The sequence below is a fragment of the Hemiscyllium ocellatum genome, chromosome 31 (genome assembly GCF_020745735.1).
Source record: "Hemiscyllium ocellatum isolate sHemOce1 chromosome 31, sHemOce1.pat.X.cur, whole genome shotgun sequence".
NCBI classification, from domain to species: domain Eukaryota; kingdom Metazoa; phylum Chordata; class Chondrichthyes; order Orectolobiformes; family Hemiscylliidae; genus Hemiscyllium; species Hemiscyllium ocellatum.
The window spans coordinates 37,003,719-37,061,041 of NC_083431.1; the positions used below are offsets into that span (position 1 = coordinate 37,003,719).

At 41.5% G+C, this 57,323-nt stretch overlaps 1 protein-coding gene across 1 annotated transcript; it reads left to right on the forward strand.

Annotated features, from left to right (window-relative positions):
* Positions 1-24,681: 24,681 nt before the first annotated feature.
* On the forward strand, positions 24,682-44,568 carry LOC132830292 (caspase-1-like). The gene is made up of 9 exons (XM_060847866.1): positions 24,682-24,887; positions 31,060-31,332; positions 32,577-32,624; positions 33,854-33,969; positions 34,496-34,672; positions 35,442-35,676; positions 37,880-38,008; positions 40,338-40,447; positions 44,153-44,568. Exons 1-9 carry the CDS (start codon positions 24,875-24,877, stop codon positions 44,243-44,245), a joined length of 1,194 nt encoding a protein of 397 aa, XP_060703849.1. The 5' UTR covers positions 24,682-24,874; the 3' UTR covers positions 44,246-44,568.
* The last annotated feature ends 12,755 nt before the right edge of the window (positions 44,569-57,323 follow it).

The following is a 57,323-nucleotide window of genomic DNA, read 5'->3' on the forward strand; positions in this document are numbered from 1 at the left end:
CTCAGAAACCCATCTGCGTCATCATCTGCCATCCATCACCAGTCACAATTTCACAAACCCGTTGAATATTACTTTTTATACACCCCTCAGTGCCATGTCTCTATTTATCCCTTCCTCACTGTTTGCAGAGCAACAGCATAACCAAGACTTGCAAGTAATTCCAGGAACTTGCATTGTAAAAGTACACCAACTTCTTTCTCACTGTTTTGTTGTAAAAAAAAGGCCTTCTCCTGATTCTGTGCACAATCAAAAATAAATTAAGAAAATGCAACCTTTACAGTATCGTTTACATTTTTCATAACTGATTGTAGTTAGAAAATGGTTGGCATATAGTAGGCCCCATTAGCATCTATTCATTCTCCCGAACTGACATTTCTACCCATTCCTTTGTCTGCTCAACAGTATTTTACTGTCTCTGAGCTCTATCTCCATCTATTGTTTAATTCTTCTCCCTCGCCTTCACCCCTTCTCTAGCACATGTTCCAACCTTTTCTGAGCTGCAGTCAGGTCTGAAGAAGGGTTATTGGACCTGAAATGTTAATTTTGCTTTCTCTCCATATATGCTACCAGGCCCGCTGAGTTTTTCCAGCAATTTATGGTTATGTTGAAAAACCAACTTGATAATTGGCTATTTTACATGTATTGCATAATTATAAAGGGCAATTGTTTGTTATTCTACATCCTGGCGTATTGAAAGAGGTAGCTGCGAAGATTGTGGATAAATTAGTAATTATCTTCTAAAATTCTGTAGGTTCTGCAATAGTCCCTGGAGTTTGGAAGGTAGCAATTATCACCCCACTATTTAAAAAGGGAGGGAGAGAGAAAACTGACAATGGCAGACTTGTTAGCCTTACAGCATTACTGGAAAACTGTTAGACTACATTATAAAGGATGTGATAAATATCACTTGAATTATAATTACCTGAGTGGGCCTAATCAACTTGCTTTATGATTTAGAAATCATGTTCGAGTGTCCTGTTGAAGTGTTTTGAGCATTTTACCGACAGAATTGATAAAGACAAGTTGGTGGATATAATATCGTTTGATTTTCTGAAGGGTTTAACCAAAATTTAAGGTTGGTAACCAATATTTAAGTAAATGGGATAGGAGGCAATACACTGACAGGGATTAAAGATTGACTAGTGTGTATAAAATACAGAAGGAATAAACAGGTCATTCTCACATTGTCAAGCTGTGACTAATGGGTACGGCAATGATCAGTTCTTGAGCCCATCTGTTTTCAATATATTGCAATAATTTGGATGTGGGGACGAAATGTAATATTTCCAAGTTTGCTGATTACACAAAGGTAAGTGGTAACATGAAGTTCAATCTGTTAAAATGCAAGGTATTGCATGTAAGTATAACAAGCTGAAAATGTGTTGCTGGAAAAGCACAGCAGGTCAGGCAGCATCCAAGGAACAGGAGATTCGATGTTTCAGGCATAAGCCCTTCTTCAGGAGAGGGCTTATGCCCGAAACGTCGAATCTCCTGTTCCTTGGATGCTGCCTGACCTGCTGCGCTTTTCCAGCAACATATTTTCAGCTCTGATCTCCAGCATCTGCAGTCCTCACTTTTTCCTGTAAGTATAACAAACAAGGGTAGATTAGATTAGACTTACAGTGTGGAAACAGGCCCTTCAGCCCAACAAGTCCACAACGACCCGCCGAAGCGCAACCCACCCATACATTTACCCCTTACCTAACACTACGGGCAATTTAGCATGGCCAATTCACCTGACCTGCACATCTTTGGACTGTGGGAGGAAACCGGAGCACCCGGAGGAAACCCACGCAGACACAGGGAGAACGTGCAAACTCCACACAGTCAGTCGCCTGAGTCGGGAATTGAACCCGGGTCTCAGGCGCTGTGAGGCAGCAGTGCTAACCACTGTGCCACCGTGTAGGGTTTATACAATTAATGGTAGAGCCCTGGGTAGTGAAGTAGAACAGAGGGACCTAGGGGTGCAGATACATAATTCTTTAAAGTTTGCATCACATATAGACAGAGTGGTGGGGGAGATCCAAATGGTGGTGATCTGCTAAGTCTGCTGTGTTGGGCTCTGCACCATAATTCAAGGGGTGCTTGTTCCACCCCCAGCCCCCAATTAAGCATCCATAAATAAAAGGAAAAGTAAAGTAAAACTCCTAGAATCCTTCAAATATTGATTATAATGTTTTAAGATGAAGATGACTAAAGAGTAGGGAGCGAGAGGATTGCAGCAAGCAGAGCACTCTCCTGCAGTGTTGGGCACACCCACGGCTGTGACCTTCACTTCTGTTGTGGCACCATGGAACCCACTGGAACAACACAATTTAATCGCTGAGTTTGCAAAATTCCAAGAAAATATTGAGTCGATGCTGGAACCAATCCCTGTCATGCTGCAGAAGCATGAGCAGGTGCTCCAAGTGTTGGATCAACACGTCGAGGTAGTTAAACAAAGGACCGTGGCGGAGGATTTGGAGGGGTGGATCAAATGCTGGAAAGCCAGGTTCCGGCCCTGCTAGTTGATGACCTCAAAAGTCAAGGTCAAGAGAAGGACTTATGTTAGTCGGGCTCCCAGGACGTGAAGAAGGTGAGAGCATGGTCAGCTTCCTGGAGCAGTGGCTCTTGCAGTTTCTAGGGCTGCCGGTTGAGTCGGGCCAGATGTGTGGGTATGGAGCAGGCCCATGGATTGTGATGCGCAGTGGGAAGGTTATAAGCAACACCAAATAAGTGCCCGATTGTCCTTGTGAATGCCTGGGTATGGAAAGATCCGAGGTCGATATGCCTTGACATCGAGACCTCCCAGGCAAAGCGTGCCTCCTTAATTTGCTGTTTATGGATAGGATGATATCTGTTACTGAGCACTGTAGAAGCCCAATTGTCATCATCACAGTTAAAGCATGGAGGATGATGCGGCAGGGCGAAGGTAACCTGCATAAGACCTCACTGTTTACCCTCTTTGTTGGAGCCACAGGATTCAGGCTGGTATCAATAGATTTTGGCTTTAAAGCATGGGAGGTAAAGGGAGTCTCCTGTCAGGGAGACCTATTTGAGGGAAACGTCCTGATGTCTTATGACCAGTTAAGCCACAAGTATGAGCTACCCAGTAGGATCCTCTTCCATTATTTTCAGATCAGGGATTATATACAGAGAAGGACCATGCTTTAACTCAGCCCTACAAGTCCAACATGGAGAGAAGAGTGCTCTGGTGTGCAGACACTCTCTCGGTCAGTACTCTATATTTAATTTACAGAGAGGGGACATCTTGGGAGATATGGAAAGACTTTACAGAGTCTGGAGTCAGGAACTAGGAGTAGAAATATTGTCTGAAACATTGGTGGACAGATGGAAAAATGTGAAAAAGATCTTGATATGCAATAAAGTGCAGGCTATGCAATTGCAGATTCTCCACAGAACCCATATAGCCCGGGAACAATTAGGAAAATTCAAGAAAGGAGCATCTCCAGGGTGGCCTAAATGTGAAACAAGACTAGCACCCTCACACATTGTCTTTGGTTGTGCCATAAGATTCGTAGGTACTGGGATGCCATCGTGAATGAGATGGAGGAGATCCTGGGAATTGAAGTTAGGGCAGATCCGGCATCCCTCCTTTTGGTATTGCCGAATCTGCCTTTGCTAGATGAACATTGGAAAACATTATTCAACATTCTCATGTATTGTGCAAAAAAGAGCATTTTAATGAGCTGGGCCTCAGAAAACACCCCCCCCCCCCCCACCGGTCTCATAGAGTGGCGTAGATTAGTGTGTGATGGAGCACATTCCCCCTGGATTTTCTTACGAATGCGGTGCACCAGAAAATGAAATTATTCTATAAGACATGGCAGCCCTTTTTAAATTACATAGACACAGACTTGTCAGCCTTATTAACCAGGGCCTTTATATAGGCATGAGGTCTGGGTTTGGCTGTCTGGGGGCCTTGGGAGGAAGAGGCTTGAATGAATATGATTATAATAGTTGATGCTCCCATGAATGAGGGCTTTGCTGGAGGTGCGCCGGGTGGTGTAATTTATTTCAATTTAATTTGGTTTGAGTTGAGCTAACTTAAGTTGATTTTATCTAGTTTGACTTAATCTAGGCTGTTAGGTTAGTTTAGAAAAGTTAAGCTAATTGAAACTAATTTGCTAAATTCAATCATTTACCGAATTATAACGTGGAAAGATTGTTCTGTACCTTCGTGATAGTTTTGCTTTGTTTTGTAGAGTAATAGGTACTTTATTGTTTTTTTTATATAGATATTTTTATTGAAAATTTAACATATTTTTACAAGTTTACAAATAAAAAAACCCAAGTATTAACATTGATATACAATTAAATCTCAAATAAATAATAACCAAAATTTATCAAACAAAAAAAACCAAGAGAAAATAAACAAAACTCAACTAACTACTAATCTAACCTACAACTAATCAGAGTGTATAATAAAGTCCCTTACATTATTCAAGTAAGAGAAAAGACCCGATGGATAACGCAGAAATTAGGTGGTGAGATACATGATCGGAATGTATTAGTTTCAAATTGTAACAAAACCCATATTTGTGCGGGATTCCTCTTCCAAGGGGCCCTGGACCAGCCAGGTTCGCCATCTCAATTAAATAAAAGCCCTTGTTAGGATGGCCGAAATATCTGTATTTATGTAATTCAAGAAGGGCTGCTATATTTTATGGAATAATGCGGTCTTTTAGTGCACCATATTTGTAAGGAAATCAGTGGGAATACATTCCATAATTAATCTGTGCCAATTCGAAAGTCCAGGGGGGCCCTCAGCCCCCCAGTTTACTAAAATATTTTTCCTTGCACAGAAAGAGAGAATAGAAAATAGTCTCTTCCCGTGCATATCCAGGGAGGGTAAATTCGAAAAGCCCAAAAGGAGAGATACAGGGTCCACTCTAATTTCTGTTCCTAAGATTTCTGTCAGAGCACTTGCTACTTTAGTCCAATATCTACGGATCTTATGACAGGTCCATAAGCAATGTACAAGAGTGCTCACCTCTATCTACATTTGGGACACATTGGAGATGCTCCTGTCTTAAATTTTGCAATCGGTCCAGTGCTATATGGGCCCTATGAAGTATCTTCAACTGAATGGCCTGAATTCTGTTGCAGATGGTGGTTCTTCTGGCGTTTTCCCAAATGTCATTCCATGTTTCTATAGAGATTTCCAGTCCTAAATCCTGATCTCATGTTTTAAGCAGATTGTCCATATCTCCCGATACTTCATCATGTAATAAATGATAAATAGTGCTGATGGAAGAAAGCCCAATTGGCCATAGCACTCTGCGTTCTCTATCTGATTTATAAAGACTATCTAATAATGTAGTCTTCTTCTGTATGTAATCTCGAATTTGGAAGTATCGAAAGAGATCACCATGAGGTAATCCAAATTTCTGACGCAGCTGTTCAAAAGACATCAGGACCCCTTCTTTAAACAGATCCCCTAAACAGGAGATACCCCTGGATCTCCAGAGTTTGAAAGTGGCATCTGTAAGCCCCGGTTGAAATCCCCATGCTCCCACTATCAGAGCATAGGGGGATGTTTTATGTGAGTTGCCCTCATTTTGCCGCATTATATTCCAAGCTTTAACTGTGTTTAGTATTATAGGGTTTTTACATTGATCCGTAATGATTTTCCTCTTGTCTGTTAATAAGTGGACATTTTACTTGAGAAGCCTCAATGTCCAGCCAGATTGATTGCGGGTCAGACAAGACCCAATCAGCTATGTTACTTAATAGGGAACTTAACTGATATTTCCTAAAATCTGGGAAATCCAATCCTCCCCTTGCTAGTGGAAGCTGTAGCTTCTTCAGCTTAATGAGGATCCGTCTATGATTCCACACAAAGGAACCCAACCAGCCATATAATTTATGTAGTGCCAGCCTTGGCAGCATCACCGGAAGCATTCTCATAGGGTATAGGAGACGGGGCAGGGCATTCATTTTAATTAGTGTTATTCTACCCAATCAGGAAATTGGAAGGTCTCCCCAGCGCTGGAGGTCCTGCCTTATCCTTTCCAGTAAGTGCACAAAGTTAGCCTTGTATAACTGACCAAATATTGGGGTAATAAAAATGTTTAAATATAAGAAACCCTGCAGGGACCACAGAAAGGGAAAGTGGGATCCATCCAATAAGTGGGATATACTAGCAAGGCCACGCATTGGCATAGCCTCCTATTTTGAGAAATTAATTTTATAACCTGAAAATGCACTTAAATGTATTAATAACTTGGATTAAGCAAGGCACAGACATCAGAGGATTACTGAGAAATAGAAGAACATCATCTGCATAAAGGGTAATTTTATGTTTACCTGTACCAATCCTCAGGGCCATTATATTAGGGTCAGTCCGTAGAGCTTCTGCTAGTGGCTCAATTATTAGCGTAAATAGCAATGGCGAGAGAGGACATCCCTGATGGCAGCCCCTACCCACACTGAAGCTATCCGAGCCTAATCCATTGGTAATCACAACTGCTTTGGGATCACTATACAGTGTTGAGACCCATTTGGTAAACACCTTTCTAACGCCAAACCTTTCCAATGTGTAAAACAAATATGACCATTCAACCCTGTCGAATTCCTTTTCCATGTCTAATGAGACTACTACTCCTGGTATCTTTCCCTGATGGCAGGCTTGAATCACATTCAAAACCCTTCTAACATTATTGGATGATCTACGGCCCTTAATAAACCCCGTCTGATCCTCCTTTATGATATGTGGCAATACCCTTTCTAGCCTCAACACTAACATTTTAGAGAGGATTTTAAAATCTACATTTAGCAAGGATATTGGTCTGTATGATGCACAATCTTCTGGGTCCTTTCCTTTTTTGAGGATAAGAGAGATATTCGCCTCTTTCAGCGAAGGCGGGAGACAGCCCTGACTGTATGAATAGTTATACATGTCCATAAGTGGACCAGCCAATATTCCTGTAAATTCTTTATAGAATTCAACTTGAAAGCCATCTGGGCTAGGTGCCTTACCGCTCTGAAGTTGCCTGATTTCGTCAAGTATTTCTTGGATTGTTAGGGGAACATTCAAGACCGATACCTGTTCTGGAATTAGGTCCGGAAAGGTCAGGTTTTTAAAAAATGGGCTTATGCTGGAAACGTCGATTCTCCTGCTCCTTGGATGCTGCCTGACCTGCTGCGCTTTTCCAGCAACACAGTTTTCAGCTCTGCATCCTCCTAGTCCTGTCTTTGCAATCCTGCGATTTATATAAATCAGAATAAAATTTTCTAAAGATTGCGTTAATCCTTTTATGATCATGAGTCAGAATACCTGTACTTTCCCTGATAGACGGGATAGTCTGAGGGGCCTTCTTTCTCTTTGTGAGAAATGTTAAGTATCTACCAGGTTTATCGCCAAATTCATATAACCTTTGTTTTGCAAATAATATTTCCCTCTTAGCCATTTGGGTAAGCATGATCTTTAGAGCTGTCATAAGGGCTGTAATCCTTTGTAATTTGATAATAGAAGGTCTATCAGCATATGCTGTTTCAGCTGCTTTTAAGTGAGCTTCGAGCAGACGCTGTTGTTCTCCCTTTAATTTTTTCTGGGTCGCTGAGTATGAGATGATCAAACCTCGCGCGTAAGCTTTGATGGTCTCCCACATCATTGATGGGTTGCTAACTGTACCTGAATTAATTTCTAAAAAACTTTTAAATTCTTGAGAGAAATACTTTACAAATTTACTATCTTTCATCAGGAAGGGATCCATACGCCAATGCCGGGGGGATGTCTCATTGTTCCTCGCCTTGATTTCCATATATACAGCAGTGTGATCAGAAATTGCTATACTGCCTATTTTACAGGATGATATGGAATTTTAAAAAATCGAGGGGGCAAAAAACATATCAATTCTGGTATGACATTTATGTGGATTGGAATAAAAAGAAAAATCTCTGCTTTGTAGATGAAGGCATCTCCATATATCTACTAATCCTAATTCTTTGTTCAAATCCACCAATTGTCTAGATCTGGGAGATGCTCCTGCAGTACTCTTGGGAATCCTATCTATTTCCGGATCCATAATACAATTAAAGTCTCCCCCTATAATTGTATGATGAGCACTGAGAGCCATCAATTTTGAGAAGGCTTCTGTTATAAATTTGAAAGGTTGTGCCGGGGGGCAATACAAATTTAAGATCCCATATTCCTCTCCATTTATAAGGGCTTTAATTAGAAGATATTGTCCAAATTCGCCTTTTATCTGATTTAGGATTTTGAAAGGGAAATTCTTCCGAATAAGAATAACAACTCCCCTGTTTTTTGAGCTGAAAGAAGAAAAAAGGCCTGATCAAATCCACCCTGTGGTAATTTCAAGTGTTCTTTATCCAATGTGTGTCTCCTGTAGGAGAGCTATATCAACCCTTTCTTTCTTGAGGGTTTGATAATATTTTCTTCCTTTTGACTGGTGAATTACTCCCCTTGACATTCCAGATGCACCACTTAACCGACTGATCAACCATAATCATTCGGGCAAGTCCGAGACCCCTCGGGAGGGGAAACCTTATCCAGAACATCCCGAGCATAGAGCATATAAAATTCACAAAAGTAAAGGCTCTTTAATACACTCACATCAATATAATAAAAAAACTATTTCTAAATTTAAAAAATATTAAAATGTATTTAAATGGAGATTTTCCCCCTTGTTCCCAGGGGGTATCACTTCCTTTCTGAAAGTCCATCGTATCCTCTCCAAACCAATGCCTCACCTTTGACCCAAGCGCTCCTCGATAGGATGAAGAAAATTCAAATATACTACAGAGCTAGAGTTAACAGTGAGCCCCCACCCCCCCACCCACACCAACACCTGGATATATTTGGTAATGTTAATACCATGTATAAACATATATAACTATAAAATTACAGCCTCAACAAGTAATAATTAAATATAATAATACAAAATAACAGGGGAAAACAACCCCGCTCCTAAAGATAGAAATAAAATAGGATAAGGTAACTACCTCTCCCCACCAACATTAACTAGACCCCCCGGCCTATATATATATTAAAAAAAAGGTGGAGAAAATCGTTAAGTAGAGAACAAATAAATAAATCCCTCTCCCCATCCCCCGGAGATAATATTAAACAGTAAGGTAAAAAAAGGGATTAATATAAAAAAAAGGAGTAAACCGGAGTGGGGGGAGAGCAAAACAACATCAATTTACTCTTACAATTTATCTAAGAGAGTCCAAAAATTCCTTGGTCTTTTCCGGCGATCCGAAGTTATACACTGACCCTTCATAGTTAAAGCGTAGCGACGCTGGGTAGTGCAAGGAGTACTGAATATTTAAGTCCCTTAAACACTTCTTCGCTTCATCAAACACCTTCCTCTTTCGGACCAGAGCTGGGGAAAAGTCCTGGAATAACATAATCTTGGATCCTTTATAAATCGTGGTTTGGGGATCTTTCCCAAGATTTCTGGAAGCTTCTAAGAGCATCTGCTTCTCCTTATATCTCTGCAGCAGGAACAGGACCAGGCAGGGGCGCTGGTTCGGGCTGGGCCTGCGTATTGCAATCCGGTAGGCCCATTCCACCCTTATCTGGCCTGATCCAGCCTCCAGATTTAAACGCTGTGGAAGCCACTGTTCGACAAATGCTGTAAGTTGGCCTTCCTCTTCCCGTTTGGGAAGGCCCAGCAAACGAATACTTTTTCAACGACCTTGATTCTCGAGGTCGTCAATGTGATTCTCTAAAATCCGAACTCGCTGTTCGAGAGTCCGGACCCGATCCATGGCCGATTCTGCAATGGTCTCGGAGGTCGCGCCCTTTAGCTCCACCCCTCCGACTTGGGCTCAATTTCCTTGATGTCTTGGTCATGCTTTTGTAGCGCGGCCGAGAGTGAGTCCCAACGGCTCCGGGACTCTTCGGTGAAGGCGTCGACCTTCGCATCGAGTTTAGAGATTATTTCCATGAGGCTCATCACTGTAGGTAAGTCCCTCGGGACGGCTGTGGACGCCTCTGCTGCAGCTGGAGAGGGTGGGGGAGGAGTTCCTGCCTGCTGAGAATTGCGGGCTCCCTTCCCTTTAGTCATTTTTACTGGAGATTAAATTTTTTAAATTCAGTACTAAGCAATAATTACATTAAGTAAAAACTATTTTAAATGATTTGGTGAGTGTGGTTGAGGCGGGTGACCCACTTTGCCCAAGTCTTCGGAGGAGCACTATAGACTCAGACTTGCTGGGTCGCCACCATCTTGGATCCCCAGGTACTTTATTGTTAATGTTTTTGTAATATAAGATTGGTATATTACCTTTTGTACTTCCATAGTTTTTTGTAAATAAAAACCTTTTTCAATTAAAAGTAACAGGGTGGTTAAAAAGGAGTTTGCACACTTGCCTTCACTGCTTGGCCCTTTGAGTATAGGAGTTGGGATGTTATGTAGAGGACAATGGTGAGGCCTCTTCTGGAATAATATGTCCAGTTGTGGTCACCCAGTTATAGAAAGGATATTATCAAGCTGGAGAGGGTTCAAAAGAGATCTACCAGGATAGAGCAGGGTATGGAAGATTTGAATTATAAAGAAAGGCTGGATAGTCTGGGACCTTTTTCACTGGAGCATAAGAGGTTGAGAACTGTCTTGATAAAAGTTTATAAAATAATGAAAGGTATAGATAGAGTTGATGGTAGTTGTCTTTTTCCTAAGATGGGGAATTTCAAGACCAGAGGCTACAATTTTAAGGTGAGAGGAAAGAGATTTTAAAAAGACATAAGAGGCATTTTGTTTTTACACACAGGGTGGTTTGCATGTGGAATGAACATTCTGAAGAAGTTGTGGATGCAGTTTCAATTACATTTCAAAGGTATTTGGATAGATATATGAAATAAAAGAGATATAAAAGAGACCTAAGGGGCAACTTTTTCACATAGAAGGTAGTACATGTATGGAATGAGCTGCCAGAGGATGTGGTGGAGGCTGGTACACTTGCAACATTTAAGAGGCATTTGGATGGGTATATGAATAGGAAGGGTTTGGAAGGATATGGACCGGGTGCTGGCAGGTGGGACTAGATTGGGTTGGGATATCTGGTCGGCATGGATGGGTTGGACCGAAGGGTCTGTTTCCATGCTGTACATCCCTATGACTCTAATAAAAAAGGTTTGGAGGGATATGGGTCAGGAGCAGGTAGGTGGGACTAGTTGAGTTTGGGATTATATTTGACATGGACTGGTTGGATCGAAGGTTCTGTTCCATGCTTTATGGCTCTATGTGCTGTGAGAAAGTTGCAAAGCAGCTTCAAAGGAATTTAGATAGAGTGAGAGAGAAAAAACATGGAAGATGGCATAATAATGTGGAAAATATGAGATTAATTTTGAAAGGACGAGCAGATATGCAGGATGTTACTGAAATGGTAAGATATTGGAACATAAGATGTAGAAAGGTACCTTGGTGTACCTGTCAATAGGTCGCCAAATGCTACCAAGTAGGTGCAGCAGGCAATTACAAAGCCTTTATCACAAGGGGATTTGAGTACAGAAGGAATTAAGTATTTCTTCAGTAGTACAGAACCTTGGGTAGACCACACTTGGACCATATTATGTGCAGTTCTGGACCCTTTTCCTTAATAAGGATTTTAGTGCCATTGAGCAGATGCAACAAATGTTCACCGGACTTGTTCCTTGTGAGGCTGCACTTACCTATGAAGGGAGATTGGAGAAACAGGACCTGTATTATCCAGACTTTTCAAATGTGAGAGGTGACCACATTGAAACCTACAAAATTTATAAGCTTTGATAAGGTAGATGCTGTAAGCTGTTTTGTTTGGTGAGTATAGATCCAGGGGGGACAATTTCAAAATGAAGGGAATTACTTAAGATAGAATTAAGGAAAAACTTCTGATTTACTCAGAGGATTGTAAATCTTTGGAATTCTCTGGTAGCTCAGTCATTGAATATGTTTGAAAATTGACAGATTTTTAAATGCTAATTAGAACGCCTTTTTAATCACCCTGTTTTTTTAATTGAAAAAGGTTTTTATTTTTTACAAAATTATAAAAATAAAAAAGGTGGTATAATAATATTATATTTCAAAAACATTAACAATAAATTACCTACTATTCTACTAAACAAACCAAAACTATCACAAAAGTACTGAAAAATCTTTCCACATTATAATTCAATAAATAATTGAACTTATCGAATTAGTTTAAATTAGCTTAACTTATACTAAACTAACCTAACAGCCTAGATTAAGTCAAACTAGATAAAATCAGCTTAAGTTAGCTTAACTGAAACAAAATTATATTAGATATGGGAATAATATGAGAAAGGACATTGAAGTGGATGATCAATCATAATCAAATAGAACAGTATAACAGGCTCAATGGGCTGCCTGGCCTATTCCTGTTTCTAATAATTGCTCCACCATTGGTAAGTGCCTCATCAGTTGCATATGTCTCAAGCTCTGGAACACTGGCTGAAATCTTCATTGTTGGTCAAAATCCTTATTTCTAACCCAGAACAGTCTAAAGAATGCACAGTTACTTACCTGTGATTTTTACGGATGCAGAAAATCCTTGTTGAAGCATGCCCCCTTTTTATGGCACTAGCTGACACATTCTAGTCCCTAGAGAGTTACGTACCATGGAACCTGTTTGGGAAGCTATGAAGAGAAGAATGGTAAGTGGATAAGAAGATAGGATGTGCCAGCATGATGGTTGTGTCAAATTGGATGGGTTGGGTCAGGAGCAAAGGAGTAATTGGCTTGAAGGCGGGGTGATGGAGTTAGTTGAGAGGTTATCGGGGGGGAGGTAAAATTGAGTTTCCAGAAGGTGCAGGGAGTCAATGAGGTGTCTGTTTAGTTGAAGTTGCTCAGGAGTTAGACATGTTTTTCCTCTAACACTCCCTGCCTAACTATCCAGGTAAGTGAGTCCAATCTGCATAAAGTCACTGGCCCAGATTTACTGATTAGGGTCAGGAATCCTATATGTGATCTTGATCAGTCAAAAACATATGTACAAATTGATCAGATCTGGCCTCAAATTTCCCAGACAGTAAAATATAAAATAGCAAAGACCAATCCAGGATTGATTGCAGTCAGTAGCTGTGTAGATCAGCATGGAAAATGTGCTCCCTTTTTCAACAAGAGCTATAAGCTGCAGTTTAAATGTTCTGCACCTTTGAGAGCTACTGTAGGTATGTAGATGTGGGGATGGATTGGCATATAGCTGAGAGAATAGGGTGCTATGTGGATGACAGGGTGGTAGATAAGTGAATGAGTGCTTCAGGGTAGGATGAGGGGGTCAGGTTGTGCAGGTTTCAGATGAAGGAGAAATACTTTTGAGGGAGTGGTCAGTAGTGAGTTGGAGATTCAGTTTAGTAGTTACCCAGCAACTAGAGCAAGTTTTCTTGAGTAGCTATTAAACTTAAATGACTCTGACTCTAAGGCAATTTTTCAAGATTCAAATAATTGCTCAAGGAAATTCCAATTTCCTGTGCAATTCCAGAATCAGATGTTTGGGATATCTGTCTGACCTCTACATGCAACTCCAGTCTGCTCTGCAGAAATGTCTGTCAGGACTTATGGACCATTGACTGGTAAATCAAAGTTGAAGATGTTTCAGAGAGTTCCAGGTGAAAGGTAATTGACCATTAATCAACATAGAACAGTACAGCACAGTACAGCCTTTCGGCCCTCGATGTTGTGCCAGCCTTTCATCCTACTCTAAGGTCAGACTAACCTACATACCTTTCATTGTACTATCTTCCGTGTGTCTATCCAAGACTCTCTTAAATGTCCCTAATGTATCTGACTCTACTACCACTGCCAGCATTTCATGCACCCACCACTCTCTGAGTAAAAAACGTGCCTCTGACATTTCCCCTAAACCTTCCTCCGATTACCTTAAAATTATGCCTCCTCGTGACAGACATTCCCACCATAGGAAAAGGTTTCTGGCTATTCACTCTACCTGTGCCTCTCAATATCTTATGCACCTCTAGCCAAGTCACCGCTCATCCTTCACTTCAATGAGAAAAGCCCTAGCTCCCTCAATCTTTCTTCATAAGACATGTTCTCCAGTCCAGGCAGCATCTTGGTAGATCTCCTCTGCACCGTTCCACATCTTTCCCATGATGAGGTGACCAGAACTGAACATAATATTCTAGGGCTCTATAGAGCTGCAGCATGACCTCACGGCTTTTTAACTCAATCACCTGCAAATGAAAGCCAACACATCATATGTTTTCTTAACAACCTTATCAACTTGGGTGGTAACTTTGAATGATCTATGGACATGGACCCCAAGATCCCACTGTTCCTCCACACTGCCAAGAGTCCTGCCTTTAACCCTGTATTCTGCATTCAAATTCAACCTTCCAAAGTGAATGACTTGACACTTTTCCAGGTTGAACTCCATCTGCCACTTATCAGCCCAGTTCTGCCACTTATCAGCCCAGTTCTGCATTCCGTTGCAACCTACCACAGTCCTCCACACTACCCACAGTTCCACCAAACTTCGTGTCATCGGGAAACTTACTAATGCACCCTTCCACTTCTTCATCCAAGTTATTTATAAAAATCACAAATAGCAGAAGTCCCAGAACCGATCCCTGTGGAACGTCACTGGTCACTGAACTCTAGGCTGAATACTTTCCTTCTACTACCACCCTCTGTCTTCTTTGGGCCAGCCAATTCTGTATCCAGACAGCCAGATTTCCCTGTATCCTAAGCCTCCTTACTTTCTGAATGAGCCTACCATGTACATCACATCCACTGCTCTACCTTCATCAGTGTGTTTTGTCACATCCTCAAAGATTTCAGTAAAATTTGGGAGACGTGATATGCCCCTCACAAAGCCACGCTGACTATCTCTAATCAAGCTATGGTTTTCCAAGTAATCATAAATCCTATCTCTCAGAATCATTTCCAATACTTTGCCCACCGCTGATGTAACACTGACTAGTTTGTAATTCCCAGGATTATCCTTTTTCCCTTTCTTGAACAAGAGAATAACTTTTGCCACCCTCCAATCATCTGGCACTACTCCAATGGACAGTGAGGATGCAAAGATCATAGCTAAAGGTTCAGCAATCTCTTCCCTTACTTCCTGTTGTAACCTAGGGTATATCCCTTATGGCTGAAAATGTGTTGCTGGTTAAAGCACAGCAGGTTAGGCAGCATCCAAGGAACAGGAAATTCGACGTTTCGGGCCAGAGCCCTTCATCAGGAAATTCCTGATTTCATCATTTCCTGATGAAGGGCTCTGGCCCGAAACGTCGAATTTCCTGTTCCTTGGATGCTGCCTAACCTGCTGTGCTTTAACCAGCAACACATTTTCAGCTCTGATCTCCAGCATCTGCAGACCTCACTTCTTACTCAAAGATATATCCCTTATGGCCCAGGGGATTTATCTATCGTTATGTTTTTTAAGAATTTACAGCACATCCTCCTTCCTAACATCAACCTGTTCTAGCTATCAGTCTGTTTCACGCTGTCCTTAGAAATGTTAAAGTCCCCTTCAGTAGTAAATACTGAAGCAAAGTATTCATTAAGGACCTGTGGTTAGCACATTGTGTTAGAACTGCTGCCTCACAGCGCCAGAGACTCGGGTTCATTTCCCGCCTCAAGCGACTGACTGCGTGGAGTTTGCACATTCTCCCCGTGCCTGCGTGGGTTTTCTCCCACAGTCCAAAAATGGGCAGGTTAGGTGAATTGGTCATTCTAAATTGCCTGTAGTGTTAGGTGAAGGGGTAAATGTGGGGGAGTGGGTCTGGGTGGGTTGCAGGTCCGTGTGGACTTGTTGGGCTGAAGGGCCTGTTTCCACACTCTATCAAATCTGAATCTAACCCTTCCCTACTTTCTCTGACTCCAGGCGGCAAGTTCCCTCCACTATCCTTAATCAGTCCGACCCTCATTCTGGTCATCCTCTTGTTCCTCACAAAATGCCTTAGCATTTTCCTTAATCCTACCCGCTAAGGCTTTTTCATGCCCCCTTCTAGCCCTCCTAAGTCCATTGTTCAGTTCCTTTCTGGCTACTTTATAACCCTCTAAAGCCTTGTCTGAAATTGCCTCCTCAACCTTAAGTTACCTTTTTCCTCTTGACTAGATGTTCCACATCTGTTGTCACCCACGGTTCTTTCAATCTACCATCACTTCCTTGCCTCAGTGGGACAAACCTGTCCAGCTCTGTCAGCAAGTCTTCCTAAACAATCTCCACATTTCTGTCATGCTTTCCCCTGAGAACATCTGTTCCCAATTTAGGCACTCAAGTTCCTGCTTAATAGCATTGTAATTCCCCCTCCCTCAATTAAATACTTTCCCATACCTTCTGCTCCTATCTCTCTCCATGAGTATAGTAAAGGTCAGTAAAGAGTTGTGATCACTAGCACTGAAAATGCTCTCCCACCAAGAGATCTGACACACCTGGCATGGTTTGTTGCCGAGCACAAATCCAATATGGCCTCCCCTCTAGTCGGCCTCTCTACATAATGCATCAGGAACCCTTCCTGGACACACCTGGCGAAAACTGCAGCAACCAAAATATTTGAACTAAACAGGTTCCAATTAATATTAGGGAAGTTAAAGTCACCTATGACAATAACCTTTCCAAAATCTGCCTTCCAATCTGCTCCTTTGTGTCTCTGTTGCTATTAAAGGACCTATAGAAAATTCCCAATAAAGTGGCTGCTCCTTTCCTGTTTCTAATTTCCACCCATACTGACTCTGTAGACAAACCCTCCTCGACGATGTTCCTTTCTGCAGCTGTGATACTATCCCTGATTAGCAATGCCACTCCTCCACCTCTTTTACCTACTCCCCAACACCATTCTTTTTGAAACATCTAAACCCTGGAGTTTCCAACAACCATTGATATCCAAGTCTCTGTCATGGCCACAACATCATAGTACCAAGTATTGATCTATGCCCTGACTTCATTTCCCTTATTCCTGATACTTGTTGCATTAAAATAGACACACTTCAATCCATCATACTGACTGCATCTTTGCCCTATCAAGGGCCCATCCCTCCTCACAGACTCTCTGCATGTTGTGTCTGGCTGCTCACTATCTACTCCATCATCTGATTCGCAGCCCAGGTTCCCAATCCTTGCCAATCTAGTTTAAACCTTCCTGAAGAGCTCTAGCAAACCTCCCAATCAGGATATTAGTGCCCCTCCAGTTCAGGTGCAACTTGTCCTTCTCGTACAGGTCCCACCTTCCCTAAAAGGTATTTCAATGATCCATGTATCTGAAGCGCTCTGTCCTAATGGTTTAATCGTTCTGGGCAGTTCCTATGGTTTAAGCTTTCTAGGCAGTTCTTATGGTCATTGTGTCAGGTCTCCAACTGAATCAATTTGGAACGAGTTTTCTAGCGAAAAGGAAATTGAGTGGTCAGTCGGACTTTAAATGTCTGAGTCAGAGGAAGGGAAAGTCAAAACGACAGTGAATGTGAAGTTAAATAGAAAGATAATTAGTAGGACAGCATGTGTGCAGGTGGGTTTAAGCTCGAGGCAGACTAGGAATGCAGCAAAAGGGAAGGATAACTTCGGATATCTTATGATTTCCAATATTTTTAATAATGATAAAAAAGTTAGCATTAAGGCACTTTACCTGAATGCTCGTAGTATTCGTAATAAAGTAGATGAATTAACAGCACAAATCATTGTGAATGATTATGATGTGGTAGGCATCACAGAGATGTAGTTGCAGGGGGTTAAGGACTGGCAGTTAAACATCCAAGGATTTGCAACTTATCGAAATGACAGGGAGGTGGGCAGAGGGTGCAGGGTTGCCTCGTTAGTTAAGAATAAAATTAAATCTGTGGCACTGAATGACATAAGTTCAGAAGATGTGGAGTCTGTGTGGGTGGAAATGAGGAACCACAAAGGCAAAAAAAGCCATAATGGGAGTTATGTTCAGACCTCCTAACAGTGGTCAGGATCAGAGCGCAAGATGTACCGGGAAATAGATAGGGCATGTCAGAAAGGCCAGGTCACAGTGATCATGGGGGACTTCAACATGCAGGTGGACTGGGTGAATAATAATTCCATGAACAAAGGGAATTCATGGAATGTTTACAGGATTGCTTTTTGGAACAGCTTGTGATGGAGCCCACAAGGGAGCAGGGTATTCTGGACTTACTGCAATGTAATGAGCCAGACTTTATAAAAGATTTTAAAGTAACGGAACACTTAGGAAGCAGCGATCATAATATGGAAGAGTTCAGTCTGCAGTTTGAAAGAGAGAAGGCAAAATCGGATGTAATGGTGTTCCATGTAAATAAAGGCAATTCCAGGGGCATGGGAGAGGAACTGATGAAAATCGACTGGAAGCAGAGCCTAGCGGGGAAGACGGTAGAGCAACAGTGGCAGGCATTTCTAGGTGTCATTGAGGACACAGTGCAGAGTATCTGGGAAGTGGGGAGGGTAGGATTAAACAGCCATGGCTCACAAAGGAAGTCAGGAAATGTATCAAAGAAAAAGAGAGAGTCTATAAAGTGGCCAAGAGCACTGGGAAATCAGAAGATAAAAGCAAACAGAGGATAACAAAGAGAGAAATAAGGAAAGAGAGGACCAAATATGAAGGTAGCCTAGCCAGTAATATTAGAAATGATAGTAAATGTTTCTTTCAATACATAGAAACAAACGAGAGGCTAAAGTAGACATTGGGCCACTCCAAATTGATGCAGGAAGGCTAGTGATGGGAGATAAGGAAATAGCCAAAGAACGTAACAGATACTTTGTGTCTTCACAGTGGAAGGCATGAGTTATATCTCAACAATTAAAGAGAGTCGGGGGCAGAGTTGAGTATGGTCGCCATTAAAAAGAGAAAATGCTAGAAAGCCATAAGGTCTAAAAATTGATAAATCTCCTGGCCCCGATGGGCTACATCCCAGAGTTCTGAGGGACGTGGCTGAGGAAAAAGCGGAGGCATTGGTTGTGATCTTTCAAAAATCACTGCAGTCAGGGAAAGTCCCGGATGAGTGGAAAATTGCTGTTGTAACCCCCTTGTTCACGAAAGGATCAAGACAAAAGATGGAAAATTATAGGCCAATTAGCCTAACCTTGGTTGTTGGTAAAATTCTAAAATCCATCATTAAGGATGAGATTTCCAAACTCTAGGAAGAGCAGGGTTGGATTAGAACAAGTCAGCATGTATTTACTAAGGGGAGCTCACACCTGGTAGACCTTTTAGAAATCTTTGAAGGGGTAACAAGTAGGTTAAACCAGGGAAACTGAGTGGATGTTATCTATCAAAAGGCCTTTGATAAGGTGCCTTATGGGCGGCTGCTGAGCAAGGTGAGGGTCCATGGTGTTCGAGGTGAGCTACTGGCATGGATTGAGGATTGGCTGTCTGACAGAAGGCAGAGTGTTGCGATATAAGGTTCTTTTTCAGAATGGCAGCTGGTGACAAGTGGTGTCCTGTACGGGTCAGTGTTGAGGCTGCAGCTGTTCCCTTTATACAATATATTAATGATCTGGATGAAGGGAATGGGGACATTCTGGCCAATGATACGAAGTTAGGTGGACAGGCGGTAGTACTGAGGAGGTAGAGAGGCTGTAGAAAGATTTAGACAGTTTAGGAGAGCGGTCGAGGAAATGGTTGATGAAATTCAATGTGAGCAAATGCAAGGTCTTGCACTTTAGAAAAAAGAATACAGGCATGGACTATTTTCTAAATGGTGTGAAAATTCATAAAGCCAAAGTACAAATGGATCTGGGAGTGCTAGTCAAGGATTCTATGAAGATTAACTAGCAAGTTGAGTCCATGATTAAGAAAGCAAATGCAATGTTGTCATTTATTGGATTAGATTAGATTAGATTCCCTACAATGTGGAAACAGGCCTTTCGGCCCAACAAGTCCACACCAACCCTCCGAAGAGCAACCCATCCCCTCTGACTAATGCATCTAACACTATGGACAATTTAGCATGGCCAATTCACCTGGCCTGCACAACTTTGGACTGTGGGAGGAAACCGGAGCACCCGGAGGAAACCCACGCAGACATGGGGAGAATGTGTAAACTCCACACAGTCACCTGAGGATGGAATTGAACCTGTGAGGCAGCAGTGCTAACCACTGAGCCATTGTGCTGCCCCATCTCAAGAGGGTTGGAATATAAAAGCAGCGATGTGCTTCTGAGACTTTATAAGGCTCTAGTTAGGTCCCATTTAGAATACTGTACCCAATTTTGGGCCCCACACCTCAGGAAGGACATGCTCGCACTGGAGTGTGTCCAGCAGAGATTCTCATGGAAGATCCCTGGAATGGTAGGCCTAACATACAATGAACAGCTGAGGATTCCTTGGATTGTATTCATTCGAGTTTAGAAGGTTGAGAGCAGATTTAATAAAAACTTACAAGATAATGCATAACTTAGAAAGGGTGAACTCTGGGAAATTGCTTCCATTAGGCGGAGATTCCAGAACTCGTGGGCACAGCCTTAGAATTAGAGGGGGTCAGTTTAGAACAGAAATGAGTAGACATTCCAGAGCATGTGGAATTCATTGCCACAAGCACAGTGGAAACTAGGACATTAACTGTTGATAACTTCTTGATCTCTTAAGGAATTAAGGGCTAGGGGGAGAGTGCGGGTAAGTGGAGTTGAAATGCCCATCAGCCATGATTAAATGGCGGCATGGACTCGATGGGCCAAATGGCCTTACTTGCACTCCTATGTCTTATGGTCTTAAGGTCTAAGGAACTCTATAGGGTCCCATTGTATATCATTAAGGGATGCGTCAGACCATCCAGAGATTGGACAATCTGGGCCAGGTCATTGTAGTTCATTCTTTAACTTTAACCTGACCCCCTTCAATATCACTACCTTTCCAGTTGGACATTCTTCATTGAACTTAATAACTGATATAAATTAAAAATTGTAAACAGACTAGATAGACTGGGATTGTTTTCCTTAGAGTGGAGAAGGCTGAAGGGAGACCTGATTGAGGTGTACAAAGTTCTGTGGGACATAGGCAGGGAAGGTAGAGAGAAACCCTGCCCTTAGGGAGGTCAATAATCAGTAGTACAGTTTTAAGGTTAGGAGCTGGGGCTTTAGAGGGAATTTGAGGGAAAAAAATTCATGTCGAGGGTGATGGGTGCCTGAAACCCACTATCTAAAAGCAGCGCTCCGAAAGCTAGTGCTTCCAAACAAATCTGTTGGACTATAACTGGGTGTTATGTGATTTTTACCTTTGTACACCCCAGTCCAACACCGGCACCTACAAATCATGACCTAAAAGGCTTGTAGAGATGGAACACTCAAACATACAGAAACTATTTAGATGAGCACTTGAAACTCCATAGTATTCAAACCTAAAAGCTAAGCCTTAGAAAATAGGAACAGAAAATGGGTTGTTTGATGACTGGCAAAGACAAGGTAGGCCAAAGGGTGTCTTTCCATGCTGTTAAAACTCTATGATTCTCTGGTAAATAGCATTTTCTGACATTCCGTATGGAAAATAAAGAACATGAAAGCATGGGAAGTGTTAAAGTATGAAGACCACTGGAATCTGTGTTCTGTGGAAGGCAGGATGGGATAACCATAGTGGAATATTCTTACAGCAATTAGCAGACTAAGGTTAAGGCTGAAATGTCACTATGGCGAGATGAGATAACACAAGTAATAAAGCAAGTTACTCTGTTATTACGACAGGATTGAGACTGTAAATATTTGGGACATGACATTAAAATATCTAATTAATGGTAGAGTCGGCTTGAGACAGGAGACTATTGTACTAGATGGAATAGCTAAATATCTATCATGATAGGTTAGTCTACAATGAAAGATCACTGTAGCAGAAGTGATAATAAAGATCTAATCATGACATTAGGAAAATATCAAGTAGGGTCTAGAATGAAAGACCATTATGGCAGAGTTAGCAATAAATATCTAACCGTGACATTAGAATAACATTAAGTAGAATGTACAGCTAAAGAGATAATGGGAACTAACATCACTGGTTTATTGTGTAGCTAGAGTGAGAGACTTTGATTAATATAGTTGGACATGCTGATAAGATAATAGAAACATGATAAAAAAAATAAAAATCTACAGACTCTGAGATTCATGGGCATCCGATAATCTGCTTTCTCATGTCACGGTTTTTTGTTTGCAAATAAAAGACCTACATCTTGAAGAACTTTCTGCATCTCCTGGTGATTCTCTATTTTGTACACAACATCAGGTGCCTCACTATGGTATTGCCTCTTACTGCTTTCATTTTCTACTTTCTTAATTCTTATGTTCTGCCTCGTAGCCTTGAATTCAATCAGTAACTGTTGTGTGCAACATGAATAAAATAGAGAGAATGCAGGTGAAACTCAGCAGGAAAGAATTTAATTGAATTGAATTTATTGTCACGTATACCGAGGCACAGTGAAAAGCTTTGTATTGTGAGCAATACAGGCAGATCACAGAGCTAAGTAGCACAGATAAGTAAATAATAGGTAAACAGCAGCAAAAATGAAAACACAGGTACAGGCAAACATTAAGAGTTTATGAGTCCATTCAGTATTCTAATAACAGTAGGGTAGAAACTGTTTCGAAACTGGCTGGTGCATATGTTCAGCCTTCTGTACCTTCTCCCCAGTGCTAGAAGTTGTAGAAAAACATTGCCAGGGTGAGATGGATCTTTGAGAATGTTGGTGGCCTTTCCTTGACAGCGGGCCTGGTAGATGGATTCTATAGATGGGAGGTTAGCTTTTGTTATTGTCCGGGCTGAGTTCACCACTCTCTGTAACCGTTTCCGGTCTTGAATGGTACAGTTGCCATACCAGGCAATGATACATCAGGATAGAATGCCCTCGATGGTGCACCTATAAAAGTTGGCAAAGGTATTCACCACCATGCATTGAGAGCTACGTTATTCTCGGTGCACTATTTTTCCAGGTATTCCACCTCCTGTCAGCAGTCTGTTTCGTTGCCATCTGAGATTCGACCGACTATGGTGGTGTCATCAGCGAACTTGTAAATGACATTAGTCTGATTTTTGGCGACACAATCATGGGTATCTGGTGAGTACAGTAGGGGGCTGAGTACGCACCCTGGGGGTCTCCAGTGTTGAATGTTACTGAGGATAAAATATTGTCCCCGATCTTCCTTAATTGTGGCCTATGAGGCAGGAAACTGAGGATCCAGTTGCAGAGAGTGGAGCTTAGTCCGAGATCACTAAGTTCAGTAATCAGTCTTGAGGGGCTAATAGTGTTGAAGGCTGAACTGCAGTCAATGAGTAGGATTCTTACATAGTTGTTCTTGGGGTCAAGATGTTCTAGGGAGGAGTGAAGGGCAAGTGTTATGGCAACTGCCATGAATCTGTTGATCCAATACGCAAATTGATGTGGGTCGAGAGTAGTGGGGAGGCTAGAGTTGATTAATGCCCTGATCAGTTTTTCAAAGCACTTCATGACCACCGAATTGAGGACCACTGGGCTGTAGTCATTGAGAAATGCTGCATGAGCCGTCTTAGGCACAGGGATGATGTTGGCCCTCTTGAAACAGGCAGGGACAGTGACCTGCTGCAGGGAGAGGTTGAAGATGTCAGAGAAGACCTGTGCCAGGTGATCTGCGCATGCTCTGAGTGCACGACTTGGTACCCTGTCTGGTCCCATCGCTTTCCTTGGATTCACACAAAGGAAAACTGATCTGACCTCTGATGCAAAGACTGTTGGGATAGGTTCATGAGGACTTGACAGAATAGGTGTTATCTCTCCGCCAAACCTCTGCTCGAAGCCAGCACAGAAGGCATGATCTCGGAGGGATGGGTCATTGTCTGCTATCTTGCACTGTCTCTTTTTAGAACCTGTGATGTCATTCAGTCCTTGACATAGTCGCCGGGTGTCTGTCTGGGTCTCTAGTTTGGACTGGTATTGGTCCTTGGCTGTCTTAATGGCTCTGCAAAGGTCATACTTGGATTCCTTATATTTGAGTGAGTCTCCTGATCTGAAGTCCTCATGCCTGTTTTTTAGCAGGTTCCATATGTCCTGATTCATCAGAGTTTCCTGTTGAGGAACACCCAGGTTGACTTTCTCGGTGTGCAGTCCTCCACACACTTGCTGATAAAGTCTGTAACGGTGGTGGCGTACTCATCAAAGGTACCTGAGGACTGTCTGAACATGACCTAATCAGCCGATTCCAGACAGCATCGGAGTTGATCCTCTGCCTCCCCGACCAGCAGTGGACCTGTATCCACGAGGGGGGAGGGGGGGGGGTCTCCTACTTGAGCTTTTGCCTGTAAGCCCGGAGAAGAAACACGGCATTGTGGTTGGAGTTCCTGAAATGAGGCAGGGGATGTAGCGGTGGGCATCTTTCGCAGTGGTGTGGCAGTAGTCTAAAATGTTTGGGCACAGTTAGGCTTTTGGAGTCTGATGAGTTTAGAAGTGAGAGGCTGAAAAGCTGTGTGTTTCCATTCTTGTTGACTGGGAGAGAGAGGGTTGGCGCGAGTGGAACACACTGTGAGGATGCTCAGAACAAAAGACAGAGGGAGGTAAAAGTGATAGATATTTATAACAGGTGTAAATGACCAGGGAGAATGGGTCCAGTGAAGCCAGCGACATTGGGACGGGATAAGGAGATGTACAATCAGAATGGAGGATAGATGTCATGCTGACTTTGCTTTTCTTATACAAGTTCCTTTTCCTGAAATCTGTCCGCTTTGTCAACGCCTTCTTTTGTCGTCATATGCTAAAAATGTTTATTTTTTAATTTATATATATATACACACATAAAGACACGCCAGCTCTAAGCTTATTGTTACCTGTCTGACTTTCTGGGGATCGACTCCTGTGTTTCGGGGATAAACTTTCAGCCAATCGGAAACGGGAGCAAAATCGAAAGTTCGCTTTCGTCTGCCGAGACCGGAAAAAGCTCAGCGGGAAAAAAGGTTGCCTTGAGGAGACGGACTTTGCCGTGCAGTGTGCTGACAAAGAAGGATGGAGGCGGCAGGTAAACCTAACTGGCGTAGAAACGGTATTCGGCCTCGGCTTTCTCCCAGCCGAGCCCCGTGCACGGATCCCACTGACACTGACCGATCTGTTCACGGGGAGCTGACGGAGGGAGAACATTCCTGGGCAGCTTATTGAGTAACATGAGTGTTATTCCAGGTTTCCTGGCCAGCCCTGCAATCCAGGTAGATTTGTGCACGGGCTTCCCCTGAGTATTTGCACTGCCGTGTATATTTTTTTTACAAAACCCGGAGGTGTCTGTATGAATCTAACCAAAGTGACTGCTTTTACTGATCAGGCTAACGCGCCCCCAATAAATCCAGCAGAGTCTGCAACAGGAAGTGGCAGTTAGTCCAGTTAACTCAACGTCAATTTACGCCCAGAAAGCGAAATAACGATAAATATATATTAATAAATAAAACAGAAAGAAATGCGGATGCTGAAAATCAGAGGAAGGGTCACTGGACCCGACACGTTAACTCTGATTTCTCTGCACGGATGGTGCCAGACCTGCTGAGCTTCACCAGCAACTTCTGTTTTTGTTTGTACATTAATTAGAGAGAGATAAACGATCTTTTAAACCTTCACAAATTATGAAAGAATGAGTCTTGTAGACATGACCCTTACTGTAACAGCGCATAACCAGGGAGGTTGGAGTGCAGTATGTTGGATAACTCTCATCAATATCCTTTATAACCTGAACATGACTTTCCAATATACGAAAGGTGAAGTTTGAAAGTGTGGGCGGCAAGGTGGCACACTGGTTAGCCAGTGAGGATCCAGGTTTGATTCCAGCCTCACCCAAACTCCTGTGTGGAGTTTGCGCCATCTATCTCCCCATGCTTCCTCCCACAATCCAAAGATACGCACGTTCTGTGGATTGGCCATGCTAAGTTGCCCATAATATGCAGGTGAATTAGCCATGGGGAAAGCAGGGTTACAGGTAAAAGGGACAGAAGAGTGGGTCCGGGTGGGATACTCTTGGGAGGTTTGGTGTGGTCTTGATGGGCCGAATGACCTGCTTTCACACTAGGGATTCTGTGAAAGTTACATGGGATTTGCGGTGAGCTGCTAGCATGGATACAGAACGGGCTCAGTCATAGAGGACAGAGAGTGGCGATCAAAGGGTGATTTTCTGACTGGAGATCTGTGACCAGTGGTGTTTGGCAGGGATCAGTGCTGGGACCTCTGTTATAATTATATATAAAATGATTTGGAGAATAATGACACAAGGATTGGGGGAACTGTGGATAGTGAGGATGATTGCCAGTGGATACAACAGTACATAGATAGGCTGGAGACTTGGATGGAGAAATGGCAGTTTATCTGGAGTTTAATCTGGATAAATGCAAGATGATGCATTTTGGAAGATCTAATGGAGGATAGCCGTATACAGTAAATGGCAGAATCCTTAGCAGCATCAACATACAAAGGGATCTAGGAATGCAGGTCCGCACTTCCCTGAAGGTGGCAACACAAGTAAATAAGGTGGTCAAGAAGGCATATTGGCATGCCTAGGGCACGGATTATAAAAAGTTGGGGGCAAGTCATGTTGCAGCTGTATAGAACTTTAGTTGGACCGCATTTGGAATATTGTGTATGGTTCTGGTCACCAAACTACCAGAAGCATGTGAAGAATTTGGAGAGATTATGGAAATGATCTACCAGGATGTTGCCTGGTTTAATGCTTATTGGCTGTGAGGAGAGATTTGACAAACTTTGTTTTTACTTGAACGTCAAAGGATGAGAGGCAACTTAATAGAAATTTACAAAATTATGAGAGGCATGGATAGGTGGAGTCTTTTTCTCAGGGTAGAAATTTCACTTACTAAGGGACTTAGATGTAAAGTAAAAGGGGTTACATTTAAAGGAGATGTGTGAGGAAAGTATTTTACATAGAGATAGGTAAGTGCCTGATGTGGGCTGGGAAGCCCGGAGCAGGATTCGAACGGTAACGTGTGGTAGGTGAAGGAAAGTTTGGACTCTTTTTAAGTTATATTTCCTTTATTTCATTCTAAGCTAATGTGAATGGTACTTATATACAGCGACGGTACACACTTTTCATTGTATTTTATATTGAATACACATGACAATAAAGTTCTCCAACGTGGAATGTGCTTCCAGAGGAGGTGATGGACGTGGATACAATAGCAACATTTAAGAGGCATCTTGACAGATACATGAATAGGCAGGGAATAGAGGAACACTAACTGCAAAGAGGCAAGAGGTTGTTAGTTTAGGAAGGTATCTTGTATTAACACAGTCTGTTCCTGTGCTGTACTGTTCTTGTTCTTTGTACCTTAATGATCTAGGCATGAAGATAGGTGGCATTATCAGAAGTTTCACAGATCATATGATAATTAGTTTAGTAAGTATAAAGGCAGAAGGCGTTAGACTATAGGACATCATAGATAGGCAAATGGAATTTAATCCTGATAAGTATGCATTTTAAAGGAACTAACAAAGAGTACACAGTGAATGGTGGTACCCTAAGAAGTACAGAGAACAGGTTGACTTTGGGTGCATGTCCATTGATCCTGAATGCAACAAGTTAGGTAGATAAAATGGTAAAGAAGGTGTCTGGGATACTTTCCTTTATTGGTCAAGACATTGAAGAAAAGTAAAGTAGCTTATGATGGAACCATTGATAACATTAGTTAAACCAGAGCTTTGTGCAGTTCTAGTTAACACTCTGTAGGAAGAACATAGAGAGGGTGCAGAGGAAATTCATCACCATGTTGTCCAAGCTGAAACAGTTCAGCTGTACAGGGAGACGAGAAAGACTGAGCTTCTTTCCCTTAGAGCAGGCAGGCTGAGGGGGGGATCTGATTAAGATGTACACTATGGTGAAGGTAATGGATAGTGTAAAGAGGAAGTAATGTTTCCCTTTAACAGAGGGGCCAGTTACTATGAATCACAGTTTTCAGGTAAGGAGCAGGAGGTTTAGAGTAAACTTGAGGAACAAATTTTTCACCCAAAGTCTGGAACTCACTGTTGCAAAGGGTTGTAGAGGTGAGCACCTTCAAGGCATTTAAGAAGCATTTATCTGAACACTTAAAATGCCACAGCATAAGAGGTACAGGAAAAGGGGGTTAGAATAGTTGGATGTTTGATCACTGGTGTGGCCGTGATGGGCCAAAAGGCTTTTTTCCATGCTATAAAACCTTTATGACTCAAGCAAAGCACAGCAGTGTCGCAGGCTGTGCATGCCCCGTACAAGATTACTTTTACAGCTGAAGGACACATCTATGTAGAAGGAACAAACCAGATATGGAGTGGAATTGCATAAGAAATGAAGACAGCAAAACCAAGTCTGGCTGTGTAAAGGGGTAGTTCTATTCACAGAAGACCCTAGATCACTGGGAGTATCCTTGTGTCACTCCGCTGAGAGATCAGTGGAAGAGCATTTATACCAGTAAGAGTTGCTAGTAGCAGACTCTGGGCAGTTACGCTCAGGAGAAGCCTAATAAACTATTTGGTGCGGTTAAGGTCCAGAACAAACTGTCTGGTGTAGAGAAGATGGTGAGGATGCTGGCTTGTATGAGAAAGGTAACCATTTTAAGAGATTGTGTTTCACTCAGAGTGGCTAAAGAGCTAGGAATGCCTGAGTTGGTGCTAGAAAGCAGCCTTGCCTCAGGTGAACATAGTCTCAGGAGAAGCGATTATTGAACCACTGAGAGTTGAGCAGACATTGAGGCTGTTGGAGTTGGAGCAGTCTTGGGAGAATTTCAGAGTCCGTCTGGATCTTCAGAAATACAGAGTTGAAATCGTTTAGTGAGAAAACCAAGTCTTAACAAGATTTTGTGACAGGCAATGATAAGTCATTAATATGTGGGATCTATCATGAACACAGCTGCCATTCAATGAGCAGTGTGTTATGTTTGGCCACAAGTTTCCCTATAATGTACATTTACTTTGTTATGTCTGAATATTATAGTACAGAATAGATATTGTAGATCGTTTATCTTTTGACGTTGTAGAGGAACACTTATTTTCCTTGTGTTTAAAATTGTGGAATATTTTTGTTTTATTCCCTTAGAATGTCAAAGACTTGGATTCATATCATGAGTACCTTCAAAGCACCTGTCCATAAGGCACAAGTCAGGAGTGTGATGGCATATTCTCCACTGCCTGGATGAGTGCGGTGCCAATAAAACTCAAAAGCTTGACACTCCCAGGAAAGGCCAGCTTGCTTGAATGGCATCCCATCTTTCATCTTCAACATTACTGACACTGTGCATTGCCTACAAGATAGATTGCAGCAACTTGGACAGCATTGACCTCCCACTAGAAGGCTAAAGTCAGCAGATATATTGGAGTAGCACCATCTATAAGCTGAACTTCACACTACAAAGAATCCTGATTTTGAAATCTATTGCCATTCTTTCACTGACATTAGTTCAACGTCCTCAAGCTCCCTCCCTAACAGCAATGTGGGTGTAACTAATCCCATGGCTGCAGTGGTTTAAGAAGACAGCTTGTCACAGCCTTCTCAAGGGCAGTTTAGGATGGGGAACAAAGAAACTAGCAGCACCCATATCCCATGGACAAGTAAAATACTAGTCCCTAGGATTTCAAACTTTGTCCATTTTAAACTAGTCCCTTACCAGATTATACTCTGAATCATAACAAGTCGGAAAGTGATGGCACCTGCTGCTGACCTCATATTAAGTTGTCTACAATGATCTAGTAGTCTCTGTGCTCCAGATTCCCCTTTTCTCGGTGTTAAGATGGATCCTGAGTCAGGTCAGGGGAATCTCCAGCCATCCAGCAACAATAATGATATCAAGCAGTAAGCTGCCAATCTAATTGCAGCATTCCCACAGACAGCAAACCAGGAAATAAAATACGCTGGTTATTCTTTACTTGTAGAAATTCTACACAGAACAAAGTAAAGTTTAGGATGTGCACATTAGAAGCTGAAATATTATTTTTAAAAGTTTAAAAAGCAGTTAAGACTGAGATAAGGAAGAATTTCTTTACTTGGAAGATAGTGAATGTTGGGAATTCTCTACCTCAGAGGGCTGTGGAGGCATTATTTTTGAGCATGTTCAAAGCAGAAATTTCTGGAGAGGGATGATACCAAGTGATATGGAGATAGTATGGGAAGGTGGTATTGAGGCAGGTAGTCAGCCAACATCTCATTATATGGAGAAGCTTGATTGGCTGGATGGCCAACTCGTGTTCCTGTGTTCCTTTATTTTATTAATTTAAAAAGTTGATCTTGCACAAAAACATGAAATTAATTTTCTGAGATAAAGTTACTCAGATGAAGTTCTGACTAGGTATGTAATTAAAATCCCAGTTATGTCTTATTAGCAAGGCATAACTTTCCCAGAGATTTTTGCAATGATATTATAATGTAAAAGCAGGAAGTTTAATCAGTTCAGTAATTTCACAAGTTTACAATCTGGAGGGAATTTACATCCTGTAGAGAAAAAGGAACTAATGACAGCAGCATCTGAATTTTTGGGTCTAAACATATTAGAAATTTCTGTCAACTTCACAGGATACTGCCAGTAAATGCTGACTATTTCGCCATCATTCCAGTTGTGAAATATGTTTGCACGTGCACATGGAAGACCAGCTTATAATGACTTGTCTCATGTACTTATTTATTAATAGAAAAAGACAGAGCATATCTAGAAATGTAGAGCTAAAGCAGTCCTGAATGAAGGAGCATAATCAAGCCAAGGGATATGTGAGCAGGGCTAAGCTACACTGCATAAGCAGAATCAAAGGTAGTGCCACACAAAGAGTCCAAAAAGAACAGAAGAAGCTGATTATAAAGTGAGTGTTAGATGAATGATGCTTTTCCCCTTTACAACGTCCATTTGTCTAATTAGCATTGTAGATAAACCATTGATAATATTGCATTATCTGTACACTTTATCTTTGGATTAGCACAGTTGATAATATTCTACACACTTGTCATGTGCAATACTTCCTTACAACTGCTCTGTTCACTGACTCTGCGTCATGGGATTTTACAAGTTCTTCATTCACTGATGCAGAACAATATCACACATCACCGTCATTTCTTCCTATACAGTAAGCAACACTTTAATAATATTCCATACGTTAACCTGCACATCTATATCTAACTCACCTGGATTGAAGTTAACTATAAGTAGAAAAACAAAAACCATCAAAGTTTATTGTCTTTCTTTCAGACGAGAGACTGAAGCGCCTCAGAACAGATTTAGTGAATGGACTCACCAAGGGAGTCATTGATGATCTGGTGGATGAAATGCAAGTGGCGAGTGTAATCAATACGTCGGAATCAGAAGAAATTCTCCAAGCACAAACAACAACAAAAAACAAGGCTCGATGTCTCATAGACACCATTTCAAGAAAGGGACCCAGAGCCAGTGAAAAATTTATTGGCAGTCTGAACAAAGCAGACAGAGAGTTGTGTTCAGAACTGAGCCTTTGTCTGGTAAAAAGTAAGTGACAGAATATGGGAGTGATGAATAAATATGACCAACACATTCAGAGTAGGAATAAAATTTAGAAGTGGGAGAAATTATTCAAACTTCAGCCACTAAACAAGAGAAACTGTGCTCATATACTAACCAGGGGGCCTGTGTGTTCAGGTGCTAACAGTCTCCAAACTAGGTTGGGGGCTGGAATTGCTCACACATTAACCATCTCTAACCATGAGACTGTGTGCTCAGATACTAATAATCTACAAACTAGAGGGGGCGTACTCAGAAGCTAACAAACTCCAAACTGGGAGCATGTGTGCTCAGATACTAACAGTCTCCAAACAGCCTGGTTTATATTCACATAGTAACAATCCCCAAATAAGGAATACTTTCACTGACAATTGGGAATTGTACAAAACTTTGATAATTACAACTAATAGCAAGATCGAATAAAACAGAACAGAGATTGAAACACAAAAATTACTGGGAATGTGCAGCAGGTCTGACAGTATCTGTGAAGCTAATATTTAATATCAGTGATTCTTTGATAACGTGAAATATTGAGCAAATTTATTCCAGCTGGAGAGAGGTGGGGTCTTACTTGCTGAATTGGGAGCCAAGACAGGACAAGAGGTAATATAGACTTAATGATACAATTCCTAAAAAGGATGCAGGACCAGAGGCACCAGGAGTGTATGTACGTTGATCTTTAAAGATGGCAAGATGTAGTGAAAGATTGGTTAGCAAAGTATTTGGGATTTTGGGCCTAGTACAGTAGAGCCATTCAGTACCAAAGAATGGCAGTTACACTGAACCTTTATAAGGTTCTGTTTCATCCAGCTCTAGTCATCACACTTTAGGAATAATATGTCAGTCCTCATAGCAGTGTAGTGGAGATTTACCAAAGGAATTCTAGTCATTGGATGATTTAGTTACAACATTTGGTTGGAAAGACTGGGGTTGTTCTCCCTGATGCAAAGGAGATTGAGGAAAGATTTGATAAAGGTGTACGAGATTATTACAAACTTAGAAAAGGTAGACAAGGGCTATTCTACTTATTAGTTCTATGTACAAGAACTAGGTGACAAAGTTAAGATTGTAGGCAAGAGATGCAGGGGGACTGTGAGGAAGAACTTTTTTAATTCAATTAGTGGTAATGTGGATGGAAAAGCATTCAATCAGTTTTAAAAAGAAATCGGATGGGGATTTGTTATGTTGCAGTATCTTGTGAATTCTGTTTGATAGTATTTCTGTTATTCCAGCAGATGCATCAAGTTCTGATCCAAAGCAAACCTCTGAGACTTCAGCAGGTACTGTATCTTATATATTTTCCTGTGCCTTTGTTAAATGAAACACTATCTGTTTGGGAAGATGGTGGAGTAATGCTAGTTTCACTGGAGAGTATTCCATGGTATGGGTTCAATCCCACCACAACAGCTGGCGAGATTTAAATTCAATTAATTGAAGAATCTGCAATTGCAAATCAGTCATCAGTGATGATGATGATGAAACTATCATTGCTTATCACAAAAACACAATCAATCTCTAAATTTAGGCCATTGATCTCTACAGGTGCTTACCCATCTCTTCCAGGCAGGTTTCACCCTGAACTGCAAGTTCTGACCAAAGTGCTACTGCCTGTACAGCACCTAGTTGTTTACAAGAGGTGGAATTTCTTCTTATTTCTTTTCTCTTTGAATTGATTTATGACCATGAATGAGATAACACTTTTTACATATCAGTTAACAAATTAAACAATGGATGAGGCACAGCACATTTTTAAAATCATTAGCCATAGTCCACTAGTCTCCTTTAGAGAGGTACAAGTAGTTATAAGGCCAAGGGGCACCACTCTAGATCAAGCATGGCTGACCAGGAATTTCTCCTACGCCGACTGTTTGCCAGGGATGGACTAGCAGGTTGATTATTGGTCTGTGATGAGCACTCTTTCTGTGAGTCGAACTTTAATCTGGAGCTTCTGGCTGTGAAGTAAGCGCATTATCTATTGAGTCCCAAGACTCTGCACATTTAGGACTGAAGTGTAAATTGCACTATTGCTATGATCTCCCTGTGTGGATTTTTTATTGCACATCTATTTGTGTTGCATACAAGTACTGACATTCATATTAGATTAGATTAGATTAGACTTACAGTGTGGAAACAGGCCCTTCGGCCCAACAAGTCCACACCGACCCGCCGAAGCGCAACCCACCCATACCCCTACATTTACCCCTTACCTAACACTACGGGCAATTTAGCTTGGCCAATTCACCTGACCCGCACATCTTTGGACTGTGGGAGGAAACCGGAGCACCCGGAGGAAACCCACGCAGACACGAGGAGAACGTGCAAACTCCACACAGTCAGTCGCCTGAGGCGGGAATTGAACCCGGGTCTACAGGCGCTGTGAGGCAGCAGTGCTAACCACTGTGCCACCGTGCTATTTCATTTGAAACAAATCGTTGAATAAATCTGAGTATATGTGTGCTCCCTTTTGTAAGTAACATAGAATCTGATTCTCCAAATCTGTGCGCTACAGGTATTGGATCTGTTGTCCCAACCACTTCCACAACACCAGAGGTATCCACATCTGATGAGTGGATAATTCCATGCACACAACAGCATTATAAGGAGATTTCTCAGAATACTGGCGAGGTACCGTACTGATATCCTGAGCTATCGTAATGTTGAAGATTGAGCATCAGTGCAAATGCCTTCTGCTGTGCTATATTCCTGAGCTTTGATGAGACATTTTATGTAATGCTGATTGTTGAGATTCCTGCCAATCTATATCCAAGTAGAAATCCTCTTTTCACACACTTGGGTAATGTGGCTGAATTGATTCCATGTTTGGGATAGGTGACTAGTTGGTTTTGGATTTGAGATATACAATGTAATTGGGTTCATCTTTGGGACGTATGTCTGGATTGATTAGAGCTTGTTTATGAAGTTAGTTGGTTCAATATCTGGGATCTGTGTTTGGATTATTCAGATATTTGGCATATGTAACTGGATAATTTAATGCATGCTTGGATGGGGCCTAAATTTATTGATCTTTGAGATTTATGATTGAATTGGTCTTATTTTGGATTGGATTACTTGATTGTTATTAAATTTTTCAATCTCAGTGAATAATTCCATACAGGTTAAAGCCAAAATACAACTGTAATTTATTTTCCAGGTATACCAGATATTGCCAAAACAGGACAGGAAACGTCTGGCTTTACTGATTAATAACATTGATTTTGAGAAACCTGCAATGAAGAGAAAAGGTGCAGAGGTGGATGAAAAACAAATGCAGAAACTGCTGAATGGCTTTGGTTACCAAGTGGAAAAGTACAATAATTTAACAAGTGAGGTAACTGTTAATATTTGGAATGTTCTTAGCTTTATCTGATTCTTGGAACAAACGACTGCAGCCATTTTTGTAATAGCAGACATAACACCTTAAACACAACTTTGGCCCCAACTGGCTGATAGTTATTTGTCAGATGATTTTCCTTTAACCAAACTATTTCCAATAGAAGAAAAGATATATCTTGACAAAATATGTTAACTCCTGACTCATATAACCACATTACTTTGAGGAACATCCAGTAATTGTCACACTTTGGGTAACTAAATACTCAATATAAATATATTATTATACAGCATAAACTTTTAATGAATAAACCTCTATTTTCCAGTACACTGAAGGGCTTATGCTCGAAACGTCGAATTCTCTATTCCTGAGATGCTGCCTGGCCTGCTGTGCTTTGACCAGCAACACATTTGCAGCTGTAATGGGCATTTACCTACTTGTCATGAAAAACTGCACAGATACAGAACAATACAGTATCCATAATGGACTTACTTTAGAAATACAATATAGAACATGGTGGTTCCTGCAATTCTTCTGCCAAATGTTCTTAGAGTTCTAGGTAGGGCAAGGTGTGTATGGCACAGTAATTACTCTGTAGTGGTCATCTTTATGAATCAAATTGATCCTCAAAAATTCAGCAACTCTTTGTTAATATTACACTTATCATAAATGACAATTTCTTTTTACTATATTTGGGATCTAGTGGAATTCAGACTGTATCAGTGCTGCTCAAAAAAAAATTAATGTACCATGAATTGTGTTTCAGGAAATGAAAGAAGTACTGACTGCATTTTCAAAACGAGAGGAACACTTACAGTCTGATAGTACTTTTGTTGTTCTCATGTCCCACGGGCTCCGAGATAAAATCTGTGGCAAACTTCACAATGAGGACAAGGAAGATACTCTTCACATCGACAATGTTTTTAACATTTTAAACAACAAGAACTGCAAAGGCTTGAGAGGAAAACCCAAAGTTGTCATTGTGCAGGCATGTCGAGGAAGTGAGCATCCTTCTATACCATTATGCAATCTAATCGTACAATGTGTGAATTAAAGGAAGTGGCAGGTTTGATATTAGATGCTAGCCGAAATTGTCTATCTGTTAGAGAATAGCAACTCAGTGTATTACTGAGAACAGAAGCCCTTCTCTAGAGTTTAAAAGAAATATTATCTACATTATAGGGAAATATGTTTTAAATATTAAATAGAGAAACCAGTTCTAGGTGTATTAGGGACTAATTTTGTTATTTTCATGGAATTTTATTTTATTCAAGAAGGCTAAATTGCAGTGTATCCAGTATTTAATATCTTGTCTAGTATGTATAAACAAGAAAAGATGACAAAAACCAGACAAATCAGCAAATAGCAGGGAAGTGATGGTTATGATATTAAAAAATGAGTAAAATTGAATTAAAATTACAAATCAATACACCACTCCTACTTTATGAAAACTGGTGTGTACATAAGAGTAGCAGCTCCTATGTGTGTTAGAGAATACATATAAGGTGCAGCAGATTATATGTGTGATCCAACAAATAATAGCTCTGTATCAATATAGAGAGTAGCAGTATTGTGTAACCAAATCTCGCCTTAAAAATCAGAGCAGTTATTTTGTTGAACAGATACTGAAGTGGGTGCAGTACAAATAAGATGAGCCTGTGTGCAGGTCTGGATGCAGCACACCATTCTGGTCTTAACTGCAGATAAATTGAACTTACTGCTGCTTGCAAAACCAGGCTCAGCACTCAAGTGTTGATTGGACACCCTTATTATAGTAAGAACCATGTATGTTGCTCCTTCCACTTGCTTCAACTGAATGTGAAGAATTCTGAGTGATGTAACAAAATTATTCCCTAATAGAGCTAGAGCTGGCTTCTCTCTTTCATATATAGGACGTTTATTCCCTATAATACACACAGCATTTTTTTTTAACTACAAACACACGTTCTTGGTGAGTATTCCTCGATGTCCTGCTGGAAGAGGTCCAGAGAAGGAAGTATGCCTTGTCCTCACATTGGAATTAATACCTTTTCATGTTCAAAAGCTCCTGACCTATTCCTGTAGCAGCTAGTGTTCCTCTTCCTCGCCTCACATCCTCCTTTCTATTTCCCAGTCAGACTAAGGATCTCTTAGCCAGATGCCCTGAGGAAGCACTTCCTTTCTCCTCCTGGAGTAGCACAGCATTTCCTCTTTTTATGTGAAACCCTCAAATAATTTCTCGCTTAAAATATTACTGGAGTGATCGTGAAGCCCTACAAAATGCCCAAGTGCCTTCCATTGTGTTTCAGAGTTTGTTCAGACTAGTGGTAGCAAGTGAATATGAAATGGGAAACATCCTGTTAGGTAGTGCTTCAAGGCCACATCAGTACCTTGTTTACACTTAGATACTAGATTTTAGTAGACCCATCAGCAGTAGCAGACATTTTATTTGGAAAACAGTCCTTGAACGAGCTTTCAAACAGCGAATCCTAGTGCATGCCTCAATTTCTTTACAAAGATGGCATATTGGGCAAACTATGCTCTTTTAGCTGAATGTTCCATCCTGACCACCCCAGAAGATTGTCAGTACCTAAATGCACTGCCATCACTTTCCTATAGTTCCCCTCTCCTCTCCTTCCTTTTTGTAGATTCTGCAGTAATAAGTTCAGAATATAAAATAGGCCGGTGCTTTTCAACCAGTGTACCATGACAAGATGAGAAATGGATTTCAGGGAAGCTGTGACACTTTTCCTGTCTGTGCTTCTAATCTCTTCCAGAGGCTTGTGTTCCATTTTCCATATGTAGATTGCACCTACTGTATGAAATAGTGGATGCACCATGAATTGTTTGTCTCATTGAAGTGTGCCTTAATACTGAAAAGGTTGGAAAATAAATTAAAAATTTTTTTTTGTAAATATTCAATTCCATATTCAATTCCATGTTCAAGGGCAGACCAAGTAAACAGTGACCAGGCAGGGGGTCAGTCAATAACATTATCACTTGACAGCTACAGTTGATTTGGTGGCATTTTGTACTGAGGTTCAAGTCCTACCTCATCCAGAGGTGTGTACTACCATCTCTGAATAGTTTGATTAGCAAAGGTAATAGCAAATGTAATTGACAATGTAATTGAGAGAAAAGTAATAAAGATTATCAGTTATAGTTGTGTGTTGTGCATTTGAAGTGAGTTAATATCCTTGAGCAATCTGTGCTGTTTCTTTGCAGCCAACCTCGGCCACGCCTATGTCAGTGATTCTGTAAGTGATGAGCCGGTCTCTGATTATGAAGAAGATGGTCCCTTTTGCAAAGTACACAAGGAAAGTGATTTCATCTGTTTCTGCTCCAGCACCCCAGGTAATTATGCTTAACCAGTGTAAACTAGCTCTGCTTCTCAGTGCCATAGCCAGCAGTTCATTTCAGACAATGGGGTGCGGTCATTAGAAAAGACAATGTCATAGTTGAATGCTGACAACACACAGATGTACCCAACCATCACTTCTCTCAACTCTTCCTCTGAATCTAAACTGTCAGAATATTCATCTAATACCCTGTGCTGGATAGACAGAAATGTTCACCTCCTAAATATTGGAAAGACTGATGTCATTATCTTTAACCCTGCCAAAACTGTTGCTCCATAGCCACCAATGTTTCCCTGCCTGAAGTTAAAACAGATTCTTCATAACTTTGGTGTCATAGTCAATCCAACATGAATTTCTAACCACACATCGATACCATCACTAAGATCTCCTACTTCTAACACTGTAACATCTCATAGATTCATTGAATCCCTGCCATGCAGAAAGAGGCATTCAGCTTCAAAATCTTCACTGACCCTCCAAAGAGCATCCCATCTAGACTCCAGCCCTCCACCCAATTCATTTAGCCCTGCATTTCCCATGGCTAATCCTCCAACCTGTACATCCCTGGACACTACAGGGCAATTTAGCACAGCCAATCCACCTAACCTGCACATCTTTGGACTGTGAGAGAAAACCGGAGCAAACTATGCAGACACAGGGAGAACATGCAAACTCACCCAAGCTTGGAATTGAACCCAGGACCCTGGCAGTGTGAGGTAGTAATGTTAACCGTGCTGCCCCTAACACCTGATTGTGTTCCTGTCTCCCTGTAAATTATCTGCTGCTGAAACACCTATCCACGCCTTTGTTTAGGCTCGGTTATTCAAATACATTGCTGCCCAACTTCCAATTCTCTACCTAACCCCAGTAAACATCATTCAAAACGTTGCTGCCTGTATCTTAACTTGAACCATGGCTTTTGCCCAAAACGTCGATTTGCCTGCTCCTCGGATGCTGCCTGACCTGCTGTGCTTTTCCAGCACCACTCTGATCTAAACTCTGGTTTCCAGCATCTGCAGTCCTCACTTTTGCCTACTTAACTTGAACCATATCCCATTCTTCTGTCATCTCAATGCTTGCTGACCTCCTAGTTAAGCATTTACTTACTTTTTAAATTCTCAGTCTTTTTTACAAATCCCTTCATGACTTTAAATCTCCCTTACTCTGTAACTTCCTTCTGTTAGGTGCCTTTTGGATATTTTACCTCAATAAAGGTGCTATAAAAGAGCTGGTGTTGTGAGATGCCAACAATCTGAGAGAAATGCAGAGATCAGAGAGTGACAGCATAGATTCAAGAGAAGTGTTTGGGATCTGAGAGACTGGTTGTACACAAGATTTAAGATTTGTTCATGCCCACTCATGACCATTGAAAAAGTAATTTATCTCATAGTGGAACCTTGCTGCATGTAAATTAGCTGCTATGTTTCCTACATTATAATTGTGACTACAGTTTAAAAGTACTTTGATAAGCTTTGAAGGATTGTGAAAATACAAGTTATATTCTTTTCATGAGACGGAACAGCTGTCTATTAATTAAAATAATGTTTGTTTTTAGAGATGAAAAAGAAATTTCAAATCCTGTTTATACTTTTATCTTATTCTGCCCTTTAGAGGGCAGAATAAGTTGGGAAAGTGCATGATGTTCTGAATTGGAATGACTGTATTAGGCTGTGTAGGCTGCAAGGCCTAGTTGTGTTTAGCATTATTTGTTTTTAAATTGGAGCCTCGGAGGCTGAGGGTGGCCTTATAGAGGTTTACAAAACTATGAGGGGCATGGATAGGGTAAATAGGCAAAGTTTTTTCCCTGAGGTGGGGGAGTCCAGAACTAGAGTGACATGGGTTTAGGGTGAGAGGGGAAAGATATAAAAGAGACCTACGGGGTAACGTTTTCACACACAGGGTGGTACACGTGTATGGAATGAGTTGCCAGAGGCAGTGGTGGAGGCTAGTACAATTGCAACATTTAAGAGGCATTGGGATGGGTATATGAATAGGAAGGGTTTGGAGGGATATGGGCCAGGTGCTGGCAGGTGGGACTAGATTGGGTTGGGATATCTGGTCGACATGGATGGGTTGGATCGAAGGGTCTGTTTCCATGCTGTACATCTCTATGACTGTAAATTGTTTTGTGTCAGATGGTTGAATGTAATGGCAACAAATGGAATGATTCTAAGTCAACAGGATTGAAGGGCTCACCAATAATTTGAATAGTAGGTGAAAGTGTCAAATTCAGAGATTAGTTGAATGTAATGGTTACTTTCTCTCAATCTGGATGACAGGAATTCTTTCATTATCAAAGAGCTGTTGTCCTTTTTGCTTTGCAGACAATGTATCCCTCAGGCATATACAAAATGGCAGCATATTCATCCAATCGTTAGTGGACAAAATGAGGCAAAATGCAGCGAAGTATGATATTGAGGAGATTTTTTTCCAGGTAAGAAAGCAAGAGTATCTATTGAAGGAGCTGAAGGAATTATTGGGAAGCAGAAACAGTCCTTTATGCTATGGAGTATTCCCTACTGTAGAGTATAAGCAAGAACATGCTTCATGGCTCTGCCAATGCTGCTGTCTAATCACTTGCCAGAGGAGAGTTTTCCTTCACATGTGAGATATCCCTGAAGCTTCCCAGCCATGGCTCCCACCAATATGCGTGAGAAATCACTTGTGGAGAAAAATATGTGAACTTCACCACTACTCCCTACCCAATTCAGCCAAAGATGCTTTTAAAATAATTAGTTTTGACACACTATCTCCTGAGTCCAATATTCATGTCTGATTCTCTCAGAGTCCAACACATTGGAATCTTAATGCTGGAATTAGCTAATAATTGTTTCAAGGTCCAGCTTCATGTAGACTTTCACATGACTTTAGAAGGCAATAAAAGTGACTCCTTAACCTTCTGGTTTATCTTTTGCACCTCAGATACATTACTGAAATACTGGGTGCAGCATCAATGTAAAAAATCATGTGATTTCCCTACTGCAGCAGCAATGGTTCCATAGGCTGCATTATTGACACACAACTTCCCTCTTTTTCCTGCAAGATTCTAAAGAATCCCGTACCCTTTCATCAGAGCCCTGATTGCAATCATTTCTTCTTTTGTCGATGTTTGTTGTATTTTCATGTTTCGAGGTAGTTTTGGAATAGGTTTCAGTGAAAAAGTGTCACTGTGATGCTCACAAACTGTCCAAGATTGCCCATGGCCATACAATATTTTATAAAAATGGCGAACTACCCCACATATTCAAATTAATTCTAAACATTACAACTTTCTCTTGTGTCGTAAGTGGGATACCCAGATAGAGAAGGATGTGTAATCTCTCAGTTCCTCTCAGTGACTAAAAAATGTAGTTTCAAAATCATTCTATGTTTGCCGTTTAGTTTTAAACCAACATTTATGTGGCAACATTACTATAGAGTGACCGCAAACAGTAGAAGTACATTCAAAGTTTGGGAGAAGATTTGTAGCTCGGGTGCTTGTTGTTGTGGTTCTGTTTGCCGAGCTGGGAGTTTTTGTTGGGTATCGGGTCCTTTGTCCTAGTGAGTTGTTGTCTGAGAGTGGCTGTTGGTTTGTGTGCTGTTATGAGTCCCAGTGATCGCAGCAGTCTGGCTGTCAGTTCGGAAATGCTCCTGATGTATGGTAGTGTGGCTAGTCCTTTGGGTTGTGGCATGTCCTCGTTCCGTTGTCTTTCCCTTAGGCATCTGTTGATGAAATTGCGTGGGTATCCGTTTTTGGTGAATACCTTGTATAGGTGTTCTTCTTCCTCTTTTTGCAGTTCTGGTGTACTGCAATGTGTTGTGGCCCTTTTGAATAGTGTCCTGATGCAACTTCGTTTGTGTGTGTTGGGGTGGTTGTTTTCATAGTTCAGGACTTGGTCTGTGTGTGTGGCTTTTCTGTATACCTTTGTGCTGAATTCTCCGTTCGGTGTTCTCTGTACCATCATGTCTAAGAATGGGAGCTGGTTGTCCTTTTCTTCCTCTCTCATGAATCGAATTCCTGTGGGTGTGGCGTTGATGATCCGGTGTGTGTTCTCTATTTCTGTGTTTTTAACGATTACAAAGGTGTCGTCCACATATCTGACCCAGAGTTTGGGTTGTATTTGCGATAAGACAGTTTGTTCTAACCTTTGCATTACTGCTTCTGCTATGAGTCCAGAGATCGGCGAGCCCATGGGTGTTCCGTTGATTTGTTCGTATATCTGGTTGTTGAATGTGAAGTGTATTGTGAGGCACAGGTCCAGTAGTTTAAGTATGCCGTCTTTGTTAATAGGTTCAACGTCCTGTTGTCTGTTATGTATGTCCAGCAGGTTGGATATTGTTTCTCTGGATAGGGTTTTGTCAATAGAGGTGAACAGTGCCGTTACATCGAATGAGACCATGGTTTCTTCCTTGTCTATGTGTATATTTCTGATGATGTCCAAGAATTCTTGTGTTGACTGTATAGAGTGTCTGGATCCGCTGATCAGGTGTTTCAGTTTCTGCTGTAGCTCTTTAGCCAGTTTGTGTGATGGTGTCCCTGGTAGTGATACTATGGGTCTGAGTGGGATGTCTGGTTTGTGTACTTTAGGTAGTCCATAGAATCTAGGGCTATTGTTGCTTTCCTGTTTCATTCTTTGTAGGTCAGACCTGGTTATAAGTCCATTTTTTTGTAGATTCCTCAGTGGGTTGTTTCTCCTATTGGTGAGCTGTGGGGTGGGGTCAGACTCCCTCTTTTGGTAGGTGTTGGTATCTGCAAGTAGTTGTTGTGCCTTTTGGATGTAGTCTGCTTTGTCCAGTCTGACCTTTGTCTGCTGGTAGTATGATTATGTTCTTATAATTTCTTAATGATTTTAGTGCTTCTTTCTCTTTGTTGTTGAGGTTGTATGTTTGTCTTTTCCTTGTTATCAGAGGTACGATACTTTGTCTCACTGTTTGTTGTGTCTCTTCTGTCAACCCATTGTTCCTGAGTGTGCATTCTAGTGCTGCTAGGAAGTCTGCTGTATTGGCGTCCCTGTGATTGTAGTTGAGTCCCTTGACCAGTATTGTTCTTTCCGTGTCTGAACTATGAAAGCAACCACCCCAACACACACAAACGAAGTTGCATCAGGACACTATTCAAAAGGGCCACAACACACTGCAGTACACCAGAACTACAAAAAGAGGAAGAAGAACACCTATACAAGGTATTCACCAAAAACGGATACCCACGCAATTTATCAACATATGCCTAAGGGAAAGACCACGGAATGAGGACATGCCGCAACCCAAAGGACTAGCCACACTACCATACATCAGGAGCATTTCCGAACTGACAGCCAGACTGCTGCGACCACTAGGACTCATAACAGCACACAAACCAACAGCCACTCTCAGACAACAACTCACCAGGACAAAGGACCCGATACCCAGCATGAGCAAAACCAATGTAGTGTACAAAATCCCATACAACGACTGCACAAAACACTACATAGGACAAACAGGAAGACAGCTAACGATCCGCATCCACGAACACTAACTAGCCACGAAACGATACGACCAGCTATCCTTAGTAGCCACACACACAGATGACAAACAACATGAATTCGACTGGGACAACACTACTATTATAGGACAAGCCAAACAGAGAACAGCCAGGGAATTCCTAGAGGCATGGCACTCATCCACTGATTCTATCAACAAACACATCGACCTGGACCCAATATACTGGCCACTGCAGCGGACAGCAACTGACAACCGGAAGCGGCAGAGATAAGCCACTATAAATCCCGAAGGAAACATGACAGAAGCGCTTCACAGGAGGCTCCCAAGCACTGAGGATGTCACCTAGAAAGAGGGCGAAACGTTTGCAACAAAAACTCCCAGCTCGGCGAACAGAACCACAACAGTAGAAGTACATGATGAGGGGAAACATGAGGAAAGGAGCATGTTAATGTAAGACTGGATCAGTGTGAACAATCAGCAATAAGATAATAAAAGATGGTGAAATACTGAAAATGTGCAGAAGGTTTATGTAAGGATTAGGGAAGTGTTCAAAATGGCGCCTATGTTGAAGTACCATGTGAAACTGTAGGAAAGCATATCCACAAATTGGTTCGCTCTGTCAAGCACTGTGGCTGTAATCTTAGTTACTAACTGGATTTCTGCATTTCTCCCCTTTCAGGTCCAAAAGTCATTCCACAACTTTGCAAGACAGCTGCCTGTGAAGGAGAGAGGCACACTTATGAAGAAATTTTATCTTTTTCCTGGTTTCTAACATATCAATTTCCAGAAGTGAACCTCAAAGTCTGACCCCACATCTTGCAGCAGAATTACGAATCAAAATTCTCTTCTGATCTGCTACTGGCACAGCAGAACATCAACGTTTGATTGGAGAATTATTCATTAAAACTTTGGGGTGGAGAGTTTAGATTGTGATGGAAGAGGGAGGTCACATTTTACTTAATGTGCTGAAAACAATATATGATGTATAAGGTTAACGATTTCTTTGGATGCTAACTATAATCATGCTAAAATGATTAATGCTTTTATTTGCTTTGCTAAAGCATTAGTAAATTCCTGTAGCAAGGCTTGAACAGATCAGTGCATTGTTAGTCTGAACAATTTACAATCATGTATATCACTGCCACACTATCAAACCTGCTCAGCCAACAGACAGATCCTATTATTTGGAAACTTTCCAACAAACCTGAGGGAAACGTTCATCCATCCCTCCCCTGCTTTTAACCTGATTTCCTTGGTATGACTTATCTCCATACTGAAGATAATCTTATAGATAGTATTAGGACAGGATTTGTCCTTTGGTGTCATAGAGTCATGCAGCATGGAAACAGACTATTGGGTCCAACTCGTCCATATTGACCAGGTTTCCCATTGGCCCCTACATTTGGCCCATATCCCGCCAAACCCTTCCTGTCCATGTACTTGTCCAAATGTCTTTTAAATGTTATAGTTGTATCCAACTCTACCACTTCTTTTGTCAGCTCATTCCATACACGACCATATTTTTTTCTAGAACTGGACGTCTGTTGGATTTCTATCATGAGATTTTAGTTTTCTTGTTGTCATTCAGAACACCTTCCTCATGGTGCTGTATACACCAGTCAATCATTAATGATCCTTCCATCTCAGCCCAAAACGCAACAGAAACTGCCCAATTTTAGACTCTGATGCCAACAGGAAGTCCAGGTGCTGCATTAAGATTCAACACAAGCACACATTTTGTTTCTTCCCAAGAAATCCCAAGCTCCCAATCCCAGTGCATCATTGGAAAAGGAGTAGCCATTCGACACATCAAGTCTGCTGTAATGTTCAGTTAGCTAAAGAGGGATATATTTTCCTTAGAGTAGGTGCGACAAAAGTTCACTGGTTTGACTCTTGGGAGGAGAAAGATGGCTGCAGAGGAGAAGTAGAATGAAACTGTATCTTCTCACATTTAGATCACCACATTGAAATATTAAAATTCTTAGGTTTTTACTGAGTAGACGTTGAAGGATGTTTCCCTTGGCTGTGGAGGTGAGGTTAGGAGATATTGATTGAATCAGGTTTAAAGATCATCTGAGCTGAGGAAAAATTTCTTCCCTCAAATTTCTGAATTTTTGGTATTCTCTCCCCCGGATGACTGAACATGCTTCGCTAAAATATATATTCAAAACTGAGATGGTTGGATTTTGTAGAATGAGAAAATCAATGGATAAAGGGGAATGAGGGAAAAATGGAGTTGGTATAGAATGTAATCAGTGATCATACCAATTGGCTGTGCAGGCCTGAAGAGCTGAATGTTCTACTGTGGCTTTTATTTCATAGAATTCATAGAATCCCGACAATGTAGAAGCAGGACCTTGGCCCAACAAGTCCACACCGACCCTCTGTAGAGTATCCCACCCAAACCCATTCCTCTACATTTACTCCTGACTAATGTACCTAACCTACACATCCCTGAACACTACAGGCAATTTAGCGTGGCTAATTCACCTAACTCACATATCTTTGCAAGGAAACTGCAGCACCCGGAGGAAACCCTTGCAGACACGGGAAGAATGTGCAAACTCCACAAAGACAGTCACCTGAGGCAGGTCCCTAGCGCTGTGCGGCAGCAGTCAGTGCTGCCCTTATTTCTTATGATCAGCTAAACCATGTATGCACCTGGATTATGTTTCCTCACATCAGCTCCATATCTGTTGATATCTTTATCGCGCTCAACTCAATTGATCTGAGACTTAGAAACTCCAAGTTAGCCAGCAGCCATAGTCTTTCCAGAGTGAGAATTCCAGATTTATCCAACTCTTTTATGTGGAAAGATGGCTTAGCTTTCATTTTTAAATTATCCTTCCTCATTTTTACTTGTCCTAACAGAGCAAATATTTTCTGTACATCTACCCCATTGTATTATCATGTAGAGGTGTCAATGTTGGACCAAAGTCAGAAGTCACACGACACTAACTCAAGGGAGCACAGCTGATTTATTGAACCTGTTCTCCTGTTTAACTCTCTAGCCATTCTGGTGACTATCTCTAAGACCAGTAGATCCTTCCTAGATTGCAGGGTGTAAAACTGAATGCAGTATTTCAGGTAAGATCAGATCCAAGATTCTTTACAACATGTACATTCGACTGCAAGTGCATGACTAGCATTTAATTGAGGACACAGCAGAAACTCAACTGCTGCAATTCTTCAGCTGAGCAAATGGCGACTGGAATGAAAAGCTTTGGCAGCAGAGGGCAGTCACTGCCAGATTTTGCCTGTTTGTGTGAAGTCACTCGTCGTATGGTGGGGCTACTCCAAGTCAAAAGTAGCCTTTCACCAAAATGCCTGGGGCTTATGGAGAACTGACCGATCTTTCACACTTGAACAGGTTTGAATACCTGCCAGTGGACCTTTTACACTGCTAACCATCAGTTTAACGCTGATTCTGAAAATCATAAGGACAAGATAGGCACTTCTCTCCTGACAGTGCCCCTCCATCTTGAACCTCAGTCAGAAGAAGCACTGAGAGTAGCAAGAGCCCAGAATGTCTTCTGCAGGGAAACTTCAATACCCGTTGCCAGGTATGGCTCAGGTATTGACTGAGCTGGTCCTAGAGGATATCTTTGCTGGGCTGCCTTTGGCACTTGGTGCGAGGGATAAAAAGTGGAAAAATCTACTTGACCATGTCCTTATCATTCTGCCTGTCACAGATGCTTCTGGCTGTGACCATTGCTCAGTCTTTTTGAAGACAAACCCCAGTCTTCGTGCTGAGCATATCCTCCATGTTATCATTGTACTAAATGAGATTGATTCAGAACAGATCTAGCAGCTCAAATGTTGCCTTCTGCGAGGAGCTGCACGTCATTTTCAGCTGCTGTATTGTATTGTGCCACTGCAGTCTCCCTGTCCTCCATCTATTCAATATCATCAAGAGAAGGGAGCAACCCTGTTTCAATGAGAGTGTTGGGGAATATGTCAGGATTGAATGAACAAGGCATACCTGAAGACAAGACAATCTGGTGAGGCCATAACACAGGACTGCAAGCTAGTCAGCAGAAGCAACATGCCATAGACCAGGTGACACAATCCCTCAGTGAAGGATCAGATCAAAGTTGTGTAGTCCTGTCATGTCATAAATGGTGGAGGCAACTAAACAGCTAACTGGAGGAGGAGCCCCCATGAACATGAACAGCCTCAATAATAGCAGAGCTGAGCTTAAAAATGTGTTGCTGGAAAAGCGCAGGAGGTCAGGCAGCATCAAAGGAGCAGGAGAATCGACGTTTCGGGCATAAGCCCTTCTTCAGGAATCCTGAAGAAGGGCTTATGCCCGAAACGTCGATTCTCCTGCTCCTTTGATGCTGCCTGACCTGCTGCGCTTTTCCAGTAATGCATTTTTAAGCTCTGATCTCTAGCATCTGCAGTCCTCACTTTCTCCTAATAGCAGAGCTGAACACATCAATGTAAAAGACTTGGCTTAAATATTTATGATCATCTTCAGCCAGAATGGATGATCTGTCTTAGTTTCCTCCACAGGACCCAAACAAGACAGATAGTGGTCTTCATTCACATTAATTCATTCCAAGTGATATCAGGAAATGATTAAATTTACTAGCTCTTGCTCTGACAACATTGTTAGAGATGAAGAAACTGCAAATGCTGGAATCTATAAAGTAGATGGGCAGGAGGCTGGAAGAACACAGCAAGCCAGGCAGCATTAGGAGGTGGAGAAGTTGACGTTTCAGGTGTAACCCTGCTTCAGGACTGGGGGTGGGTGTGGGGGGAGCTGCAGATAAAGAGGTGGCAGGGGCAGGGTGGTGAAGTGGGGATAGGTGAAGACAGGCAGAGGGTACGACCTGGTTGGTCAATGGGAGGAAGCTGCATACTAATTTCTGCCAGTTTTTCTCATTATAGCTTTGATCTGAAATGACTAAACAAAATCATAACAGGATATAGGAGGAAGAGTTGGTCATTTGCCCCATCCAACCTGTTGTATGAATCAATAAGGTCATGGTTAATCTGGTCAGAAGTCACATGACACTAGGTTATAGTCCAACAGGTTTATTTGAATTCACAAGCTTTTGGAGTGCTGCCTCTTCATCAGGTGAAGTGGCACTTTAAATCTATGCTCTGTCATTCCTGTTCCTTTAAAGGACAAGTACAGCATTTTCCTATCTACTCTATCCAGGCCAATTCTGATTATGATAATAAATCTCCTCTCAACTTTCTTCTCTCTAAGGAAAACAGTTCCAAATTCTTAAATCTCACCTCATAACTGAAGTATCTTATTCCTGGAACTGTTCTAATAAATCGTTTATAGACTCTCTCCAATGCTTTCGCATCTTTTCCATAATTTGGCATCTACAACTGTACGCCAGCTTAGTGCTGGTGCTGAGGCCTCAGATAGTTCCAGTCTGTGTCAATAACTTAGGCGTAGAGACAGTATCTAATATAATGTATCAAAGTTTGTTGGGTAGGAATGCAAATGTGAAGATGACAGAGTACAGGGTACAAGACATTTAAACAGTCTAAGTGAGTGGGCAACAAATTGGCAGATGGAGTATAACGTGGGAAAGTGTGGACTTATTTCATTTGATCAAAAGAATAGAAATGCAGAATCTTTTTTAAGTGGTGTGAAACTTATAAAATGGTGATGTTCTGAGGGACTTGTCAAAACCAACAAACTAGCATGGATTTACAGCAAGCAAGTTAGGAAAGCAAATTATACTTTGGCCTTTTTTGCAGGGCAGGTTAGAATATACAGGTAAAGAAGTCTTGCTTTGGTGAGAACTCATCTGAAATACCTTGTTAGTTTCACTCTACATGTTTAAGGAAGAATATTGGAGACTGCAATTTATGAGTGCACTGAATGTTCACCAGATTGGTTCCTGGAGTGAGACGGTTGTTCAATGATGAAAGGCTGAATAAAATCAGTTTCCAATATATTTTCTGGGGTTTAGAGGAATAAAGGGTGGTCTTACTGAAACAGGGGTTGTTTTCCCTGGCTGGGTTATATGGAACATGATGGCAATTCTGGACTGGGCCAGAATTCAAATCTGATTTGTGCCTTGAATTTGCACCATCTTATGGAAGTAGTTTTGCATCAGTGTTTACTGTGGAAAAAGATATGGAAGGTATAGAATGTAGGGAAATAGATGGTGATATCTTGAAAAATGTCCATATTACAGAGGAGGAAGTGCTGGATGTCTTGAAACACATTAAAATGGATAAATCCCCAGGACCTGATCAGGTGTACCCGAGAACTATGTGGAAAGCTAGAGAAGTGATTGCTGGGCCTCTTGCTGAGATATTTGTATCATCGATAATCACAGGTGAAGTGCCAGAAGATTGAAGGTTGGCTAATGTGGTGCCACTGTTTAAGAATGGTGGTAAGGACAAGCCAGGGAACTATAGACCAGTGAGCCTGGTGTCAGTGGTGGGCAAGTTGTAGGAGGGAATCCTGAGACACAGGATATACATGTATTTGGAAAGGCAAGGACTGATTAGAGATAGGCAACATGGCTTTGAGTGTGAGAAATCATGTCTCACAAACTTGATTAAGTTTTTTGAAGAAGGAACAGAGAGGATTGATGAGGGCAGAGCAGTGTATGTGATCTATATGGACTTGAATAAGGTGTTAGACAAGGTTTCCCATGGGACACCGGTTAGCAAGGTTAGATCTCATGGAATACAGGGAGAACTAGCCATTTGGATACAGAACTGGCTCAAAGGTAGAAGACAGAGGCTGGTGGTGGAGGGTTGTTTTTCAGACTGAAGGCCTGTGACCAGTAGAGTGCCACAAGGATCAGTGTTGGGTCCCCTACTTTTTGTCATTTACATAAATGATTTGGATGTGAGCATAAGAGGTATAGTTAGTAAGTTTGCAGATGATACCAAAATTGGACAGCGAAGAAGGTTACCTCAGATTACAACAGGATCTTGATCAAATGGGCCAATGGGCTGAGAAGTGCAGATGGAGGGTGTAGGTTTGCTCGTTGAGCTGCAGGTTTGATATCCAGACGTTTCATTACCTGGCTAGGTAACACCATCAGAGGTGACCTCCAAGTGAAGCGAAGCTATTGTCTCCTGCTTTCTATTTATATCTTTCTCCTGGATGGGGTTCCTGGGGTTTGTGGTGATGTCATTTCCTGTTCGTTTTCTGAGGGGCTGATAGATGGCATCTAGATCTATGTGTTTGTTTATGGCATTGTGGTTGGAGTGCCAGGCTCTAGGAATTCTCTGGCATGCCTTTGCTTAACCTGTACCTAGGTTCGCTACGTAGATGACACCTTTGTCATCACAAAACGAAACAAGATAGAAGAGATATTTAACATCATCAACAACACCCTCACAGGCATAAAGTTCACCAAGGAGGAAGAAACCGACAACAAACTCGCATTTCTGGACATCACAGTAGAAAGAAAGGACAAGGGAGAACTACAAACCTGCGTATACAGAAAACCGACAAACACTGACCAAATACTTGACTACACCAGCAACCATCCCAACACACACAAACAAAGCTGTATCAGAACACTATTCCAATGAACCACCACATATTGCAGCACAGATGAAGTTCGAGAAACAGAGGATAACCACCTATACGACGTATTCAAGAAAAACGGATACTCAAAAAATACAGTACGCAGGTTCCTCAAGAACAAACCACGACAAGCAGACCAAACACAGCCAGAAACCCTAACCACCTTACCATACATCAAAGAAGTTTCAGAAATGACAGCCAGACTACTAAGACCCCTTGGAATCCTAGTAGCACACAAACCCACCAACACTCTCAAACAAAAACTAACAAACTTAAAAGACCCAGTACAACCCATGGACAAAACCAATGTCATCTAGGACTGCCACAAACCCTACGTAGGACAAACAGGAATAAAGTTAGCCACCAGGATACATGAATACCAGCTAGCCACAAAAAGACATGACCGTCTGTCCTTCGTAGCCCTACACACGGATGAAAAAAACCACCATTTCGACTGGGACAACACATCTATCCTGGCACAGGCTAAACAAAGACATGCCAGAGAATTCCTAAAGGCCGGGCACTCCAACCACAATGCCATAAACAAACACATAGATCTAGATGCCATCTATCAACCCCTCAGAAAACGAACAGAAAAGGACATCACCACAAACCCCAGGAACCCCATCCAGCAGAAAGATATAAATAGAAAGCAGGAGACAACAGCTTCGCTTCACTTGGAGGTCACCACTGATGATGTTATCTAGCCAGGTAATGAAACGTCCGGATATCAAACCTACAGCTCAGCGAGCAAACCTACACCCTAAACCTCAACCTGAGCTACAAACCTTCACAAACCTTGCAAAAAAGTGCAGATGGAGTTTAATTTAGATAAATGTGAGGTGCTGCATTTTGGGAAAGCAAATCTTAGCAGGACATATGCTCTTAATGGTAAGGTCCTAGGGAGTGTTGTTGAACAAAGAGACCATGGAGTGCAGGTCCATAACTCCTTGAAAGTGGAGTCGCAGGTAGATAGGATAGTGAAGGCAGTATTTGGTATGCTTTCATTTTTTGGTCAACATACTGAGTACAGGAGTTGGGAGGTCGTGTTGCAGCTGTACAGGACATTGGTTAGGCCACCTTTGGAATATTGCGTGCAAAGCTGGTCTTCTTCCTAACGGAAGGATGTTGTGAAATTTGAAAGGGTTAAGAAAAGATTTACAAGGATGTTGCAAGGGTTGGAGGATTTGAGCTCCATGGAGAGGTTGAATAGGCTGGGGCTGTTTTCCCTGGAGCATCGGAGGCTGAGGGTTGACCTTATAGAGGTTTATAAAATCATGAGGGGCATGGACAGGATATATAGACAAAAGTCTCTTTCCTAGGATGGGGGAGTCCAGAACTAGTGGGCTTAGGTTTAGGGTGAAAAATATAAAAGAGACCTAAGGGGCAATTTTTTCATGCAGAGGGTGGTACGTGTATGGAATGAGCTGCCAGAGGAAATGGTGGAGACTAGTACGATTGCAACATCTAAAAGACATCTGGATGGGTATAAGAATAGGAAGGGTTTGGAGGGATATGGGCCAGATGCTGGTAGGTGGGACTAGTTTGAGTTGGGATATCTGGCCGGCATGGACGAGTTGGACTGTTTCCATGCTGTACATCTCTATGACTCTAGTGAATGTTGTGGTCAGCTTGTAGACAAGAGTGGAGGGTGTGAATATTTAAACAGATGTGTGCGTACAGATCCAGCAGGCTGCTTTCTCATGAAAGGTGCTGAGTTTTTTGTGTGGTGTTGGAACTGTCCAAGACATGTAGAAATATTCATTCATTCTCCTAAAGTGCTTCTTAGATAGTATTCAGGCTTTGGGGAGTCAGGAGGGGAGTTACTTGCAGAATAGTTTCCTGCACTTGTAGACATAGTTTTAATCTGGCTGGTCCAGTTAAATTTATGGTCATTGGCAATCCTGGGACATAAATGGTGGAATAATGGTAATACCAAGGGGAAATGGTGAGATTTTCTTGTATTGAGCAAGATCAATGTGTTGTGTGACTTGTGTGACGTGACTTCCAGTTCTTTGCTGATGTTCAAAGGTAACCTAACTGGGTACTAGTTGACTGGGTTTGATTTGTCCTGTTTTGTATGTACAGGGCGTACCTGTGAAATCAGTCACTTTACTGCAAAGATGCCTGTGTTCTAGCTGCACTGGAATAACTTGACTGAGGGTGCAGGTAGCTATGGCAGGACTCCAGCACTGCAGCCAGGATGTTGTCGAGGTAAACGGGGTCTTTGATGCATGTGATGTTTTCAGCCATTTCTTACAATCACATGCAGTGTATGGAATTATCTGAAGATTGGTATCTATGATAGTGGGAGTTACCAGGCATCATTGAGAGGATTTCAGCAACAGCAAAAGGTACACGGAAATGGATAGAGATATAAACAGACAAAGAAAGACAGCTAGCACAGGACTAGTTGTGCAAATATTATTATTATTATTAATAAAATGTTTTAAACTTTTGAATTCCTCAAAATGATCTACCCAAATATTTTGTCAAAGGATTTTAAGAAAATGCAGGAAGAAGGAGTTTCCATTGACTGTAATTCCTTGCACCTTACCTTCTGAAAAAACAGCAATTAGAATCAATTTGTTCAGGAACCCACAGTTTTTGCAACTGTGACTAGGTACAATGATAAATATTTGACTGGAATTGCCTATCCTGCGTTCACACCCTTCAAACTTTTCAGGAAATAAGCAGCATTAAAGTGTTCAAATGTCAACCTGCAATGGATAAACACTGGAGTGTCAGGGGATCTGAGGCAATTCACTTTGAACACAGAATACGGAGGAACCTCAATTATCTTAATATTTGAATTTTGGATTGTCCGAAGAAGATCCCAAGGTCCCAATAGAAACATTACATCAAAGACAAAGACGTGTTTCCAACACTGATCGCGTCTGTTTACAATGATTAAAAATGAACTCTGCTTACTGAAATGCTGCTGAGAACGGTCGTGGACATCAATGGGTGCCCAGGTGCACACACTCCCTCTCTCTCTCTCTCTCTCTCCCCCTCCCCACACACTTTCCCTGGAGTTCTACACAGGGGTGTACCCTAAACCCCCTTCCCCAGATAATCTCTCCAACATTGTCCTGTACAGCACAGAGGTGGAATTTGTCAAAAAGTTGTGTGTGGCAGATGGGGTTGGTTGTGCAAAAGGTGGGGGGGGGGGGGGGGTGAATGGGAGGGGGAAATAGTGAGTGGGGTGGGGGGGGCAGGTGGTGGTTGGAGGGGGGGGCACGGGGGCTCGCGCATGGTGTGCTGCTGCCTAGTCTCCTGAACGGGAAGCAGACGTAGCAAGTGCTCGCTGTGTCAATCCCATTGAACTGATAGGAAGGGGCAGGAGGCTTCAGCAATGCTGCAGGTGCCTTACACACAAGTGTGTGTCTGCTCAGAAACAAACCCTGAGGCACAGTGAGGAAAAATGAAACTTCAGAGTTTCAGAGGAGAGACATTGAATCAGTTATCTGAATAATCAATTAACCAAACAAAATACTGTCCGCTTATCTCATTCGGATAATTGAGGTTCCTCCTTAATGTGACTGTGCAATGAAACTATGACTACATACTGCACAAAAATAAGTTAGAACAGAGGTTAATAAACATGCATTTTACTGCTATCCTTGCCCTGCACAATGATCTCACGCTTCACCCATTGTCCAAACGTAATTAATTAACAGCCATGTAAGCAGATTACACACTGATATCTCTGTGAGTTCATCTTCACAAACAAGTCAAGCTTTATTTTTCTGCAAGATAATATTTGGACATTTGGGTATATAATTATGCTCAAATTTACCATTACCTCATCTCCACCATCTCTAACTTCACAAGTTCAGACAGTCTGTAGATTTCACCATCCTTCCAGCATGCATTCTCTTCGAACTTTGTTTGGTAGATCTGTAAATCATTGATTGGTCTGTAAATCATTTACTTCTCTGGTGTGCTTTGTGGAGGACATTTTTTCTAAACCCAATAGTCAATCCATTTCATTTCCTGGATGACCTTTAATCTCAATAATTTCCTTTGCAGAAAAATACAATTTTGCTAACTCAGGTAGTTTCTTCAGAACAGCATCTGGAGGACCTTTAACCCTCATGAATGTCCACCAAGAAGGAAGAAACAGTAAAACTTGTGAATGATGTGTACTGGTCAGACTTGTTTCAGAACAGTGCTCCAGTATAACCAGCACATTGATTTCCAAGTGGTACTGTTTTCTTTCTGATTTTTCTCTCTGATGGAAAATGGTTGTTCAATTGAAACAAGTACTTTCTTTTTGCAGTATCTTGGAGTTCTGCACCAATGTATTTCTTCTAAATCTGTGGATGTTAATCTGGGTTCCATGCAGTTGTGTGCAGCTCCTCATTACTTTGTGCCAGCAAATCTTCATTCTCAATCTTCTGATACATTGAAGAATACTTCAGCCTGGTGAATAGGCTGACATCTTCATTGACCCTTATGGATGTCTTCCTGACAAACTACCCTAACCTCAGTTATGACGATGGAGGATTGCTGCTTTAGTGTTATGCCTGTCACTGGTGCTGATAATTCTTCCTTGGAAGTTGAATGATTAAAATTTGCTTCTGAGCTTGCATGCCTCATCATTTGATGGCAGTTAAATCTACTGTATCAGTTTGCCCATCATTTGAAAGTTTCCTTTCATGACATTCCTTTTAGGAAACCCACACAGACATGGGGAGAATGTGCAAACTCCACACAGAGTCACCAGAGGCTGGAATTGAACACAACTGTCACTGTGTGGTAGCAGTGCTAACCACTGCCCCACAGTGCCACCCCATAAAGTTAGATCCTTTGCTCCACATTTTCAAATTTCAGTATTTGCCCATGGTAGGATTAAAGCCTACACCCTCAGATTATTACTCTGGGTTATTGGTCAGTGATATAACCTCAGTAGATTCTAACTGATGTCAGAAGGAGGTTATGTCACTGGACTAACAAGCCAGAACCCCAGAGTCATAATCTGAGGGTGTAGGCTTTAATCCTACCATGGGCAAATACTGAAATTTGAAAATGTGGAGCAAAGGATCTAACTTTATGGGGTGGCACTGTGGGGCAGTGGTTAGCACTGCTACCACACAGTGACAGTTGTGTTCAATTCCAGCCTCTGGTGACTCTGTGTGGAGTTTGCACATTGTCCCCATGTCTGTGTGGGTTTCCTCCAAGTGCTCCAGTTTCCTCTCACTGTCCAAACATGTGCAGGTTAGTGGATTGGCCATGCTGAAATGTCCAGAGATGTTTAGGTTAAGTGGATTAGCCATGGGAAATGGAGGATTACAGAGATAGACAATGGGGTGATTCTGGGTGGGATGCTTATTACAGAATCAGTGGGCAGAATGCGTTGTTCCCAGACTGTAGGGATTCTATATTTTAAAACATTCTTTCTTCATTTTTGGGTTCTGCTATAAATCTAGGAAGCCTTGAATTCTTGTATTCAATTGCTGTTTCAAAATCTTGAAGTACTTCATCAAAGGTATCTGATTTATTTTATATTTTGGCGATTTATAACATCATCTCTAAATGCAAGTCTATTTACTTGTTCATCCTGAGATTTAATTTTGATACAATTCTATAGCTTAAGAACCACTTTCTCCAAATTGTTCATCATTCTATTTTATTAGGCCCATCACTTAGTATTAAATCTCTGTGGTTGTATTACTTCTCCTATTTTGATACCTTCATGTGATTAATTATTCTTCTTGCTTTAAAACTGTGTCAAATGCTGCAGTATTCTCTGCCAAGTAGACTGTAAATTCTGCACTCCAGCAATGTTGGTTGTTTTGCAAACTTTTAAAGTGTTCCATATAACAATGTTATTATGCTTCTTATATTAAAGCTTCCAGTTCGGTTTTTATAGCATCATGCTGCTTTATCTAATTTCTTTTAAAGCTTTAAATTCTTTATTATGAAAAGACTGCATTAATTCTTCAAATAAGTTTCTAAAATCTGCTAAATAACATCGCTGTATCTCTATACTACTTGCAGGTGTTCTGCCTTTGTGTAGTAAAAATTGTGGTTTCTCATCTTCTGAGGATAAAATCAAGATTTTCCACCTTTTGCAGGCAAACTGATTTTTTTTTGCATTTCTATCATCAAAATGGACACTAACCAACTTTTCATGGCTTAACAATGCATTTCCCTTTCCACATTCTCCACAAAGCCATATGGCAGTGGCCTTAATAAATTTTCCAGCCAAAATTGCAGTTTAAGTTATTGATCTCCAATTTTTACCACAGTCTTAGAAGGAAAATTAATGATCACCCATTTCTATCATTGTCTTACAAATCTTCTATTTGCTGGTTAGTTACTC

Coding starts and splice junctions, on each gene's coding strand:
- LOC132830292 (XM_060847866.1), top strand. Junction 38,009..40,337: donor TTTCTGCTCCAGCACCCCAG/GTAATTATGCTT, acceptor TTTGCTTTGCAG/ACAATGTATCCCTCAGGCAT. Junction 40,448..44,152: donor TTGAGGAGATTTTTTTCCAG/GTAAGAAAGCAA, acceptor CTCCCCTTTCAG/GTCCAAAAGTCATTCCACAA.